General features: G+C 33.7%; 4 pseudogenes; 3 read left to right on the top strand and 1 right to left on the bottom strand.

Annotated features, from left to right (window-relative positions):
* The first annotated feature begins 39,134 nt into the window (after positions 1-39,134).
* Positions 39,135-41,104, top strand: LOC118884040 (annotated as a pseudogene).
* An 18,625-nt stretch (positions 41,105-59,729) lies between these two features.
* Positions 59,730-59,904, top strand: LOC118884459 (annotated as a pseudogene).
* A 256-nt stretch (positions 59,905-60,160) lies between these two features.
* LOC118884039 lies at positions 60,161-64,525 on the top strand (annotated as a pseudogene).
* A 6,083-nt stretch (positions 64,526-70,608) lies between these two features.
* LOC118884163 lies at positions 70,609-72,025 on the bottom strand (annotated as a pseudogene).
* Positions 72,026-72,089: the final 64 nt, after the last annotated feature.

Genomic DNA, 72,089 nt, shown 5'->3' with positions numbered 1-72,089 from the left:
TTTCTCCATTGTATATTCTTGCTTTCTTTGTCATAAATTAGGTGACCATAGGTGCATGAGTTTACTTCTGGGTTTTCTATTCTGTTCCATTGATCTATATTTCTTTTTTTGTGCCAGGACCATACTGTCTTGATTACTGTTGCTTTATAGTGTAATCTGAAGTCAAGGAGTCTGATTCCTCCAGATCCATTTTCCTTTCTTAGGATTGCTTTGGCTATATGGGGTCTTTTGTGTTTCCACATACATTTTAGAATTTTTTCTAGTTCTGTGAAAAATGTCATTGGTAATTTGATAAGGATTGCATTGAATCTGTAGATTGCCTTGGGTAATATAGTCATTTTGACAATATTGATTCTTCTAAGAATATAGTATATCCTTCCAACTCTTTGTGTTATCACTGATTTATTTCATCAGCATCACATAGTTTTCAGAGTAGAGGTCTTTTGTCTCCTCAGGTAGGTTTATTCCTAGGTATTTTATTCTTTCTTTTGCAATGGTAAATGGGATTGTTTCCTTGATTTTTCTTTCTGGTCTTTAATAATTAATGTATAGGAATGCAAGAGATTTCTGTGTATTAATTTTGTATCCTGTAAATTTACCAAATTCATTGATGTGCTCTAGTAGTTTTCTGGTAGCATCTTCAGGATTTTCTATATATAGTATCATGTCATCTGCAAACAGTGACAGTTTTACTTCTTCTTTTCCAATTTGGATTCCTTTGATTTCTTTTTCTTCTCTGATTGCCATGGCTAGAACTTCCAAAACTATGTTGAATAAATGTGGTGACAATGGACATACTTGTCTTGTTCCTGATCTCAGAAGGAATGCTTTCAGCTTTTCACCTTTGAGAATGACATTAACTGTGGCCTTGTCATATATGGCCTTTATTATTTTGAAGTAAATAACCCAATATTTAATTGAGTTACTTTTTATTTTTGCTGTTGTTATGCTATAAGAAAGAAGTTCTTTATAATATAAATGTTTTGCAAATATGTGTCCCATCTGTAGATTACCATTTCAGTTTCTTGATGGGGTTCTTTGAAACACAATTTTTTAAAAAATTATGAACATGTCAAATTTATTTATTTTCTTTTGTTTCTTGCACTTTTGCTGTGACCTAATCTAAAGTCATAAAGATTCATACCTACTTTTCTTCCATGAGTTTTATAGGTTTAACTTTTACATTTAGGTCTTTGATTCACTTTGAGTTAATTTTTGTATATGGGGGGAGGTAAAGATCCAATCTCATTATTTTGCTTGTGGAGAAAACCGTGGAACTCTGGCAAAAACCACTTGACTATAAACATATGAGTTTATTTCTGGACTCTCAATTCTACTTCACTGATTTATATATATATATATCTGTCATTGTGCCAGTACCACACTGTCTTTAGTACTATAATCCCATAGTAAGTCTTGAAATTGAGAACTGTGTCCTACAGCTTTGTTCTTCTTTTTCAAGATTGTATAGCTATTCCATGTAAACATTGTTGCAGGTGAATGCCATACATTTTGCCATGTTGTCTTTTCATTTTCATTCATCTCAAAGTATTTTCTAATTTCCTTTTAAATTTATTTTTTAACCCATTGATAATTTAGAAATGTGTTTAATGTTTATATATTTGTGAATTTCCCAAATGCCTTTTAAATTTATTAACTCTTATTTCATGGCCTAATATATGATTTAATCTCTCCTGGAGAATATTTCATTTACATTTGAGAAATATGTGCATTCTTGAGTTGTGGAGTAGAGTGTTGTATAGATGTCTGTTAGGTTTAGTTTGGCTTGTAGCTTGTTCAACTCTTCTATTTCTTTATGGTCTTGCATCCAATTGTTATATAAATTATTGTAACTGAGATATTGATGTCTCTGAGTCATGGAATCTAGACATCAATATTTCTTTCTAGTTCCTATGCATTACAATTAACATCCACATTTGAGAAAAAAAAGTGTTTTCTGAACAGTGCTATTATAGAGAAATGGTTTGTGAACTCATGCTATTAGTTAAAGACATAAGTACTGAAATTGAGAGTAGAATTTTTATGCTTTGATAGCAATTTAAGATGATAATTTTATATCTGTTGACAATAATATAACAAGAGTTTTTATTCTTTCATTTTGTTTTTATTTTTCTATTTTTTTAATTATATTTTACAAAAGTAATGGTTTGTGATAAATTGAAAAAAATCCTTTCTTGTCCATAAACAATTTGAAAAGGATTGAGTATTAGTATTTTCACCAACAGTAGTATATCTTAGGCCTTTATTTAATTTTTTAGAAAAGGTAACTTTCGCTTTCCACTACCCATTCCAGTCCAGGAAAAAGCTCAAATCTCTGTCACTATAAGTATGTGGACAGGTAGTTGGATGGATTCCTAGGTAGGATAGATTTACCTAAGAAAATTTCAGTTGTGTGTTCAGTCCTACATCTCAGTTCTAACCTTCACAAGCAATGACAATGACTACATAAAAAGAATGTGTTCCTAGATTCAGATGGGCCCAAGAGATGAAGAAATAGAGAAAATGTCTCTAAATCTTAGAGGGAGATAAAGTGGCAAAAGTTGCTTGTTTGTGTTTGTATGTATCTCATTAGGTCATGAGTTTTATAAAGTTTTTGAACATGTTATAAGGCTTAGGGAAGAAGTTAATGAAGATGGAATAAATGAATATTATAGCTGGGACATAGTGGAAGTTAGAATTGGGGTAGATGGCTCAATCTTGAGCATCAAAAAGAAAAAAAAAAAAAACCCACTGTGAATACTGTGATGGTGCTAAGCATAGTTATGTGTATGTGTTTGCATGTGTATGTGTGCATACTTTCTCATATTGTTCGCTCATGTAGTATATGAGACTTATTGCTCTTGAATACATTATTCTAATGATGATATTGGAGAAATATAGTTTGTTCAAAGGCATTATCTTTTAAACCCCATAAGCAAAATACTAATAGCATAAAAAACTACACACCAGGTGGGTAAAATCTTCATTCACATGAAACCCATCAATTACTTCAGGACATTTGTACTTGACATAAGTTGTCATTCATGAAATGCTACTTTTGTTTACTGAAATAATTTGTTGTGTGCAGGAATGAACATTTTAATTCAATAATTGTTCAATGTCTCATAAGATTTATTCCTAAAACATCATCTGAAATTTTAAACATTTTGACATATAAGGAGAAAAAAGGCAACAAATATCCCATTTCTACTTAAAAGTGTAGATATACTTTGTATTTTTATATTTCCTCCTTTTATTAGACAATTTATAATCTGCATTTCAATGTTTATTACCATTCCCTAAGTAATGTATAAATAAAATATATTATTAAAATAATTCTCAAAAAATATTTAAGGAGCAAATTATATATAATTTTCCAAATTCTCTCATTAGTAAAAAACATATTTTCTTACTTCCAAAAGTACACCATGTATAGATTTATACAACATCAAAAATCTCCTCTGAAATTATTTTATTTAGTGCATCTACATTATTATAATTTGTCACTTTATACATTCCCCAGAAGAAAAGAAAAGAAAACAAAACAAAAATATATGTGTTTCTATGGTAATTAACTGGGATGCTAATCACAAATGTGGCATCTTAAATATAGTATAGAGATGGCAAGGACCAATTTGTTATCTACCACCATCCCAGAAGCAATTTATATCTCTTATAAAATCTAAGTATGAGGAGGACACTTTTACAATCTTAGTGTCATTAAAACTGTATCATTTAAGTGTCTTCCCATTTTCTTTCAAATTTACTATCATCTATCAATATAACAACATAATATAACACAGAAAAATAATCATTAGGAAAAACAGTAAAACAAATGAAACAAATAGGAAAGGTAGAGGGATGCTCATCTATTGGTGACTGTCCTTATGGAATAAAACTTGAATAGATTTTTTGCCAGAATTTTTCAGCATCTCATCAGTTTTTACTAATTTGGATATAAACATTGTTTCCTCTAGTAAATCCCTAAATCTGTGCAATTAATATGATATATTAAGACCCAAAATTTCCAGTTCAATGCATTTGGTATCTGGTTACCAAAGACATAAAATTGTGTAATTCAAATATATCATCCCAGAGGAAATGTGACCTTTCTCTTGTATGTCAACAAAAATAATAGATGATAAATAGAGCAGAAGAATAAATATATATATGATGTAAGCGAATGAGTACTCTAAAGGACTCTTACCCAGAAAATTCATTTATGAAAATGAAAAGATCAAATAAATGTTGTCAGGAAACATGCATGATAAGAGTACTAATGAAGAGGAGCTGTATCAGAAGTCTCCAACATTTTGAGTCATCTATACTATATTTGTAAGTTTGGTTAATATTACACTTCTGCAATACTTACGAACTTTACCAATTTCAGGATGTAGATAAACAAAAAATGTAAATTTTCATCTCATCCTTTTTTATTGAAACATAGTTGATTTACAATGTTGTGTTAGTTTCAGGTGTATAGAAAAGTGAATCTGTTATACATATATATTCTTTCTCAGATTCTTTTCCATTATAGGTTATTACAAGATATTGAAATATTTCTTTAGGATGTACAGTAGTTCTTTGTTGTTTATCTATTTTATATATAACAGTGTGTATTTGTTAATTCCAAACTCCTAATTTATCCCTCCCTCTCCCCCCGTTCCCTTTGTATAAGTTTGTTTTCCATGTTGGTCAATCTATTTCTGTTCTGTAAATAAGTTAATTTGAAATATTTTTTTTAGATTCCTCATAAAAGTGATATCATATGATATTTGTTTTTATCTCTTTTTTTAAAAATTGATAACACATAACATAAAAGTGACAATTTCAGAGTGAACATTCAGTATCATTTTACACATTCACTATGTTGTGTAACTTACAATTTACAGTGTTGTGGAGGGTTTCTCATAAATTCATTTAATCAGTCCTTCTTAGTTTTCTGGATGTTATTTGTCATGAAAACACATTAGATTGGGCCAAATGGCTTTTCTGCATTAACTGAGATGGTCATGGTTTTTTTCTTCCCCTTTGTACTTTCAGTGTTGATTTTTAAGAGTGTATTTCTTAATTTTCACATATTTATTAATTTTTCAAATTTCTGTCAGTTATTGATGTCTATCCTCTAGCTTTTAAAATCTATTGAGTATTATTTTGTGTCCAAACATATGGTCTGTCCTGAAGAATGTTTCCTGGGTACTTGAGAAGAATGTGTGTTCTGTTGTAATTGGGTGGTGTGTGTTATGCATATCTGTTACATCTAGTTGGTTTACAGTTGCATTAGTTTGCTGGGTGGTTTAACCAACTCAAATTTATTGATTCATAGCTTTGGAAGTTATAATTCCAAGATCAAGATGTCAGTGGGATTTTTCCCTTCTGCGGGCTGTGAGGAAGGATCAGTTCAATCAATGCCTCTCTCTTAGCTTCTGGTTGATTGCTAGAAATGTTTGGTGATTCTTGGCTTGGAGAAACATCACTCTAACCTTTGTCTTCGTGTTGGCATGGTGTTTCCCTGCATATTTGTTTGTATCCAAATTCCTTTTTATTTCAGCACCAGTCATATTGGAACAGGGGCTCACCCTACTCCAGTATAAACTCATCTTAGCCTAACTAGTTACATTTGCAATGACCGTTATTTCCAAGTAAATTCATATTCTGAGGTACTGGAAATTTGGACTTCTACATAGAATTTTGGAAGGGACACAATTCAACCTATAACAATAAGATTTTTCCAGCCTTCAGTTTTCTTATTACCAAGTGTTGGGGGAGCTCATCAGCTAGTTGGGTGCTTCTGCAGTTGAGGTATCCTTCAGGGTCCTGGGCAGGGTTCTCGGTGGAATCCCTGAACCATTAGTAAGATCTGTAGCTAATTATTGAGTTCCATGCTCCAGTTGTGGTGACCTCCATTTTCCCTAATCTTATCTCTCCCCAGACTATTCATTTGTGCTGATCCACTCAGTGTTCTGCTTGGGATGAGAAGTGGACCTCTTGGGCCATATCCCAAAAGGCTGGGGAAACTGAGATCTCACTTTTCTCTCACTTTATCCTATGGAGAGAACACAGACTGTGAGGTATCTCTTGGCAGTGAATTGTGCTGCTTTGGAGGAAGGGTGACCCATGTAAGGAAAAACTATTCTTACCTTCTTCAATGAATCTATTCTCATATTTTTCTCCACTGAGGAATTGGAACCTCTCAGCTAGACTCCCAGGCTCCTATAAAGGTATTCTCATCCATAAGTGTTTGTTATAATTGGTTTTCTAAGGAAGTTTGAGGGCTACAACCTCCTTTTTCACCATCTAACTGATGTAATTCTTAAAATTCTTTCAGCAATGTTTGTTAGTTTTCTTTACACAAGCCTTAATATCCTTCATTAAATTTAGTCTTCCTCTTGTTAATCTTTGGACGCTATTGTGAATGTAATTGTCTACTTATACCCTTTTCAATTTTATTTACTGTGGGTACATTCAAATTTGTATGTTGATCTTGTACTTTGCAACTTTAATTATTTTATTAGCTCTAGTATCTTTCTTGTGGATTCTTTAGGACATTCTGTATGTCGAATCATTTCATTTGTAAGTAGATATAGTTTTACTTATTTCTTTCCTGTTTAGATAAATTTTACTTTCTTTTCTTGCTGAATTGTTCTGGCTGAACTTTCAGTACAAGGTTGAACAGCAGAGGTGGAAGTGGGTAGTTTACTCTTGTTCCGGATTTAGGGAAAAAACTTTTATTCTTTCAAAATTGAGCATAATGTTACCAGTGTGTTTTTCATTCATGCCTTCTATCATGTTTAAGAAGTTCTCTTCTATTCCCAGTCTTCTGTGTTTTCGTCATGAAATGATGTTGGATTTTATCAAATGCTTTTTCTGCCTTAATTTAGATGATCATGTGTATTTTCCCTTCATTCTATCTATGTGGTGTATTATATGGATTATGTTCTTGTGTTGAATTACCCTTGCATTCCTGGGATAAATTGCACTTGGTTATGATGCATAACCCTTTTCATATGCTGTTTAATTTATTTTGACATATTTTGTTGAGGATATTTACATCTATATTCATAAAGGATTCTAGTCTGTAATTTTCTTTTCTTGTGATTTATGTGTCTTGATATTAGGGTAATGCTGATCTCAAAGAATGAGTTAGGAAGTGTTTCTTCCTTTTCATTTTTTAATGAGTCTGAGAAGGATTGCTGTTCCTTTATCTTTAAGTTTTTGGTAGCATTTTCCAGTGAAGACATCTGTTCCTGGACTTTCCTTTGATTTGAAGTATTTGATTATCTATTTAACTTGTTTAGTTGTTATCAGGTGCTGAGATTTTCTATTTCTTCTTGAACCTACTGTATTTCTAGAAATGTATTCAATTTATCTAAGTCATTTAATAATTGCATAATTTTCTTCTAATTCTCTTTATTTCTGTAAGTTTGATAGTAAAATCCCCACTTTCATTTGTTTTCAGTTATTTTCATCTTTCTTTTTTCTTTGTCAGATTAGCTAAAGGTTTGTCAATTCTGTTGATCTTTTTAAAGAACCCATTTTTGGAATAATTGATTCTCTCAACATTTTTCTTCTATTGTCTCTGTACTTTGTCTATAATCTTTATAATTTTTTTTCCTTCTCCTGGCTTTCAATTTAGTTGGCTTTTCTTTTTCTAGTTCCTCAAGATGTAAAATTAGATTATTGATTTGATGTTTTTCTTTTTTTAATGTAAGCATTGACAGCTCTAAATTTCCCATGGAATATTTCCTTCACTGTATCTCTTAAGTTTTGGTATGTTGTGTTTTCATTTGTCTCTACGTATTTTCTAATTTCCTGTGTCATTTCTTCTTTGACTCATTCATTGTTTAACAGTGTGCTGTATAATTTCCACATATTTGTTTATTTTCTAGGTTTTCTTCTGTTGATTACTAGATTCATTCCATTGTGATCTTAGAAAACACTTTGTACGGTTTTAATATTTTTAAATTTATTGAGACATATTGTGGCTTCATGTATGTTCTATCCTCGAGAATAGTCCATGTACATTTATAAAGAATGTGTATTCTGCTGTTGTTGGCCAGAGGAATTTATATATGTTTGTTAGGTATAGTTCATCTATAATATTGTTTAAATCCTTAATTTCTTTATAGATCTTCTGTCTAGATGTTCTATCCATTATTGAAAGTGATGTATTGATGTTTCCAACTATTGTTGTAGAACTGTCTATTTTTCCTTTCAATTCTTTCAATGGGTGGATTCCTGGTCCTAGGATACTTCTACATCAACTGGGAATAAGTCAGAAAACTTGACCCTATGAAGGCATTAGAAATCTGTACATTTAAATGTACATTGAAATGTACAGAAAGCTGTACATTTAGGTTTAAACTGGAACCCACTTGTTTGCTATGATTTTGGTGAATATACATCAGAAAAAACACCACCTCATATTTATGTTAATTCTCAACTTGCAAAGCATTTTGGCATGCATTAATTATTTTATCTTTTTTGGTATCCATGTGAACTAGTAGAGACAGTATAGTTATCATTTTATAAGCAGAGGACTAATCCTCTGAAGTAGTAAATATAATGCACATGATTACACTCATTCTATATGAAGAGTCAAATCTGAACTTGCTCTTCCAAATTCTGCTTCTTTTTATTTTTACATATTCTACTCTAGCAGGATATATCACAGTCTGTTAAAGTAAGCTTGTAACCAAAATTTTTCAGTATGTAATGTGAGACAAAGCAGGTTAAGTTATCGTATTGTTTGTCACATTGAATCTTTGTTCAATGTGTCAAATCATTTTATATTTAAAATATTTTTAAAGAAAACACTTTAATATATAATGCCATTTAAAGTTATCTACATATGTACATTAAAAGAAAGTTAGACATTTTATATAGTATTTCTTTCTTATGTAAGAATTCTTATATAGGAATTATTTCTGTCCTGCAGAAAGCAATTTTAAAGAAAGCATTTTAACAGAAATAATCTTTATTTATTTCTGAATAAGGAATATAAGAATTAGAACTTCTTGATATCAAACATCAGTCCATTTTAAGAAAGCTATCACAATCTGCATATTTCAAAGAGTTAAATGAAAATGATAAACTGAATAAGAAAACTTCCTTTCTATAATTTTCAAAAGTAAACTTACAATTAAATGTTAGAGAATTTGAGATGATTAATCCCTTTGGAGTAACTTTCCTGTGTATCTCAAAATGACTTTCTTTACGATATTTTTTATTACTTTATTTTTTTAATTTTTATTGAGGCATAATTGACATATAACATTATATTAGTTTCAGTTGTGCCATGTAATGAGTTGATATTTGTATACATTGCAAAATGATCACTTCAATAAGTCTAGTTAACAGCTATCACCATACATAGTTATGAAACTGTTTTATCTTATGATAAGAACCTTTAAGGTTTACTCTCCAGAATATTTTTTAAAAAGAAAGAGATTAGTTGAGACTACTAATCTGGACAGAAGAATTATGAGTGGAAATATAAACTGTCATTTTTACATATGAAAATTTGCTCTTGTATATTTTTCTTCTGCTTAAATTTGTATTTCTTGGCTAACACAGGAAATCTCAGCTACAAATGAAAGTAAAAGTGGTATGAAATGATACAATTTATATTTGGTTCTTTAATCAACTGAAGAAATGTACATTTTATATAAACACATCATATCGAAACAGTTTTCTGTACAAGTGAATCTGTGTAAAATGTTAGTTTCAAATCATTTCTATTATAATATCAAAAGTATTTTGATAAGCAGAGTTTAATGTAACTATAAATCAGAGGTAAATCTCAAGGAAACATTAAAAAAAAAAAAACTTGTGAAATAAATTACCACAGGTCTTGAAAATTATAATAATGCAGTATCTTGAGATCACTTGGTAATGTTTAATATTAGATATTCTGTTATTTTTGTCCATGAATTAAACTATTTTAGCTTCACTGTGCTATTTAAATGTAAATATTGATATTAGAGGTCATGACTTTATCTTATGGCCTTTTAATCTCATTTTCTGGTCAAAGAACTAAACTCATAAATATATAATAAAGGAATAGAATTCCAATATGCAAATGTTACATAAATGACTCTTATGTAGACTGCTTTTCCATACCTTATGATATGTATTATCTATGATGTATTTTTGTATTAATTTAATTTATGCTTAACTAAACACCATGATACAATATTGAAGAAAATTATTTTAGGTATATTCATAATATTCAAAATTTGTATGTTTAGAAAGATCCTTACACATTTGTAAAAAAATACTAAGGGTAAAGGAACTTATCATTTATTAATCTACCACTACTACCCAGGCACTTGCCTAAAACTGCATACTTTCTATTTGATTTTTTTGAACAATCACATGAAGTAAATATTGCAATTTCCATTTTATGTAATCAAAAGCACAGTCTCTGAGATAAGAAATAAATTCCTAAAGAAGTAAAAATACAAACACATATTTGACTCATTTCCCATTTTGTTCCTCCCAACTACTCAATAAAATATAAGCCTTTGTGTATATTTAAAACATATGTTTACTCAGGTTCTCTGAGAAGTTAAGCAATTAACCATTTGTTGATCATTTGTTGATTTGTTAAAAATATTTTAAAATAGTATTTTAAAATTTTATATAAATATCATGTCTTTGAGACTCAAATTACCCACTAATTTAAAATGAACCTTCTACAAATATGACCCAATTAGCAAATTATTACTTCAGTCTAATTTTATATTTCCTTAATTAAAATAGTAACTTCTAGAAAAGTTTTGTTTCTTTGAATTATTGGAAACTAAAATACTTTGGTTCAGCAAGGCAGTTTGCCTCAATTTTTATTACAATTTTATTTTTTAGATTGGGATCTTTTAAATTTGTGTCATGTCAAATATCATATGCCATCTATCAGCATGATATGTGAAATTACAGAGCTGGCATTAAAGTTATATGATGTTGACAGTTTTTTCTGTTTAAATGTGCAGCATTTTATTTTCAGAGAGAATTTATTTTTCAATTTCATTTAGTGTTCTCTTTTGGAAGGCAATTTATCATGTTTGATCTACATTGTTCATTATTTAGGATTTTTTCTGGTATCGTTTTGACACCTAATGCAAGAATCTTACAAAACTGAAAACATTTTTACTGTATCTCATATTTTAATTTAATTTCATGTTGTGATACTTCATTTTTCATGGAGGAAATTTCGCTAGTGGCTTTAAATATAGCAGAGTTGAAAATGAAAATATTTTAAAATTGGTTTATCTTTTATTATTATACGAGTATCATCTTTTTGAGTTTTGAAATCATATACATCAAGAGTCTAATTAAATGTGTTTTTAATATATCACAGCCAGGGCGTATGCATTTTAATTAAAAAAAAAAAAAGTTGTGTTGTTAATGTTGAGAGAAGTTTGGTTTGACAGAAAATGCATTCTCATCATTAGGGAACTAATTTTCTATTTACATATGAAGACAAAGGTACAGAATCAATACAGGTACATTGTTGCTAAACATAATCTTAGTTTTTGAAATCTGGTACAAAGTAGGAGAATTGGGAGTTACTCTGTACAAGAAATCTACTACTTCTGCCTTTGTACTTTAGATTTCTGGGACTTTTCATCACTGAATTTGAAGTACGCTCTTTTTAGTCTAGAAGTAGCAAATTCGTAACATATCCTCTGTATTATTTTTTTGCCTGTTAAAAATCAAGGCATAAATTGCATGCAGTGAACTGCACAGATCTTAAGTTTTATGTTTTATAGTTTTGGCAAACGTGTATACTCTTGTAATCCACAGCCCTATAAAAATACAGACTATTCATCACCCTATATTCAATTCTCTCTCAAACCCTAATTAACCATAACAACATAAACTCGATTAGATTTTTAAATAATAGAAATGCAATTAGAACTGTTAGAAGATATGATTAACAAAATTATATAACACTAACTCTGTACAATATTATTTTTCTTCTTTTATGCTTTGTCTGTGGCTTAAGGAATGATGTAACACCTGGAAATGCAAATAACACTCTGTAAATCTTGTTTTAGTTTTTTAATATGTCCTGATTAATGGGAGGTAGATATCCACAATTTTTTCTCCTTTGAATATATGTGTGTATATTTATGCAGATAAAATATACCATTCAAATTTTAGAATAACTTTCTATGATATAGTCTAAATTATTTTTAAAACTGGTGTTGAAAAATACTATTGATTTTTCATGTTGATTTTACAATTGACCATCTTTTGGAATATCCTTCTTAGATCTGATAAGTGGACTCTTTTGTTTTTTGTTTCTTTTGCTTTTCTTGCTAGATTATTCTCTTTTAAGCAAATGATATTTAAAACACTTGTAAAAGTATAAATTTTACATTTTAAAAATAGAACATTTGACCAAACAGGCTAAGTTAAAAAAATTAGTCTCAATTCCAATCATGGTTACTGAGTTATCTTCTTCCCTCTCTGAAAAACCATTTATTCTTCATGAATTTTAATGGGTTCTATGAGGTTTAAGATGATGATATTTTTAATTCAATTTTAGTACATCTGAGAAACAATATAGTGTATTACCATTTGGTCTTTAACATTCATCACATATTAATATGGTCGATTCCTGTATCGTCAAGATTCTCCCTAGATCTAACATTGTACCTTGCTTCAATAGGCAATACAAATAGTTATAAATAAAATATTTTAAACATAGCTATAGAACTAAAACCTTTTTCTGTGTTGGAAAACCGCCTTATCAAATAAAAGTACAATACTCAAGAGTAATTGTACACTCCCTTCATCTTTAGGAAACTTAGAGCTAGTGATCTTTAAATAGATACAAAATAATTATGAATAGACTTCCATCAGACATTCATTGTTTAAACAAGATTCAACTCTATATTTAACTAATGATCATTTATTTTATATCTTAATGGCAGTTAAGTTTACAATGAATTGCATCATTTTTTCTTTGGCAAAATAAATTAATATGTATTAAATTTTTCTTTTATTCCTTTCTAGAAAACTGCATTCCTTAGTTGGCAAGCAAAAACATAAGTTTCTTAATTTTCATGACTCCCTATGGTTGAAAACAAGATGATAGGTCCAAAATGGAGTTGCTTATGCTAAGCCCCACATCACCAAATTGAGACTTAACCTTACTGCAGTTTCAGGTCTCCCAGAAATTGCACCTTAAAACAATCAGTCACCAGATCAGCACAAGTTGTGTTATCTGCCTGATAGAATCCAGCCATCCCCTGAAGGAAACTACCCTTGCCTTAGTAAAACAATTGTTTTTTGCCTAGTGTAACTTCTTTGTTCCTTCCTTTTTCTATAAAAGTCTCTGATTTTGTACAGTTTCTAGGAGTGTCTTTCTATCTGCTAGATCGAATGCTGCCCAATTCATGAATCACTGAACAAAGCCAATAAGATATTTAAAATATACTCAGTTGAATTTTGGTTTTTTGACACTACTCTCCTTACTCTGTCTTACACTTTAAATACCAGTACTTGAGCAACAGAAACTAAAGACAAAACCACAAATCAAGCTAAGATGCAGTAAGGCAGTGTTTTTCTGAGAAGGTCAAAAACTCAGGTATGCTCTCACTCACAGAACAAAAGAGCTATTTGATGTGAGGAGTACAGGAGTACTCCTCTCTTTGGGGCATTGCCTGCTGATATTTTGATTTAGCATCAGTCAATATTTTTTATGATTTAAAGACTAAGAATGGAGTAATGCACTAGAATTATTCACTTTTCTTCATTCATTCATATCTCAAGCTTTCAATATCTGCTGTACACCTGTAATATTCTAATGTCTGAGCTTATCTCTGTTATCTGTCTTTGTTAAACCTTGCAATGTGGAAAGTGTAAGAATATTGTCAGCACAATGCAGTATGTGCTACATTACAGGTATACACAGGAATGCACAGTGGGGAAGCACATGGAAAACTCAGTCAGACTGTACCAGCCAATCCTTAGAAAGAGACATACTAGTTATATATTAAGAAATGACTAAGAGTTCATCAGAGGAAGAAAAGGGAAAGGGACGATATCTTTGTTTCTGTGTCTCTTAAAAATGTGAAGAAACTCCTATTTCTTATATTTCTGATAACAGAAAATTAATCTAATTAAATAAAAAGCATGCCAATAAAGGATAAATTATCTCTCTTAACCAAGTTTTTTCCTTAATATTCATGTCATATTCTTTTTGAAATAAAAGATATCACACACTCTCACTTCGTTGTTTATTTTTTGACAATGACCTAGATAATAAATTGCTTAACAATATATTGTACATTCTATAATACATGGTATTATATATAACATATGCTGTATCATACATAATATGATATAATATACATTATTATATATTTATTGATACAATTAAATGCAGGCTCTTTCCCAGGTGTAGTATTTGAGGCCAATATTTAAGGTTTGATCCAACCTCATCTTCTTGTAGTTTCTTTTCCTTGTTCTCTTTGTTAAATTTCTAGATGTTCTATGGTTTCAATTGTTGGTCTCATGGAGCTATCAGCCTCCTCTTAGTTGATTATCAAAAACAATTGTTTTCAACAATACTCATATTCTTGAATTTCACCAAACTCTGTTCTTAAAAAGTTTGTTACTGAGGAGAGAGCTCTAGAAGTATTTACTCTTATGGTTGGCTTCTCCCTATGGAAAAGATGTCTTTACTAGTCTCCAGACCTAGGGGCAGGGACTTCTTCTCTTGGAATAATACCCTTACTTTACAACTGGGTTCCTGGATAGGGTGATAGTATCTGGGCTTCTTGGCTTGCTCCATCCACCATGGAACCTCTATTCTATAAGCAAGCTGAAGCAAGGGTAATCAGGATCCAGTATTTTTGGTCTGCTGTCCTTGAGAAAGAGCTTCTGCCCTACAGATGCAGGCTGGTTGGAGGAATGGAGCCCCACATCTTTCTCTCTCTCTTCCTGGAACAGAGTTCAGTGCTGAATGAAGATGGAGCCCTGTGTTCTTGTGCTCTGTTTCTACAACAGAAATTCGGGGGTGGGGAATAAGTGGGTCTTGAATCAAATGGCATAGATTTACACTGTTTTAACCAAGACGTAGTAGATTTTCTGGAATAAATATTTCTCCATTTACTTATTCATTTACTTTATCCATTCCCTTATGCATATGACCCTTAAGATAATTTCCTGAGACTTTAAGTGTTGTCTTTTAAAATAATTTTTTTAAAAAAAAATAAATTCTGGTTGTCTTGCTGGGAACAGGATCTATGGAGCTGCCTATACTACCATTCTAGAAATATCATATAAATTTTATAAAGGTGATCATTGTGTGCTTCATGACACATGAGCAAAAAATTGAAGAACTTGAGAAAATTGACCCCCCAAAATATATTGAGAAGTAACAGTCCAAGTTAAGGGAATAGCAAGCACAAAATCCCTAAATTAGTACCATTTCTAATAAGTTTACAGAAAAGAAAGGACTCTTGCATAGATGAAGAGGAGTGACCAATACATAGATATTTAGTTTTCTTTGATGATGGTAAAGTGAATGCAATTATTTAAATATCTTCAACCACCAGCTCTGTACCAAGATTTTCCACATCTATTTCTGCTTAGATATACCTTACTAACATTACTTCCATTACTTCAAACTCAATACGTCTAAAAGTAATATCATCTTTTTAAAATTAACTACATGTTTTGAGGACAGAGTAAACACAAGTAAAAGTCAGTCTTCTTTCTGTCATATGTCCTATTATTTTGTAATTTGTCTAAATTCCTCAACTCACTGTACACTTTTAAGCTTTTATAATGATCATCATCTATTATTTCTCTTTCAGGTTAAATGACAAGGGACAAATTCATCAGATTAATTTAATTGCTCAGAAAGTCAATGTCAGTGTTTATATGTATAAGATGGTTAGAGAGTAAGGTTACTCTTATCAGAACTGGACTTTGGACTTTTGTAAAAAGTTTGGACTTTTTTTGTTAAAAAAAAAAATATTTTTATAAGTTATCTGGTATCAGCAGTCTCCATAGTGGCCCAAGGATGGGACTATTTAGTTTATGACAACTTTATTTTGTGATCTGTGGGCTTCTTTCCTCTTAAATCATATACAAGCTCTAAGAATATAGTAGACTGTGAAAAAGGTTTATTTTGGTGCTATAAATAGAGGCACTTCTTCATTCTTCAATGAGACATAACATAATTGCTTTAATGGAGCCAAAGAAATAAATTCTGAGATAATAATAGCATTTAATATAACCTTATTGTTTTACAAATGAGGTGAAACTAAATTGTAGCATTTGATATCATCAACAGTTTAAAACCCTTATTTCTCTACAGTCTCTGAAATGAAAGGTCATTGGGGCATAAAATCTGTACTACCATGATGTAGAAACCATAATTATATTAACATATATTTGAAATGTTTAAATTAAACCTATTAAAAGGACTAGCTTGGGAATTTTCCCATCTCTGTCTTATTGAATTTTAACTTTACAAATAACACTAATGGGTAGTTTTAACTTATTCACTTTCAAAACTACATAAATAAGATATCAAAATCTTTGTGTGCCTCCCTAGGTTGTGTTCAGATCAATATACACTTTTGGCCCAGGGCACATCATTTTCCCCATACTATCATAGTGCTATTACTTCTTTTTAAATGAATCTCTTTCCCTCTGTAGTCTCTTCTTTCTTTGCTGCTTAGTTAGTTCACTGCCTCTGATCAATTTTCCCTGAGCCTCATTCCAAAGTGCCCTTTCCCACTCCCAGCAATCGGACTTGCTAATGCTGCTCATCACTGTTTTATAACGCTTAACAGTCACCACTAACTCCTTCAAGACAATTAGGCTTCCCATGTGGCCTCATGACCAAAATTCTCATCGATGGAACATTTACATAAGTATATCAACACATTTTAAATAGAAATTTACCATTGACAGTAGACTCCCAATGGAATGAGCCTAACAACACACAGTGTTGGCCCAGAATAAAGTGACTCATATGCTATCACATCAAATAAGATACAGATGTGTAAATGTATTACCCTTTTATTTAATTTTGTTTTATTTTATTTTCTCTCCTAATATTCGAAGGTCAACTATAATAACACGTTTCATACAGTGACTTTAAGTAGTATTTCAAAAACATTTGACTTTAGGCAGTTTAATAAGAAAATATTATATTCAAACATATTTTAACTAATTTTATTTTATTTTATTTATTTATTTATTTTTTGGTATATATATTTTTTGGCCGCACAGTGCGGCATGTGGGATCTTAGTTCCCTGACCAGGGATCGAATGCCCCCTGTATTGGAAGCATGGAGTCTTAACCACTGGACCACCAGAGAAGTCCCTAATTAATTTTAAAAAGTCATAATTTTGAACATTGATAGCACAATTTTCTTCTAATATTAAATTTATTTTAATTTTATAATATCACAAGAAAATTGCTCCTATTCTGCTATATGTTTAAGTGAGCCCCATGTAGTTAACATGTGATAGGGCATAAAAACCTATCTAAATATTTTGCCTGATCAGCTTGAAATAAATAGTTACACACAATATTTTTCAAGAATAAAGACAATATTATATGAAAACAATGTAAATTAATTGAAATTGGTCTACTATTTATGCAAAATTGAATAAAATGTAAGAGTCAATTAAAGGTACATTTCTTTCTTTCTGTACATCAATATCTACCTATCTATTCTATTTTCTCATATTCCTGACTTGAAGATTAAAATTATACTTATAGTGTTAGTGACTATTACTGACTTACTCTATACTTAGGTTTGCCTTTATGCTATGAGACTCTGAAATCCTATTATCTTAATAGATACTAAATGCGTTCTTTGAGTAAAATGATTTACTAAAAGAAATGCAGATCTGAATCTAAGAATGAATATATTACTGCTGCTGATTTTTTGCACCATTAACCATATCTTCTTTATACTTAACTGCTATCATCTTTTTAATAATGGATATATTCAGTAGAAAAACTACTGCTCAACATGAGTTAGTGCAAAGTTTCTGCTAGTCACAGGTCTTGAATATAGATTCAAAGAGAGTTAATCTGATTAAGTTAAAATTGTCTTAGATATAACTTATTTTCTATACCAATAATTCATGTTTAATTTTTAAATTTTCTCAACCATTTCATTTTAATGAACTTAAAATAACAATTGACTTACTAGATATTCAAATTTTATTTTCTTATAAAATGTTGCACGTCTAATTTTTCTTTATGACAGAGTACACAGTAAAATGTATACTCTGAGACTGGTATCTTACAGTGAGAGAATAAAATAGAAAAAGCAATATAGACTCTTTTTATCTTTTCTACCTAGTATTTCTATTATTATATATTTTTCTATTATCATGTATAACATCTAAGCATTTCCTCTGTCATTTTCTAAAAACAGTGCAAGACCCCCAAAGGTTATGCAGCTAACAAGAGAGATTCAGGATACATAAAACAACTAGAGCAGATAGAATAGAAAGGACAAATTCACACTTATAACTGGATACATCCAAATTTTGTCTTTATGGGTAATAGAACAAGATGAGAGAAAATCAAAATGATACAGATGATCTGAACAACACTATCAACTGACTTGAACTTCATCCAACAGTGGCACCGGCAGAATATGGATTATTCTCATGGGCATGTATGACATTGACAAAGATAAACCATAAAAAAATACTTCATCACATATAAAATAATATAATCGTATAAAAATCTACTCTGACAAGACATCAATAATCAAAGATATCTTTAAGTCTCCCCAAAATTCCTAAATTCACCATGAATCAAAGACATAATAAGCAAAGTATAAAATATTTGAAATGAATAAAAAATAAAACAAAACTCTTTGTTAATTGCAGTTACATTTGTTCTTAAATGGAAATTCATAGAAGGAAATGCTTGTGTGAGACAAGAAAAAAGTTGTTAAGTCAATGATCTAAGCTTAAACTTTAGAAAATAGAAAACAATTTAAGCATATAGAAAGGAATAGTAAATATAAATGCAAAAATCCATGAAATTGAAATAATAAAAATATTAGATAAAGCCATAAAGTGAAATATATTTTCCTTGAGATTAATAAAATTGATAGCCAGACTGGTAATAAACAAGAGGAAAACCACAAATTATTAATATCAAGGATCAAAAGGTGACATTTATAAAAATATTATAGATATTAATATAATTTTAAGGGACTGTTATTAGAATAATAAGGGAATATTATGAACAACTTTCTGATAATCAATTTGATAAAATAAATGGATTAATTTCTTGAGGGATTCAAATTAAAATGCTCACTCAAAAATAAATATATATTCTTCAAGCTCTATATCCATTAAAATATTGAATACACAATCAAATACATTCCTACAATTTAAACTCTAGCCCCAGGTAATATTACTGTTGAATTCTGCAAAATATTGAAAGAAGAAATAAATATATTCTATACAATCTCTCCCAATAGAAGGGGAGACAACCCTACCAATTCATTTTCTGAGGCCAGAATTATCTTGCAGGCAAAGGTGTACCAGAAGAGAAAACTATAGAATAGTATTCGTGAACATAGATTCAAAAGTCCTTAAAATAGCAGCAAATTTTATTCAATAATTAACAAAGGATAATTCATCATGACCAATCATGGTATATTTCTTTTTAATTTTTTTTGTATTTTTTAATACAGCAGGTTCATATTAGTTATCTACTTTATACACATGAGTGTATATATGTCAATCCCAATCTCCCAATTCATCCCACCACCACCCCCCCACCTGCTTTCCCCCCATCGTGTCCATATGTTTGTTCTCTACATCTGTGTCACTATTTCTGCCTTGCAAACCGGTTCATCTGTACTATTTAATAATGACTTATTTCAATAAATAAAGTTAATACAACATTTGAACACCAAACCATATAATTCATTTTATCAGTAGTCCAAAAATAGAGAATTTGTACAATCTTTTAATAGATAAAGAAAAATAATTTGTCAAAATATTGAGTGTATTCATGAAAAAGCTCTCAACATAGGATAAGTAAGAAACTTCTTAACTCCAGTAAAGAACATCTAAAGAAAGTCTATGGCTAACATAATATTTAATAGGAAAAAAAAAAAATAGACAGCTTCTCACCTAAAACCAGGAAGATGTGTATGCTCTCACCACTTACATTCAACATTATAATGGAAGCCATAGGTAATATAGTAACACAAGAAAATGTAATAAAAGTCAAACAGATTATAAAGGAAGAAGTAAAACTCTTTTTATTTTCAGACAACATGATAATCTGATGATCTATGTTAAAAAAATACCTAAGGTTTTATATTTTAGGTATAAAATATCTTATACCTAATAAGTGAATATAGTAAGATGTCAGGATAAAGGTCAATATACAAAATCAATTGCATTTCTACACAATGAAAATAAACATTGGACATTAGTTTTATAAATCCATTTACAATAACATCAAATAAAATTTAATTTTAGGGATATATTTAACATAGAAAATTAATAAATTTAGTATAAAACTATAAAACATTTATGAGTGTAATTAAATCAGAACAAAATAAATGAAGAGCTAAAACAGGCACAGGGATTTGAACTAATATTGGAAAATTACAATTTTTCTCAAATCAATTTAAACTCTATTAATACTCCTAATTTTCTTTTAGAATTGGCAAGCTAATACTAAAAATTTACATGGAAAAACCAAAGACTTGGAATAATAAAAAAGAGGAAAAGAATTAAAAGTTGGAGAACTCATCTAAATTTAAGACATGCTATAAGGTCACCATAATTAAGTCAGTGTAGAATTGAATTATGGAGAGATATACAGATCAACCCAATAGCATAAAGGGAATGAGAAAAAAAGCCCAATATAATCATACATTGTCAACTGATTTTTGACAAATTTACCAAGCTAATACAATAGAGAAAGAGTGGTCTTATCAGCAAATACTGCAGGAAAAATTGGACATCCATATGAAAATAACTGATCCTTCACCTTTACTGCACACCATTTAAAAAACTTACTCAAAGTGGATCATGGTCCAAAACTGAGGGCAAAAACCACAGCTTTCTATAAGAAACATAGAATATCTCTGTGATCCTGGTTTAGACAAATATTTCTTTGGCACAAACACCATAAACCATAAAAATGGTGTATAGTACTTCATCATGATTAAAGTCTCTTGCTCATTGAAAGATTCTACGAAAATTGGAAAGACATCTTACAGATTGTTTTTTGTTTTCTGTTTTCCTGTAATTGATTTCTAATCTCATAGCATTGTGGTCAGAAAAGATGCTTGATATGATTTCAATTTTCTTAAATTTACTGAGGCTTGATTTGTGACCCAAAATGTGATTTATCCTGGATCTATTTTGTCTGATATGAGTATTGCTACTCCAGCTTTCTTTTGATTTCCAATTGCATGGAATATCTTTTTCCATCACCTCACTTTCAGTCTGTATGTGTCCCTAGGTCTGAAGTGGGTCTCTTGTACACAGTATTTACGTGGGTCTTGTTTTTGTATCCATTCATCCAGTCTACGTCTTTTGGTTGGAACATTTAACCCATTTACGTTTAAGGTAATTATCAATATGTATGTTCCTATTACCATTTTCTTAATTGTTTTGGGCTTGTTTTTTTAGGTCTTTTCCTTCTCTCGTGTTTCCTGCCTAGAGAAGTTCCTTTAGCATTTATTGTAGAGCTCTTTTGGTGGTACTGAATTCTCTTAGCTTTTCCTTTTCTGTAAATCTGTTGATTCCTCCATCAAATCTGAATGAGAGCCTTGCTGGGCAGACTATTCTTGATTGTAGGTTTTTCCCTTTCATCACTTTAAATATATCCTGCTACTCACTTTCGGCTTGCAGATGTTCTGCTGAAAAACCAGATGATAACCTTATGGGGATTCCCTTGTATGTTATTTGTTGCTTTTCCCTTGTTGCTTTTAATATTTTTTCTTTGTATTTAATTTTTGTTAGTTTGATTAATATGTGTCTCAGCATGTCTCTCCTTGGGTTTATCCTGTATGGGATTCTCTGCACTTCTTGGACTTGGGTGATTATTTCCTTTCTCATATTAGGGAAGTTTGCAACTCTAATATCTTCAAATATTTTCTCAGACCCTTTCTCTTTTTCTTCCAGGATGCTTACAATTTGACTCTTGGTCATTTAATGTTGTCCCAGAGGTCTTCAAGACTGTCTTTTTTTTTTTTTTTATTCTGTTCCATGGCAGAGATTTCCACCGTTCTGTCTTCCAGGTCACTTATCCCTTCTCCTACCTCAGTTATTATGCTATTGATTCCTTCTAGTATATTTTTCATTTCAGTTATTGTCTTGTTCATCTCTGTTTGTTTGTTCTTTAGTTCTTTTAGGTCTTTGTTAAATTTTTCTTGTATCTTCTTGATCTGTGCCTCCATTCTTTTTCTGAGATCTTGGATCATCTTTACTATCCTTATTCTGAATTCTTTTTCAGATAGATTGCTTATCTCCAAGATATCTTACAGAATGAGTGAAAGCATTTGCAGAGCACATATCTGTTAAAGGATTCTTACAACTCAGTAGTAAGAAGATAAACAACTCATGTAAAGATAAGGATTATAAATAAGCACATGAAAGTATCTCAATGTCTTCAGCTTTTAGAGAAAGGCAAATTTAAATTATGAAATATCACTACAAACATTCCAGTATGGAAATATGAAGATGATAAATGAAAGATGATAGGTAGATACATAGATAGATGATAGATATTTAGATAGATATGGATTGATGGATGGATGGAATAATAACAACCCTGACAGTACCAATAGCTGATAAGGTGCAAAGCAATTGGATTGTTCATATATTGCCAATGGAAATTCAAATTAGCACAGCCTCTTTGCCTAATGGTTTGACAGTTGCTTCTAAAATTAAGCAACTTTTGATGTGACCCACTTATCCCACTCCACAACAGAAATGTATATGTATATATATATATATATATATATATATATATATATATAAAATATACAAGCATTATATATATAGATATAGATATAGATATAGATATAGATATATATATATATATATATATATATATATATATATATATATAAAATGCTTGTATATAATCACTAATACCCAAAAACTGGGATATTGAACATATGGTTCAACATATGGTTGAACATCTATAAAAAGAAATATTATTTAGCATGAACTTCTGGTACAACACCCTACCCTGCCCCTCCTTCCCAAAAAAGAAAATAGATGGATCTCAGAAATTTGAGGATCGAAGAATGGGAAATGAGAATGCCATGCTATCTGATTCTATTTATATGAAAGTCTTGAAAAAGCAAAACAATAAGGATGGAAGTCAAGTTACTGGGTGCCAGGGTTTGCATATATTTTCCAAAAGTCACCAAATCATATACCTAAAAAGAGTGACTATTTTAATATGTAAATCATATATCAATAAATTTGGAATAAACTTAAAAGTTACAGAAAATAAAGATTAAAAAACAGTTATGGAGGTTACAAGGACATATAGTTTGTTTCCATTTTCAGAATGGTACCTCTATTAATCTCTATTAATCTCTTCTATAGAACCCAATCTTTTCTGGGAGACATTACTCAGGCCTAATTGGGCTGCACTTCCAGAAAGTTCAGTCACTGGGGAAGAAATAAACCCATTTCATAATAACTTCTTATGGTACCTAGAATCCTCACAAGATCAGAGGCTGCTGAAACTTAGTAAGCTAGTTTCCTTTGATGGCATTTAAGTCAGTGAGAAGACAGAGGGAATTAGAAGGATATATTGGAAATACATTACTAACCTCTCCATCCCTGAACACAAAGAAAAAATATCAGGTGGTTTATGCTTTCGGTTTGTCATGTGTGCTGTTCCATGGAATCTGACAGTTATGATTATGTGACTCAAATAGTAAATTCACCCTTGGTCTGTTATGTATATAACTCCCCAAAACGATTTTGGTGAAAGCATTTCTTTATATTTTAAGGATTTTCTTCCATACACTCTTCAGCATAAGGCAGATTATAAAACTCTAAAATTCATTTTGCACGGGATTTATTTGTTCTACTGTGAAATATGGATGAAAATCAAACTTTACCTTTGAGTAAAGAGAGACCCTATTGCTAAAATATTTTGCATTTTTCTGAATATGAATATATAATTACTTATTCCCTTAGATTTAGCTATTCATATCAGTATTGATTCTTATTCTCTTTTTCCTCCTTTTCCCCTTTCCCACTATAAATTTTATTGATTCCTTTGAAATAATGAAGCCTCAAATAAGTACAACATTACTCCTAAACAATGTACCTCCATGTTGCATCTCTATGAAAATGAAAAAAAGATGCATAATAAATAAATGATATTAAGAGATAAAAACAGATCATCAAAGTAATAAATGCACATTTTAAGTAAGTTTTTTTTTCTTAGAAATTTTAATGCTAGGATTAAGCTATAGCACTTTCTTCAAGTTTCAGGTAGATCTACCCTTTAAAGGTAGGCCATAATTTTCAGCATAGTTGTGTTCCAAGACTTGTTTATCACTACTTATGAGAAATCTGAAACATACTTTCCCTCTAAGGGTCTGTACAAAGGAAAGCTTTAAAGCACAAGGAGACAAACATAAGGACATTAAAGAAATATGATATCGTTTGTACTTATGCCTACAGTGTACACTAACATAGCTCTACTCTTAGCCAGATTAACATAAATCCTCATGTTGAAGGTCTATGTATTTAAATCCCTATTACTTTACATAATGTCAGCTTCAATGGAAAAAAAAAAAAAAAATACAAGGCATGCTAAAATGAAAGAAAAAACCTTCTGAAAAAGTAAAGCAACTACCAGAATCAGACTCAGATATGACACATGTGGGAATTATCAGATGAGAGAATTAAAATTATTAAAGTTAGAATGCAAAAGGAAAAAGTAAACAACATGATAGATTATGTCAATAATGTAACAGATGAAAACGCTAAGAAAGTATCAATGGGAACTTTATAAATTAGAAATACAGTAACAGAACTGAAAAATGCTTTGGATAGGTTCATTAATAGACTCTACATAGGTGAGGAAAGAATCAGTGAACTTGAAGATAGGTTAATAGAAATTTTCCAAACTGAAATACAAAGAGAAATATGAATTAAAAATTAAAATAAAATAAAAATAAGGAAAGAAAATGAACAGAACATCCAAGAAGTGTAGGATAATTATAATAATTAAAGAGTAAAACACACAATTGGAATATCAGAAGAGAAGAAAGAGAAAATGTAGAAGAAACATTTTAAGTAATATGACCAGTTTAGTAAATTAATAAATAAGTAATTACTAAATTAATGACAGGCACTAAGCCATAAATTCAAGAATCTGAGAGTACACCAAGAAAGATTTAATAAAAAGTAAAAAGCAAAAAAACCCACAACTAGGCATACCATATTCAAACTGCAGGGGAAAAAAAGAGGAGATGATATTGAAGGAGGATAAAGAAAAAAAGGACACTCATTTAGACAGAAATAAGAGTAAGAATTTCAGCAGGCTTCTCATCAAAAACCATGCAAAAAAAGGAGTGTGGGTTGAAACATTTGAAGCGTTAAAAGGAAAAAATAACCCTACACCTAGAAATCTATATCCAATCTATATCCTGTGAAATTATCCTTCAAAGGTGAAGAAGAAATAAAGACTCAGAAAAAAAATGAAAGAAGTCATTTCTAGAAGCCTTGCTCTGCAAGAAACATTAAAAGAAGTTCTTCAGGCAGGAAAAAAATAAAAAGAAGATATAGGTCAGAAACTTGGAACTACATAAAGAAGAGGGTTGCCAAAGGTATAAACGAAAACAAAATAAAGTACTTGTTTCTTGTTCTTTGTTGATATGAAAGACAACTGCTTATTTAAAGCAATTTTGTTAACTATGTATCAGGAATATATAACCTATGGATAACTGATATACATGACAGCAATGTCACAAGGTATGGGAAGGAGGAATTGAGGATAAATTCTTAAAGGTAATTGAAGAGGTTGGCTCCTGGTTAAAAACCAATGTGAGTTTTTTCAGCCCTGACTGTAGGCAATTATAAAGGCTTTACCTGTCATGTCTTACAGGCCAAAGCTGCATTGCAGTCTCTGAAGAGAGTTGTGTCAAGGTCTGAGGCCCCTGGACAGTAAGCTCTTCACACATATGCAGCCACAGCCCCTGTGCCTTCGTTCTGAGGTCTCTTCATCTGAGGCCTTGGGCGGAAGTCCTCTTCAGCCTCCTCTGATGATGCCTCCTTAAGGGGGATAAAAGGGGATAAAACGGGGCAGGAAACCATGAAGACACTTTTCCCCATTCTGCCTCAGTACCCAGTACTTTTCCACTCCTGTCCACTATCTTCAGCCCTCTCTGAACTTAGGATCCTTAAAAGTGCCAGACCCTTCTCTTCAGGCTGTCAGCAGCCAGCCAACCCGCACACCTGCGCTGTTCCATCTGTCCCTTGACTGGTGCGCTGTTCCACGGGGGAAAATGAAACGCGAGAGTTGGGTTACTTCGTTCTAGCCTCTTGCTTATTGCCCACCGGGGTAAATGATTAAAAACTAAACTCTTTCATTTGTTGGCTTGTTGCTTGAATTGGCTCCTCTGACATCCGGCAGCTCAGTTCTCTCTAGCCCAACTCAGCCGAGCTTCTGACAGTAACCGCACCACACAGAAAGTTATAGTGAAATTTGATGGTGCACATACATTATGTAAACACACATATTGTAAATTCTAGGACAACCATTAAAATAGTTTTAAGAAAAACAGAAGGATAAATAACACACAAAAAGAAAATATAAAAATAGAATCAAATAAAAAGTTGGAGAATTTGAAACTTCTCTGTTATAAATTGATAGATTAAGAAGGTAGAAAATCAGGAAGGACAGAGTTATCTGGACAGATCTATCAGTGAACTTGATCAGATTGACTTTACAGAATTCTCCATTCAACAACAACAGAAAACACATCTTCTCAAGCATACATGAAAGATTTTACAAAATTAGACCACGTTCAGGCCATAAAACAGAACTGATCTGGGCAGGCTTGTAAGAAAGGTGGAGTGCTACCTCCGTTAGCCCTCACGGGAAGTTCAAACCACAGAAACCCAGTGGTCACATAGGAAACCTTCCCCACAATACCAGACCCATGCTGCAGAAACCCAAGCCAGTCTTCCTTTCCTGCTTTTTCAAACCATTTTTGGACCTGCTTGGGAGTCAACCCTGCTCTCCCTAGAAAGTCTTAGTATGTGATTAATAAACATTTCTATACCTTCTTGGTGCATATGTGTTTTCATCTATATTCAAACCCTATGTATGTTTGTGTGTGTTTGTATGATTTACACACATTTAGGGTAAGTGTAGAACAATGGCCTGTAATAGGTAATCAAAAATACAATTATAAGGAATTTAATGTTCAGTTTGGTTTAAAGTAAAATACAATTAAATATTTTTGATTTTATTAAACATAAAAAAATTATTTCCAAAATAGAAAGAACTGTGATTTCCCTTTAGATACACTTAATTTAGCCAAGCTTGTAGATTGTTTAAGAATACACAATTCTTTCCAATTCATTGAATCTTTTCAGATACTATTGACTTGCTCATTCTACCTTGAGGCCATGTTTTTTTCTATCCCCCACTGTTTCCAACATATATAAGAAAATCTGTCTGTGGATCTGAAAATCAAAATCTTTCTCACCCAACACAGATTCCTTTGAAAACCGAATAGGAAAGCAATTGGAAAAAGAGACAGGGTTTCTTCTTTACTTTTCTCTCATCCTTCCTGTTTGATATCTTTCCCTCATGACTTAGATTTATTTTGGTCTTGGTTTGTGATCACACACTAATTTGCACAGCTCAATTCACCCAGATGGAAAATATAGCTACCTATGGGGGTAACAGGACATTTTAGACATCACTTTTTTCAAGGTCTAATGGTTTATATATCCCCAGGACTAACTTTGTTAAACAGCAGGCACTCAGTATCTTCCCTGATTGACAAGTAGTAAAAGTGTTTTCTAAACTCTTTGTCTTAACATCTTGTACCCCTTATTGTATGCCCTAATAATTTCTAGTAATATCATTAGAGAACAAAAACTCACAAAAATCACTTTTTAGAGGAGAATATATTTGTGCAGAAATTTGTAGAATGTATGGCACTTATGTATTCTGCACATCTCAGGTTCTGTGTGTAGTCTAATATTTATCTATCTTGTTGACAAAAGGTTAGCTACTTTGGGAACTAGTTTTTGATTAATAACTTCTGGAAAGATAAAAATTTCCTTTTACATGAACTGAATGTGTTTATGAGTGTATCTAACACTGCATTCATTCCCTCTCCCCCATGTTTGCAAGTAAATGCAAAAGAAAAATAAGTTTGCAACAAAAATCATTTAAACTTTAATTTAGGAGGAAGGGATATTCATTTAGGGAAAATATATTTTAATTTATTATTAGAGATAAATTTTGCAAGAATATACTGAATAGTTCTGTCAGCATAAGCAGGTCTATATCCTTTCAATGAACGAGAATTCATTTATGGTGGGGAAAGCTTTACAGTTTCACTCTGCAATCTCACTTACTTCAGTGGAAGTACTTTAGCACCTTTACTCTCATCAGCCCGCACCCCATGTTATAACATACTCACCTAGATCAAAAGCAGAAATAGAAACATCAAAGTTACCCAGGGTCACCTGATTTAGTATTGGGAAATCACACTTTGAAATGTCTTTTGTATTTTATCTTTATTGTTAGTTGCTACCTTAACAGAAACTAGTATAAATGCAATTAAAAAAATAGAAAATGATATCTTCCTCATGTAGGTAGCTGAATTCATGTGCTGTCTTTTCCATTTTTCCATCATGTTTCAGACAATTACACATTTTTTCCTCTGGGATCTTAGAAAATAGTGATTTGCGTGATTTGTTGCCAAATGCATTAACTAGCAGGGGGTAGAACACAATGATATGATTCTTTGATGTTAGGCTCTCTTTATGTACTACCTCTAAGGCTTCATTTCTTACTCAGTGAGATCTTCGTATTCATAGGAACATCTGGAGTAGGTTTTTATATAAAGTGAAGCTTCACAAGAAATATTAGCTGTTTTAAGTAATGGTCAATCATTTAATGATTAAAGAAACTTGATCACCTGTGAAACTATTTTCTCAAGATTTCACATTAAGAAAGTGAAAAAACCTGGACTAGATAATAGTTTTGCTGATACGCACTATTGATGTTTTTTTTCCTATACATGCTACTTTGATCACTTTATCTGCCACTGAAAATCTACATTCATATGATATAGTATTTTACACACTGCAATTAAATGATAATTTTATTCTAATGTCTTCGCCTATAGGTTGTACTAGTACTAAAAAAAAAAAAGAGATAACATGTCATTCATTTTACAATCTTTAGTGCTTATCACATGATCACAGTTCTCAAATGTCACTCAGTAAATATTTGGTGATCTGAATGAAAGTGCTATATTAATGCTATTTATAGAATGCAGGTATTGAAATGAAATAAATGAAATAATTTAATTAAATTCCACATGTAATCAGAGTATATTAATCTGGAGTCTCACAAAAAATATTGTAATTTAAATCATGCCAATCCTGTTCCTCCCACTACTTAACATTTGTTATTTTTATAACAGTAATGCTACTCTAAAAAACAATAACACATTCTCAAAGCCTCCATTCTAAAGGCCATCTTACAGGCAAAATCTCACCATAATTATTTTTTTATTCTTGTATTAGAAGCCAAAAAACACTCATTCTTTATTAAATTCTGTTCTGTGGAGATCTATGGTGTATTAACTTAGAGGTTATCGTGTTTACAGTTCAGACATATAGGGAACAACCAGTGAATGATACTTCAGGTAAAACACTGTTCATAAATAAAATGCTTAGGTAAAAGTTTTCCCATAACTCAATTCCCAGCATCATATCCAGTAAAAATTTAAACTTAGGGATATAGAAGTTTACTTCAGTAGAGAGAGCATTGTTTATCTTTGAGCTGGGAGCTGCTGAGAAAGCTGGTTATATTTTGGGCTAAACATTTGAGTTCAAGCAACTTTACTGGATGTGGTGCAATATGGTGGGCAGGAGACAGTTTCCTGTGGACAGTAGGAAGTAGGATTTTGGACATACAGTCACAGCGTAAGAATTACCTCTAAAACTTTCTGTTTTTAACATCAATATATGTCAATCTCTTCAGATGTTTTAAAATGGAGATAAGTATAAATTTATAAAACTAACTATAATTTTGGAAAATTGTATTTAAATCCATATCTACATATTTTACTAAAGTGAATTTATTTACAATTGATTTTCAATTGCTTTAATATGAAAGCATAATAAATTTACTTTTATTTTTTTAACTTTTACAGCATTATATTCATTTTTAAATTTATGAGCATATTATTACCTATTTTGTGTTGGCTATAGGATACAGAAAGAAATTCATATGCTTCAGAATTATTATTATTATTTTAAAGGACTTTTAAAAATCAATTTTAGATTCACAGCAAAATTGAGAGGAAAATGCAGAGATTTCCCACATATCCCCTGTCTCCACACATGTATAGTCCCCTCCATCACCAACTTCCCCCACCAGAGTGGTACATTTATTACAATTTATATACTTACCTTGACACACCATAATTACCCAAAGTCCATAGTTTACATTAGGGTTCACTCTTGATGTACATTCTATGGGTTTGGACCAACGTATACTGACATGTATTCATCATTCTAACATCATACAGTGTATTTTCACTGCCCTAAATATGATCTGTGCTCAGCCCATTCATCCCTTATCACTCCCTGCCCCCCACTCTTGACAAGCACTGATCTTTTTCTGGCTTCATAATTTTGCTTTTACAGAATGTCATATAGTATGTAGTTTTTTTAGATTTGCTTCTTTAGATCAGTAATACGCATTTAAGGTTCCTCCTTGACTTTTCATGGTTTGAAAGCTCATTCCTTTTTAGCACTGAATAATATTCCTTTGTCTATATGTACCAAAATTTATTTTTACATTCACCACTGAAGGACCTCTTGGTTGCTTCTAAATTTTGGCAATTGTGAATAAAGCTGTTGTAAACATCCATATACAGGTTTTATGTGGACATAAGTTTTCACATCCTTTGGGTAAATACCAAAGAGCACAGTTGCTGAATCATATGATAAGAGTGTGTTTACTTTTGTAAGAAACTGTCAAACTCTCTTCCAAAGTGGCTGTACCATTTTGCATTCCCATGAGCAATGAGTTCCTGTTTCTTCACATCCTCCCCAGCATTTGCTGTTGTCAGTGTTCCAGATTTTAGCCATTTTAATAAATGTTGTTTAATTTACATTTCCCTGATGATATATGATGTGGAGCATCTTTTCATATGCTTATTTGACATCTCTATATCATCTTAGGTGAGATGTCTGTTAAGGTCTTTGGGTCATTATCTTTGATTGTTTATGATTTGAAAATTGCATGCCTACATGTAGATTTTTTTGGCATTTATCATACTTGATGTTCTCAGAGCTTTCTGAATCTATGGTTTAGTATTTGACATTATATTACAGAAATTATTGGTCATTATTCTTTTAAATATCTATTATTTCTCTCTTTTTCTGTCCTGACATTTCCATCATGCATATGTTATATGTTTTATTATTGGCCCACTGTACTTGAATATTCTGTTCTATTTTTTTAAGTCTTTATTCTCTTTGCTTTCCAGTTTGGGAGGTTTATATTGAGATACCCTGAGCTCAGAGATTCTTTCCTCAACCATGACCAGTCTACTAGTAAGCTCATCAAAGGCCTTTCTCATTTCTATTATACTGAGTTTTATTTCTAACATTTCTTTTTGGTTCATTCTTAGGATTTCCATCTCTCTGTTTACCTTGCCCATCTATTCTTGTATGATGTCTATTTTATCCATGAGAGCCCTTAGCATATTAATCATAGTTGTCTTAAATTCTCCTTCTCATAATTCCAACATCCTTGCCATGTCTGGTTCTGACTTGCTCTGTCCCTTCAAGTTGTGTTTTTCACCTTTTGATATACCATATAATTTTTCTTGATAGCCAGACAGGATGGACTGGATAAAGGAACTGCTGTAAATTGTCCTTCACTAATGTGGTGTTGAGGGCTCAGGGGAAACATTTTTATTCCTGTGATTAGGGCTCAGTATTTCAGTGAGCCTATGCCTGCCTCTGGACTGTGATATTCACAAGTGTTTAAATTTTTTTCTACTCCCCTTAGGTGGGAGAGGTTGGCTACAGTGGTCTTGGGTGTTTCTTTGTTTTTTGGAGTTTTTTTCCCCTTCTCCCAGTCAGTTAGGATTTGATAACATGCCAGCAGGTTAGGTTCCACTGAACTAGTTTCTGCTGAGGGCAGGCTTTGCTAAAACAGAATGCTCTGGTGTATTTCCAAATGATTTGTTTTCCCCAGCCTCTGCCTGTTGTAGGAGGGGATTTTCCTCTGATATTTAGGGTGGGGACCTGGTTGAACTCCTGGAGGTAAATATCACGTTGTGCTCCCCAAGCCAGGACTCATTCCCTATGGAGTTTTAACTCTCAGAATTGTCCACACTGAACCTCCAGCAATTTGACAATTGCAGTTCTGGTTTTCCTACTTGGGCACTGGCTCACATGGCAGTTTCTGCTCATGTCTCTGCTTTGGTTAAGTTGTTATTCTCTGTATTTTTTTGTCCATCTGATCTCTTTTGGGAGCAGTGATTTGCCTTCTGTCCTCACCTCTATTGGGGATTCTAGAAGAATTGAAGAAGATTTTTCAGTCTTTCAGCTTTTACTTGTGTTGGGACAAAGTGGTGGCTTCTATACTTCTTACATGCAGAACTGGAAACCTCACAATTATTATTTATTTAGTAAATGTTCATTGAAATTTTACTGTGTGCCAGAAATCTACTAGAAAGGGATTCAACACAAGTAAGACAGACAAAATTTATTTATTTTCTAGGTGTTTATGATTTACTAATGGACAATTAAAAAGACTTTTAATATTAACTGATTCAATTTTAGAGCTAAAAAAGGAAGCACACATTGTTAAAGAGAGACAAAACCTGATCTTGCTGTAGAAGAATACATTCTTTCTATATGGCTGAAATTCTGGTACTTATATAATCTAACTGATCTCATAACAACCTTGCCATAAAAAATTTATTGTAGTATACTAGATTAAGATACTGAAAAGAAAATCAAAGAAGTAGAACGACTTTCCTAAGGCAACCAAGTATAAGACAAATGAGAATTCAAATCACCAAACTTCTAGCTGTTTTAAGTATAAATAGATGCTATGGTCTGAATGTTTATGTGCCACAAAAATTCATCTGTTGAAGTCTTAACCCCTGAAGGTGATGGTATTAGGCCCTCTAGGAGGTGCTTAAGTCATTACTGTGGAACTCTGGTGAATGGAATTAGAGCCTTATAAAAGAGGTTGTGAAGAGATCCTGGGACATTTCTGCCATGTGAGGACACAAGAAAAGTTTCACTTGACATGCTGTCCCCCTGATCTCAGACTTCCAGCCTCCATAACTGTGAGAAATAAATATTTATTTTGTATAAGCTACCTAGTCTGTGGTATTTTGTTATAGCACCGAATGGACTTAGACAGTATATAACCTACATAAACTTCAGTAAATTGTCTTAATAATATGTTTTTTTTCAGGCTGGCATATAATTCATGAATACTGAGAATCTAAAACAATTGTTTATCAATATTAAAGGAAAGTGAGTGCTTAACAGAAAGGTTAGAAAATAAATATAATTCTTAATACATTTGCAACTGGCATTCAGACTTTCTGGCTGACATCAGACAAGTTATTAGCATGTTAGACTTGTGAGTTCACTAACTGTATAATAAATTGGATATTAATACTGACTCCACTGTGTAGACAGTTTATGTGATTCAGCCAATACATTTCTGTTAACTGCTCATAAGACAGAAAAATCACATAAAGGTAGTAGAAATAATACTTAAACTTTATTTTCTCACCAAGAATAGGGATTTTGTGGTGTATATGCTATAAGAATCTATTATAAAGACACTAAATGGTCATCAGAGCTCAAATGTCAAAGATTTTTATTTTGAAGACAAACTTATTATCATATCACTACTGGCAAAAAGAAGAAAGAGGAAGAAAGGAAGGAGAGAGGGAAGGAGGGAAGGAAGGAAGGAAAGAAGGAAGGAATTAAAGACCAAACAATGTGACAGCAGATTACCTCACTTTATAGAAATATAGAAATAAATGAAAAGATTAACAGGGCAGCCAAGTTAAGGGAGGTGTCTATGATGTAACAGACTTATAGTCAGAAAGTCTGGAGCTAAACCCTCATCTAGGATTTATTGTGTTTTACTTTGGCCACCACTCTTTATTTCTCTAAATTTCAAATTCTTCATTTTAAATGTTGGATGATTACACAGTCCATGGAACTGATGTTTGGAAAAGCCATTGACATATTGTGTAGCACACAGTTGAGACTCTATAAATGCTTGATCATTTCTTAATCAATCAAACAGTTAGTGACAGTCAAAGGAGCTAGAACTTGAAAAAAATGAAAAGGATGACAAGAACAAGGAGATATAGAAATGAAGAGAAAACTTAAAACCCTACATCACTTTATTGTTTTTGACAACTAAACTCAATGAAACTAACTGAATATTATAGCTCAGAGTGGGAGTCAACTGATGGATGTGACTGTGCCCTGGGTAAGATACTTGCTGGAATCACTTATGTTGAGGAGTTCTTCAGAATAGATGAATCTGTTATATCTTAATAATGTTAATATAATAATCATCATCTTCATAATAATAATAATAATCATCTAAGTAACTCTGTAAAGTCATTATCTAGGAAATCAGATAGTTTCCTTTTATTTATCTGTGGGAGGGACAAATTAAAGTGATTGAAAAATTATTATTAAAAAATATGGATCTAGTGGCATAGCTTTCAATCCTGGGGCTGTGAAGAAAATATTTTTAACAGTTTGTCAATATGCAGATTTTTACAAGACTTCCTCACTGATCCACCTCCACCTCAGTGATAATATGGGGTCGAGTTACCTAATTATCCATTAGATTAGAAACACAAGTATTTGTAGACATATATTGTCTCTGCTAATTTTTTTTACAGCTAGTATGGGGAATAGCTTAGCTTGTTTGGGGAATATTTATAATTTAAATAATAAAAGTTTGAGGACCTATAAATAAATTTAATCTTTCTCAGTTTAGGAGAACGAACTAGTCAATTCAAGAGACCAAGGGAACACTAATCTCTTCCAAATAAACCCCACACTATACAGCTTTGAGAATGTTTGCTATCAATTTAAATAACCATAAAGATGAATGTTTTGATATTTCACTTGGGGGTTTAGGGTTCAGAATGTAAACTTAAGCTAAAGTATATATTGAAGGTTATCTCATTTGAGCTTCTCTCCTAAAATTATATAAATATAGTTTGTTAATCTACCAATTTCTGTAGTTACCAATTAGGGTACATTTTTCTTTTCTTCTTTTTTAATTTGACCTAGTGGTCATCATGGATTCCCGATAATCTCTTTGGCATTCTTTTTTTTTTTAAATTATTTAATTAATTAATTTATTTATGGCTGTGTTGAGTCTTCGTTTCTGCACGAGGGCTTTCTCTAGTTGTGGCAAGCGGAGGCCACTCTTCATTGCGGTGCGTGGGTTTCTCACTATCGCGGCCTCTCTTGTTGCGGTACACAGGCTCCAGACGCGCAGGCTCAGCAATTGTGGCTCACGGGCCCAGCCGCTCCACGGCATGTGGGATCTTCCCAGACCAGGGCTCGAACCCATGTCCCCTGCATTGGCAGGCAGATTCTCAACCACTGCGCCACCAGGGAAGCCCGGGTACATTTTTCTTATTCAAATATTTTGATTATTTATTTTTAATCATGTTGTATTGAAGCATATATAAAATCAGAAAAAAATAGTCTCTCTAGCATGTACCACCATATTTACTTCACTTTATTTTTTTAATTAATTTTTATTGAAGTATAGTTGGTTTACAATGTTGTGTTAATTTCTGCTGTACAGCAAAGTGAATCCGTTATACATATACATATATCCACTCTTTTTTTAGATTCTATTCCCATGTGGGTCATTACAGAGTTTTGAATAGAGTTCCCTGTACTATACAGTAGGTTCTTATTAGTTATCTGTTTTATATATAGTAGTCTGGATACGTCAATCCCAATCTCCCAATTTATCTCTCCCCCTACTTTTCCCCTTGGTAACCATAAGTTTGGTTACCAAGGGGAAACCAAACTGTATCCTACATCTGTGACTCTATTTCTGTCTTGTAAATAGGTTCATTTGTACCATTTTTTAAGATTCCACATATAAGCAATATCATATGATATTCGTCTTTGTCTGTCTGACTTACTTCACTCAGCATGACAATCTCTAGGTCCATCCATGAATGCTGCAAATGGCATTATTTCATTCTTTTTTATGGCTGAGTAATATTCCATCGTATATATGTACCATATCTTCTTTATCTATTCTTCCATCGATGGACATTTAAGTTGTTCGATGTCCTGGCTATTGTAAATAATGCTGCAATGAATATCCGGGTGCATGTATCCTTTCAAATTATGGTTTTCTCCAGATATATGCCCAGGAGTGTGATTGCTGGATTATATGGTAGCTCTACTTTCAGTTTTTTGAGGAACCTCCATACTGTTCTCCATAGTGGCTGTAACAATTTACATTCCCACAAAAAGTGTAGGAGGGTTGCCTTTTCTCCACACCTTGTCCAACATTTATTGCTTGTAGATTTTTTGATGATGGTCATTCTGAACAGTGTGAGGTGATACCACATTGTAGTTTTGATTTGCATTTCTCTAATAATTAGTGATATTGAGCATCTTTTCATATGCCTCTTGGACATCTGTATGTCTTCCTTGGAGAAATGATTTTTTAGATCTTCCACCCATTTTTTGATTGGGTTGTTTGTTTATTTGATATTGAGCTGCATGAGCTATTTGCATATTTTAGAGATTAATCCCTTGTTGGTCACTTCATTCGCAAATATTTTGTCCCATTTTGTGAGTTTTCTTTTCATGGTTTCTGTTGCTATTGAAAAGCTTTTAAGTTCAATTAGGTCCCATTTGTTTATTTATTTTTTTTAATTTTCATTACTCTCGGAGGTGAATCAAAACAGATTTTGCTGTGATTTATGTCAGAGAGTGTTCTGCCTATGTTTTCCTCTAAGAGTTTTATAGTATCTGGTCTTACATTTAGGTCTTTAATCCATTTTGAGTTTATTTTTGTGTCCACATGAAATTAGGACATTCTCTAACACCATACGGATTATAATTTTAAAACTAGGGAAAAAGAAAAGGAGGAAGAGAAAGAAAGCAGGAGGGTTTGGGAGAGGGAGAAAAAGAAGGAAGGACAGAAAGAGCTTCATGTATAGAACTAAAACTTGATCTTCCTTGTCCCCTCCAGTTCTACTTCCTCAGAGGAAATCTGTATGTTGAAATAGTGTATATCATTCCCATACTTAAACATTCTTTACCAAGAATGCTTAAATTCCTGTCAAACACAAAATTTCTCAGCATATGGCTTATATTCTCCTGGAGATTTTTGTTGTAATTATTTCTGGGAAATTTCTGAATACCTGGGAAACAGAAGAAATTCATGTTTTTATTCATTGGGTTTTGGTAGAGGTAGAAAATTTCACATAAGGTGGAGTTTGGGAAAACTTTGTACTCAGAATAAAAAGAAGAAATCTGATAGTTATTTTTCCAGTTAATCCAGAAGGCATGATCACTGTAAAGCAGAGAAGGTTGCATTAAAGGAATAATAGTATCTATGTAAAACATCCATTTATTATGCATTAGTGTTAATTTAAAAGGAAGGGTGGCATCTCGTACAGAATATTTCATTGACAAAGTAATCAAGTATCTTGACTTATTCTCTCAAATCTGTCACTAGATAGCAAGCTTGACATCAACAAGTCAGTTAACTTCTTCATCCCCATTTCTTTATCTATAAGGTAATGAAAGGCTGGATATGTATTTTTATAAGTATTTTACAGCTTGAAAATCATATTATTCTAAAAATTAGATGGTATTATACTTTATCAATTTCAAAGGAACAAAAATCACAAAGAAGTATTGATTATACTTCATCTGTGCATAATCCAGGAAAGATCAATAATAAAATAATTTATTTTGTATTGGACATTGGATTATCTGCATTGCATCTTGAGACCTGAAAAATTCTATTTATAGAATTAGGATTATGGAAATCTATTAACCTGTTGCATTTACACATGTTGTATTTTACTTGCAGTATTTAAAATGGGAGGGTGAAGAGTTTGCATTGCACTTGTCAACATTTAACCTTGAATATGTCAAGAAGTATTAGCCATGAATTTGTTTGTTTGTAAAATATACTCCCAAATCCACAGAGTTATAGTGATTCTAACTGCACATAATATTTGATATAAACTCATTTGTGGTCAAAAATGAAATTCAAAGCAACCTCTAAAATGATAGTTTTCACTTGCACTATTACATTGTGGCATTGTGATACTTGCAAACCATTAAGTGAATTCACAGTTCTTTGCTTAGTACCCAAAAACTTAACTCCTTTTCACAGAGAAAAGTATAGACCATTAAGTTACACTGTAACTCAGAATAGAATAAACAAGGAAAAAACAAATTATAAAATCTCAATCAGTCTTTCTGGCTGAAATATATACAATAACGTTTAACCTGGTATGATAGTCTGATTAGGGAAGTTTTAATTAAACACATCTGAAGAGGTGGTTTTTAAATAATTAAATAATTTAAAATTTATTTAGAAAACATTTAAACCATTAAAATACACATTTATCAAATATTTCTTAGCCATACTTATAATCATTGGGTGATAATGTCGTAAAGCTTTTTTTTTTGAATTGTAAATTGTTCAAAGACATTTCTTTCAAACATGGTTATATATCTGGAGACCTCAGTTTTTGGAACAAAATTCTATATGTGTTAGAGAGCCACAGTTCTCCAGTGAGAGGCATTTACTGTTCGTCCAACATACTCAGCAGCAGAGGGAAATTCCAAGTTCTCTGTGTTCTTCACGGATGGCTCCTGTGTCAGTAGAAAATGCCCTTGGTCTGGACCAGCAACATGAATTCTCCAGATAATCAGAGTCAAGGAAGGACAGCCGGCAAAGGGTGCTATATTCCTTTTCATTCAAGGAACAAAGAAATTACTAAACAAATCTACGATAAAGACAGTTCAGGGTGGAGTTCTAGTAAAGATAAGGATACATGTAGCATTTTGAGTCTCATAATGATTCAAGAGGAAAGTCTAGTTTCTTCAGTGATGGTGGAAGTGACTAAAGGGAAGGTTTGATGATACTGAGGAGAGTGACTATAACAACACTGGCTGCCATGGTGACAGATGTGGCTTTGGAAAATTTGAACGTGGTAGAAACTGTCATTGGTGTGACAAATAGATAAAGATGTTTGGTCAAAACCATTTCCAAGTGACTGCTTGGAACAGGAACATTTTTCTGAAGATAACACTGGGATTAACTTTGAGAAATATGACATTTCAATTGAGGCAAAAGGCAATAGCTATCTCCCACACATTGAAAGTTTTATTGATGTTAAGATGGGAGAAACTATTATGGGAAACATCACGCTTACTTGTTATACTCACTTGGCTCCACTGCAAACTTGTGCTATTCTTTTTATGAAAGAGAAAAGACACTTGATGTCTTGTACCCAAACAGCATCTGTAAAAATTGCAGCATTTCTCTTGTCGATCTTGAGTCAGATTTATTCAGATGGTCAAGGAGAGACTTTGAGGGCCATGAAGGAAAACAGAAGGTAAGGGCAGTATCCAATATCCAGTCTCTTTGGTATTAGCACCAACAAGAGAGATTTGGCAGTACCAATCTATAAGGAAGCCAGAAAAATTTCATACTGGCCTGGAGATAGTCCTTACATCATTTATGGTGATGCTGATATTGGTTAGCAGATTCGATACTTAGAATGTGGATGGCACATGTTAGTTGCTACTCCTGGAGCCCTGGTAGACATGACGGAAGGAGAAAATATTAGAGTTCCACAAATACTTGTGTTGGATAAAGTGGATCTGATATTGATATTGGATTTGAACCTCAGACATATGGAATACTTGAACAAGATAGTATGCCACCAAAGGGAGTTTACCATAACATGTTTAGTGCTCCTTTCCCTAAGGAAATACAGATACTTGCTCATGATTTCTTGGCTGAATACGTCTTTTTGTCTGCAAGAATATTGACTCTACTTCTGAGAACCTCACATGAAAAGAGTAAGACAAACAGTTATTTCTGCTTAACCTTTTAAATGCAACAGGAAAGAATTCATTGACCTTAGTGTTTGTGGAGTCCAAAAGGGTGCGGATAGTCTGGAGGACTTTTTACACCATGAAGGATATGCTTGTACCAGTATCCATGGAGAATGATCTTGGAGAGATGATGAAGAAGTCTTCACCAGTTCCTCTCAGGAAAAAGCCCAATTCTAGTGGCTAGAGCAGGAACAGCAAGAGGACTGCACATTTCAAATGGGAAACAAGTTGTCAATTTTGACTTGCCAAACGGTATTGAAGAAAATGTACATTGCATTGACTGCACAGGATGTGCAGGAAACCTTGGCCTTGCCACCTTGTTCTTTAACAAGAGGAACATAAATATGACCAAGGGTTTGTTGGATCTTCTTGTGTAAGCTAAATGATATGTGCCATCTTAGTTTGAAAATAAGGCATATCAACACCAGTACAAGGGTAGCTGTCATGGACATTCTAAGAGTAATAGATTCTGTGGAGGATTTGTGCCAGACGTTATCCACATAGTAGTGTTTTTAGCAATTCCAGCTTCAGTAGCAGCTGTACTGGCAACAGCAGAGGTGATGGAAGCAGCTGCAGAGAGTTTGGTGGATGTGGCTATGGAAGCTTTTATAACAGTGATGGATATAGAGGAAATTTTAACTACTAGGGGATTGACTAGTGGGGCAACCAGCCTACTTTGTAGTAGATCATCCTGCCAAACAAGCTAATATGGAAACCACATGTAATTTAGCCAGATTATACCTTGTATAGTCTCAAGAATTTGTAGCAAATTACCAACTGTGATATTCCATTGATTCTTTTTTTCTTAAAGGGAACTCAATGTCGCAAAAAGAGATGAAAGGAAAAATCAGTGGTCTTGTTCAGAAGATAGTTTGAAGACTTCCATTGCTGTAGTTTGGATTAACTCACCTCCACCTACGCCCAACCCAAACTGCATTTATAATTTTGTGACTGCAAATCATTTGTTTGTTAATGTAATATGCTTTTAACTTTAGAAAATTTTTATTTTGATGTCCTATTGGCTCAGTAATGCTCAAGATATCAATTGTTTTGACAAAATAAATTTACTGAACTTCGGCATTTTTTTTTTTTTTTGTAAATCTATACATTTTAAACTTAAGCACACATTTACACACAAAACTCTACTCATTACTTAAGTTTTTAAAGAGTAGACTGACTTTATTATAGTAAATGTCCTTTTAAGGATATTTGACTTCCCAAATATGTCATTATAGAGAATAGCAGATATATGTTTTCCAGATTAAAATATTGAGATAGTAACGCCATCCTTTCTCCCTAATATAAAAATGTGCTTTGCCTTATGATTGTAAGGAGATCTGATTCTAATGAAGAAAATGTCAGACATATGGGGCATACGGAAAATTACCAGAGAGACTCAGTGGGTCCTGATGAATCTATCTAGTACAGGAAAATTAAACAGTACCTGATTACAGTTTGCTAATACTAGGCTCATCTGTGTACACATTTAATTTATGGTTTTAATTTACCTTTAATGTAAAATATAACTTCCAAGCATTTAATATATCACTTGTCCTTAATAAATCTGTCATGAATGTGAGTTAGTCTTATATGATTTTTAGAAGCAGTCTTGGAGTCTAAGAAAAATTCAACTAAATCACAGTTTTTAATGTTTACTATATGAATAAAATATGCCTGCAATAATACTTTAGTAGTTGGTGGTGACATTTGCCTTGAATGGAAAGAGCAAATGATTTGAAAAAAAAAAAAAAAAGAACAAAAAAAGGGACATCCCTTAGAATTTTCTATATTAGCCTAGTTTAGTAAGGCAGGACATATGACTTGAAAGGGCTGATCTTCTGGATATTCAGTTTCAAGTGATTGGTGTTTACAGAAAAAAGTTCAAGGAATAAAATCTAGAAGAATGAAAAGAAATGAGATTTATTGTGAGACTTAAAGGCAGAAGTTAAAAACTCTTAATCATGAACTAAAAGTTCACCAATGTCTTTATTCTGATCACATATATCCTGTTAACCACATTTACATCTGTTGCTTTAATTTAAAAAAATTCTCTCCTAAACAGCACTTCAAAAATATATCAGCTTTAATTTTTCATTTTAAGTATTTAAGAAAATATTCTACAAAGCAGAAGTTAAAAGAAAGAAAGATGAGAAAAATAATAAGAAAGCCTCACGCAATGTGATTAATATGCTTCACTGGTTTATCTTGCTTCCGTATCATGATTCAGGTTAAAAATGTGATTTTTTACTCAGCTTTTATTTTTATTTATTGGTCTAACACGTCTGGAATATACACCACATCACTATTCTATTGAAATTTGTCCTTTTCTATGTTCATATTAGAAAACAAAACATAATTTCCATTATAATTAAAGCTGGGGACTGAGAAATCTAAAATTGAAAACTCTTTTTATACTCATTTCCTTTTTAGTTAGAATATAAAATGTGTCTAAAGAACCTTAACTTAATTTGAGTCCTGGAAGAAAAAGGGATATTTCTGAAGGGCTCAGGAGGTTGTAAATCAATTCCACTGCCTGACTGAGAGCAGAGGGCCATCCAGAACCAGCATTTGTCACAGGTTCAAGCTAAAATGGCCCAGTGCATTACAAGTTACAAACACTTTAGTAAGTTCAGCATTCTTTTTCCAAGAGACTAAATAAACAAACAAGTAAACAAATAAAGGCTATAAACTATATTTGTCTAGATTTCATTGTCATTTGATCCTCTAATCTCACTATAGTGAAAAACAAACTTTTTACTAAAATAAAATAATAATAAAAAGATATAGTTTTGCAATGAGCTCCCAAAGATATAGTTTTGCAATGAGCTCCCTCCTGCAATTCCTACAGCAGGAATTACAAACCTGCTGTATAGCAAAAAAAAAAAAAAAAAAAAAAATGGAATTACAAAAAGTTAAATAATTGACTAGTATTTAGCATCAGTTTGGTAAGCTTTGTTACATTAAATTGAGACATAACTATTTCCCTAACAATTATAGTGAAATGTTAGGTAAACCCAACAAAGTAGTAGTAGACAGGAAAATAATTTTTCCCAATTGCATGTGTTTATATTAATAGATATTCTGCCAATGTCATGAGCTTCTTCTATGCATCTGAAAGATCAATAGACTTGACTTGTTGAATTGTGGCTGAACTAATTACATAACTTCAAGCTTGAGAACATATTTTTCACTTACCAAGAAAAAATTTAAAAAGGAATAGGTACACATAAAGAATAAAATGTACTTGGTCACCTCATGAAAGAACAGTATAGAGAAATGGTTCAGGATACAGAACAACTGGGTGTGAAACTCAGCTCTTTTTTCCTTATATGCAAACTTGGACAAGTTACATATTATTTTGTATTTGTTTCCTCATTTATAAAAGGAAAATGGTAATATCTACTTCACTAGATTTTTGTAAAAATTAAATGAATTGATGCATATGAAGAGCTGAAAATAGAGCCAGCTATATTACAAATGCTTGGAATTGAGATATGACAGACTTCTCTTATGGTAGCAAATATAAATATAATATTTCCCTAAGTATTGGTCACTAACTGGTTGATTATATTCTTTGTTTATAAGTTATTAATTTAGTTTTTATCTTATTTATCATAATTTTAGTTTGTTTCCCTTTCTATGGTGAGAAATTATTTTTTAACTATAGACTTAGTATTACTTGTGCATCATATATAGAAAATGCTACAATTCAATGTGATGATTAAGATATTCTTTTCAAAGAGTATTCAAATAAAAGTAAATGATGTCCTCAAGTAAAGGTGACTATTCTACAATGTAAAATAACTGAATGGATAAAGTGTATTGAAGATTGTTAGGCCAAAAGGAAAAAAAAAAGGAAATATATGGTCTTATATCTCTAACCTGTGTCTATAAGTTTTAAATATAATGATAGGGAGCAGAGTTAAGATGGAAGAATAGGAGGATGCAGAATTTGTCTCTCCTACAAGTACATCAAGAATACATCTACAAATGGAACAATTCTGAGAGAGTACTTGCTGAACATCAGTGGAAGATTTCAGACACCTACAAGGACAAGAAAAATCTCCTCACAGCTGGGTAGGATGAAAGAAAGAAAAAAAGAAAAGAGCAATCAAAAAAAAAGGACCAGCAATCCTGGTGGGAAGCTGAAGGTGAGGACAGGTTTCCACAATCAGAAAAACCTCCTCATGGTGGGAAAATTGGCTGGGACAGAAAGGGACTTTCAGGGAATCAAAGGAGAATGCAGCAGACAGTGTGTGGAAGGCAAGACAAAGTAAGAACTGTGCACTTGGTCTATACTGCCACCCTGCACACTCCAGCCTGAGTTGTGTGTCTCCTATTGTGGAAGTGGGCTTGATGCTGGAAAGTGAGGTTTGGAACGTGGACCCGGGGAGGGGACAGCTGTTGTCTGTGAAAAGACAGCCTGAAGGGACAGGAGTAAGGAGCTCCCCAACCAGGAAAGTTTGTGGAAAAATCCCGGGACACCATAGAAGCAGGGCATCATTGTTGAGTAACGTGCAAGGGACGGGGCTGTCAATGTAACCTCCTTCCCCACCTGCTGGCTTCAGCATCCATGGGCACTGGGAAGGGCACTCATCTGAGCAGGCTCACCCTTCCCTCAAGCCAAGGTCTCTTCCACCCTCATAGGCTCTGGGGTCCTGAGCACCACCAATCACAAAGCTTCCTCAGGAATCAGCCCTGGGCACCCCTGCCTGAGATGGGAATCCACCACTGCTGGCAGGGGCTGAGTGCTAAAGTGTGGGGTTAAGAGAGTGGATTGGGGAGAGGAGCACTGTTGGCGGTGCAGATATAACAGAAGGGATGGGAGTGAAGGGCTCTGTGGCTGGGAGTACCCATAGAAGAAGCATGGTCTGCCTAGGAAATTAGGTGCCATTGCTGAGTTGTTTGCAAGGGGAGGGGCTGTCACCACCCCCACATTCCAGACCTTGCCCCCATGGGCACTGGGAGGGATTCCCACCAGAGAAAGTGTGCCACTGTCTGGTGCAGCTGCCTGCCAGTTTCTGCTGCAGGCACTTCATGCACACCCCAGTTGTGGCTGCCATACCCCTCCATGGCCTGAATTAGTAAGTGTGCCCCAATCAGTCACTACTTTCACTCCTCTTGCCTGTGTGGGGAACAGAAGCCTGAGGGTGGCACACATGCAGAGGTGGGGTCATAAACAAAGCTGAGCACCAGGGGTGGTGCAACTAAGGAAGAGGATCGGAAAGCTCTCCATGCAGCTTCACAAGCCTACAATTTGAATGTTAGTGCATTTAATGTTGTCCCAGAAGTCTCTGAGACTGTACTCATTTCATTCTTTTTTTCTTTATTCTGCACTGCAGAATTGTTTTCGACCATTCTGTCTTCCAGCTCACTTATTTGTTATTCTACCTCAGTTATTCTGCTATTGAGTCCTTCTAGTATATTTTTCATTTTAGTTATTGTGTTGTTCATCACTGGTTGTTTGTTCTTTAGTTCTTCTAGGTACTTGTTAAATATTTCTTGTATCTTCTTGATCTGTGCCTCCATTCTATTTACAAGATCTTGGATGATCTTTACTATAATTACTCTGAATTCTTTTTCAGGTAGATTGCCTATTTCCTCTTCATTTATTTGGTGTTATTTGTTTTTACCTTGCTCTTTTGTCTGTAACATATTTCTCTGTCATCTCATTTTGTCTAACTTACTCTGTTTATATTCTCCTTCTGGCAGGCTGCAGGGTCATAGTTCCTCTTGCTTCTTTTATCTGCTCACTGGTGTGTGAGGTCAGTCCAGGGGTTTGTGTGGGCTTCTTAGTGAGAGAGACTGGTGTCTGTGCACTGGTGGGAGGAACTGAATCTTCTCCCTTTGATGGGCAAGGCCACATCATGTGGTTTGTTTTGGGGTGTCTGTGAGCTTCGTACCACTTTAGGCAGCCTGTTTGCATATGGGTGGGGCTGTGTTCCTGTCTTGCTGGTTGTTTGGTGTGTGGTGTCCAGCTCTGGATCCAGCAGCCAGTTGGATGGAGCTGGGTCTTGGTGTCAAGATGGATACTTCTGGGAGAGTGCACGCTGATTAATATTCCCTTGTCTTGGGAATTCTCTGGCAGTCCAGCATCCTGGACTCGACACTCCCACCCTGGAGGCCCAGGTGTGACCCCTGGCTGGGGACCCAAGAGACCACAAGCTTCACAGCAGTGCCAGAGTAAAAAGAAAGAAAAAAAAAAAAAGGAAAAGAAAACAAAGAGACAAATGAAACTCAAGACAAACAGTAAAAACAAAAACAAAGAGGAACAATACACACACACACACACACACACACATAAAAAAGAAGAAAGAAAACAAACAGACAAACCATACCCAAGACAAATGATAAAAACAAAACCAAACAAAAACAAAGAAGCAGACAGAAAAGAAAAAAAAAAAAAAAGAATAAGAAATCAAATAACAACAGAACAAAAAAAAAAACTCAAAAATGAAAGCTATCCATAAGGTCTAAACTAACAAAAACAAAAAATGAAAAAAAAAAAAAAAAACCAAAAATACAAAGTACAAACTAAAAAATAAAAAGAAAAAAGAAAGCAAAGAAAACATTAAACACATAAAAACGACCAAGAAAAAGAAAAACAAGAAAAACAAACCCCACAAAAGAACAAAAAAGTAAAGTAAAAATACAAAAATTAAAAAAATATATTAAAAAGTAAAAAAATAAAAATAATAAATAAAAAAAACACCACCACCAACAATGGAACAATACAAAACACACAAAAAAAGAATACTAGTACTAAGCATATTTTCCCGGACCTCCTCTGTTTGTGTCCTTGCTCCCACAGTGAGCCATAGCCAACATCTGCCTCCCAAGGAGGCCGTCAAATACCTCTAGGTAGGCCTCTGGACCTCCTGTGGGCCCTGTGGGGCCAGCTCAGTCTCTGACCTGGCCCAATTCCTGCGTGTACTTGCTCCCAAAGTCCATTGTTGCTATAGCTAAACTGGTCTCAGTTGTGGGAACACTCGTTTTCTATTCAGATATTCCAGGGTTTACCAAGGCAATTGTAGGGATTTAATTCATGGTTTGTGCAGCTTCATGGAGAGCTTTCTGATCCTCTTCCTTAGTTGCACCACCCCTGGTGCTCAGCTTTGTTTCTGGCCCCACCTTTGTATGTGTGTCACCCTCAGGCTTCTGTTCCCCACACAGGCAAGAGGAGTGAAAGCAGTGACTGATTGGGGCACACTTATTCATTCAGGCCATGGAGGGGTATGGCAGCCACAACTGGGGTGTGCATGAAGTGCCTGCAGCAGAAACTGGCAGGCAGCTGCACCAGACAGTGGCACACTTTCTCTGGTGGGAATCCCTCCCAGTGCCTATGGAGGTAAGGGCTGGCATGTGGGGGCAGTGGCAACACCACCCCTTGCAAACAACTCAGCAATGACACCTCATTTCCTAGGTAGACCATGCTTCTTTTAGAAGAAGAGAAAGAGAAATGATCTGAGAAAATGTGTGAAGAGATTATAGTTGAAAACTTCACTAACTTGGGAAAGGAAATTGGCCTCCAAGTCCAGAAAGTGCAGAGTCCCATACAGGATAAACCCAAAGAGAAACATGCTGAGACATATTAATCAAACTAACAAAAATTAAATACAAAGAAAAAATATTAAAAGCAACAAATAACATACAAGGGAATCCCCATAAGGTTATCAGCTGATTTTTCAGCAGAAACTCTGCAGGACAGAAGGGAGTGGCAGGATAGATTTAAAGTGATGAAAGGGAAAAACCTACAAACAACATTATTCTACCCAGCAAGAATCTCATTCAGATTCAATGGAGAAATCAAATACTTTACAGACAAGCAAAAGGTAAGCAAATTCAGCACCACCAAACCAGCTCTACAACAAATGCTAAAGGAACTTCTCTAGGCAAGAAACACAAGAGAAGAAAAACACAAAGGCAAACCCAAAACAATTAAGAAAATGGTAATAAGAACATACATATAGATAATTACATTAAATGTAAATGGATTAAATACTCCAACCAAAACACACAGACTGGTTGAATGGGTACAAAACCAAGACCCATATATATGCTGTCTACAAGGGACCCACGTCAGACCTAGGGACACCTACAGACTGAAAGTGAGAGGATGAAAAAGATATTCCATGCAAATGGAAATCAAAAGAAAGCTGGAGTAGCAATACTCACATCAGACAAAATAGACTTTAAAATAAAGACTATTACAAGAGACAAGGAAGGACACACATAATGATCATGAAATCAACCCAAGAAGAAAATATAACAATTGTAAATATGTATGTAACCAACATAGGAGCACTGCAATACAGAATGCAAGTGCTAACAGCCATAACAGGGTAAATCGACAGTAACACAATAATAGAGGGGAACTTTAACACTCTACTTACATGAATGGATAGATCATGGGGACAGAAAATTAAAAAGGAAATACAAAACTTAAATGACAAACTTAATTGATGTTTATCGGACATTCCATAGGAAAGCAGAATAATACACTTTCTTCTCAAGTACACATGGAACATTCTTCAGGATAGATCACACCTTGGATCACAAATCAAGCCTCAGTAAATTTAAGAAAATTTAAGTCATATCAAGTATCTTTTCTGACCACAACATTGAGATAAGAATCAATTACAGGAAAAAAAACTGTAAAAAAAAAAAAAAACACACAAACAAAAGGAAGCTAAATAATGTGCTACTAAAAATCCAAGGGATCACTGAAGAAATTAAAGAGAAAATCAAAAATTATCTAGAAACAAATGACAACAAAATCATTACAACCCAAAACCTATGGGATGCAGCAAAAGCAGTACTAAGAGGAAGATTATAACAGTACAATCCTACCTCAAGAAGCAAGAAAAATTTCAAATAAACAACCTAACCTTACACCTAAAACAGCGAGAGAAATAACAACAACAACAAAAACACACCTCAAAGTTAATAGAAGGAAATAAATCATAAAGATTAGGGCAGAAATAAATGAAATATAAACAAAGAAAACAGTAGTAAAGATCAATGAAACTAAACGCTGGTTCTTTGAGAAGATAAATAAAATTGGTAAAACTTTAGCCAGACACATCAAGAAAAAATGGGAGAGAACTCAAATCAATAAAGTTAGAAATGAAAAAGTAGAAGTTACAACTGACACTGTGAAAATACAAAGGATCAGAAGCAACTACTACAAGCAACTGATATGCCAATAAAATGGACAACCATGAAGAAATGGACAAATTCTTAGAAAAGCACAACCTTCCAAGACTGAACCGGGAAGAAAGAGAAAATATGAACAGACCAATCACAAGTAATGAAATTGAAACTGTGATTAAAAATCTTCCAGCAAACAAAAGTCCAGTGCCAGATGGCTTAACAGGTGAATTCCACCAAACATTTAGAGAAGTGGTAATACCTAAACTTCTCAGATGCTTCCAAAAATTGCAGATGGAGGAACACTCCCAAACTCATTCTATGAGGCCACCATCACCCTGATACCAAAACCAGACAAAGATACTACAAAGAAAGAAAATTACAGACCAATACCACTGATGAATACAGATGGAAAAATCCTCAACAAAATACTAGCAAACAGAATCTAACAACACTTTAAAAGGATCATACACCATGATCAAGTCGGATTTATCCCAGGGATGCAAGGATTCTTCAATATATGCAAATCAATCAATGTGATACACCATATTAAAAAATTGAAGAATACAACTATATGATCATCTCAATAGATTTAGAAAAAGTTTTTGACAAAATTCAGCACCCATTTATGATATAAACTCTGCACTAGTGGCCATAGAGGGAACCTACCTCAAAATAATAAAAGCCATATACAACAAACAACAAACCCACAGCAAACATCATTCTCAATGGTGAAAAATATAACACATTTCCTCTAATATCAGGAAAAAGACAAGGATATCCATTCTCACTACTATTACTTAACATAGTTATGGAAGTTTTAGCCACAGCAATCAGAGAAGAAAAAGAAATAAAAGGAAACCAAATCAGAAAAAAAGTAGTAAAGCTGTCACTGTTTGCAGATGACATGATGCTATATATAGATAGAAAAATCTGAAGATGCCACCAGAAAACTACTAGAGCTAATCAATGAATTTGTTAAAGTAGAAGCATACAAAATTAATGCACAGAAATCCCTTGCACTCCTATACACTAACAACGAAAGATCAGAAAGAGAAATTAAGGAAACAATCCCATTTATCATCACAACAAAAGGAATGAAATACCTAGGAATAAACCTACCTAAGGAGGTAAAAGAACTATATGCAGAAAACTATAAGATACTGATGAAAGAAATCAAAGACAAATGGAGTGATATACCATGTTCTTGGATTGGAATAATCAATATTGTGAAAATGACTATACTACCCAAGCAATTTACAGATTCAATGCAACACCTATCAAATTTCCAATGGTATTTTTCACAGAAATAGATCAAAAAATTTTACAATTTATTTGGAAACACAAAAGACCCCAAATAGCCAAAGCAGACTTGAGAAAGAAAAACGAAGCTGAAGGAATCAGACTCCCTGACTTCAGACTGTACTACAAAGCTTCAGGAATCAAGACAGCATGGTACTGGTACAATAACAGCAATATAGATCAATGGAACAGGATAGAAAGCCCAGAGATAAACCTACCCACTTATGCTCACCTAAGCTATGACAAAGGAGACAAGGATATACAATGGAGAAAAGACACTCATTTCAATAAGTGTTGCTGGGAAAATTGGACAGCTATATGTAAAAGAATGAAATTAAAACACTCCTTAACACCATACACAATAAACTCAAAATGGATTAAAGACCTAAATTTAAGCCCAGACACTATAAGACTCTTAGAAGAAAATATAGGCAGAACACTCTTTGACATAAATCACAGCAAGATCTTTTTGACCCACCTCCTGAGTAATGGAAATAAAAACAAAAATAAACAAATGGGAACTAACAAAACTTAAAAACTTTTGCACAGCAAGTGAAACCATAAACAAGATGAAAAGACAACCCTCAGATGGGAGAAAATATTTATAAAAATTCAATGGACCAAGGATTATCCTACCTAATATACCAAAAGCCCATGGAGCTCAATATCAAAAAAAAAAACAAACAGCACAATCCAAAAATGGGTGGAAGACCTAAATAGACTTTTCTCCAAAGAAGACATACAGATGGCTAAGAGACACATGAAAGTTGCGGAACATCACTAATTATTAGAGAAATGCAAATCAAAACTACAATGAGGTATCACGTTACACAGGTTAGAATGGGCATCAACAGAAGCCGACAAACAATAAATACTGGAGAGGGTGTGGAGAAATGGGAACCCTCTTGTGCTGTTGGTGGGAATGTTAATTGATACAGCCACTATGGAGAGCAGCATGGAGGTTCCTTAAAAAACTAAAAATAGAATTACCATATGACCCAGCAATCCCACTACTGGGCATATACCCAGAGAAATCCATAATTCAAAAAGATACATGCACCACAATGTTAATTGCTGCACTATTTACAATAGCCAGGTCATGGAAGCAACCTAAATATCCATCCACAGATGAATGGATACAGAAGATGTGGTACACATATACAATGGAATATTAGCCATAAAAAGGAACAAAATTGGGTCATTTGTGGAGACATGGGTGGGCCTAGAGACTGTCATACTGAGTGAAGTAGGTCAGAAAGATAAAAACAGATATCATATATTAACGTATATATTTGGAATCTAGAAAAATGGTACAGATGAACTGGTTTGCAAGGTAGAAATAGAGACACAGATATAGAGAACAAACCTATGGACACCAAGGGGGGAAAGTGGGGAGTGGGGGATGGGATGAACTGGGAGATTGGAATTGATATATATACCCTAATATGTATAAAGTAGATAACTAATGAGAACCTGCTGTATAGCACAAGGAACTCCATTCTCTGTACAGTAAAAACTAGCACAATATTGTAAAACAATTATACCCCAATAAAAAAAAATTAATACACAGAAATCTCTTGCATTCTCATACGATCAGAAAGAGAAATTAAGGAAACGCTCCCATTTATCATCACAACAAAAAGAATAAAATACCTAGAAATAAACCTACCTAAGGAGGCAAAAGAACTGTATGCAGAAAACTATAAGATACTGATGAAAGAAATCAAAGACAACACAAACAGCTGGAGTGATATACCATGTTCTTGGATTGGAAGAATCAATATTGTGAAAATGACTATACTACCCAAGCAATTTACAGATTCAATGCAACACCTATCAAATTTCCAATGGTATTTTTCACAGAAATAGATCAAAAAATTTTACAATTTATTTGGAAACACAAAAAACCCCGAATAGCCAAAGCAGACTTGAGAAAGAAAAACGAAGCTGAAGGAATCAGACTCCCTGACTTCAGACTGTACTACAAAGCCACAGTAATCAAGACAGTATGGTACTGGCACAAAAACAGAAATAGAGAACATAATAGAAAGCCCAGAGATAAATCCACACACCTATGATCACCTAATCCATGACAAAGAAAGCAAGATATACAATGGAGAAAAGACAGTCTCTATAATATTTGATGCTGTGAAAACTGGACAGCTATATGTAAAAGAATGAAATTAGGACACTCCCTAACACCATACACAAAAATAAACTCAAAACGGATTAAAGACCTACCAGACACTATAAAACTCTTAGAGGAAAACATAAGCAGAATACTCTTTGACATAAATTGCACCAAGATCTTTTCTGACCTACCTCCTAGATTAATGAAAATAAAAACAGGGACTTCCCTGGCAGTCCAGGGGTTAAGGCATTGCCTTCCAATGCAGGGTGTGCGGGTTTGATCCCTGGTTGGGGACCTATGATCCCACATGCATCGCAGCCAAAAAACCGAAATATAAAACAGCAGCAATATTGTAACAAATTCAATAAAAACTTTAAAAAATGGTCTACATCAAAAAAAAAGAGAGAGAGAAAAGAAAAATAAACAAATGGGACCTAATTAAAAGTTTTGCACATCAAAGGAAACCATAAACAAGACGAAAAGACAACCCTCACAATGGGAGAAAATATTTGCAAATGAAGCAACTTACAAAGGATTAATCTCCAAAATAGACAAACAGCTCATGCAGCTCAATGTCAAATAAACAAACAACTCAATCAAAAAATGGTGGAATACCTAAACAGACATTTCTCCAAAGAAGACATACAGATGGGCAACAAACACATGAAAAGCTGGTGAACATCACAAATTATTAGAGAAATGCAAATCAAAACTACAATGAAGTGGGCTTCCCTGGTGGCACAGTGGTTGAAAATCTGCCTGCCAATGCAGGGGACATGGGTTTGAGCCCTGGTCTGGGATGATCCCACATGCCGTGGAGCAACTAGGCCCGTGAGCCACAATTACTGAGCCTGCGCTTCTGGAGCCTGTGCTCTGCAACAAGAGAGACCACGATAGTGAGAGACCTGTGCACCATGATGAAGAGTGGCCCCGGCTTGCCACAACTAGAGAAAGCCCTCGCACAGAAACGAAGACTCAACACAGCCAAAAATAAATTAAAAATAAATAAATAAATTTAAAAAAAAACTACAATGAAGTGTCACCTCACCACAGTCAGAATGACCATCATCAAAAAATCTACAAACAATAAGTGCTGGAGAGGGTGTGGAGGAAAGGAAACCCCCTTATGCTGCTAGTGGGAATGTAAATTGATCCAGCCACTATGGAGAACATTATGGTAGTTCCTTAAAAAACTAAAATAGAACTATCATATGACCCAGAAATCCCACTACTGGGCATATACCCAGAAAACCATAATTCAAAAAGATACATGCACCCCAATGTTCATTGCAACACTATTTACAATAGCCAGGACATAGAAGCAACCAGAATGTCCATCAACCGAGGAATGGATAAAGATGTGTTACATATATACAAAGGAATATTACTCAGACATAAAAAGGAACAAAATTTTGTCATTTGCAGAGAAATGGATGACCTAGAGACTATCATACAGAGTGGAGTAAGTCAGAAAAAGAAAAACAAACATCATATATTAAAACATTTATGTGGAGTCTAGAAAAATGGCATAGATGATCTTATTTGCAAAGCAGAAATAGAGACTCAGACGTAGACAAGAAACTTATGGATACCAAGGGGGAAAGGGGGTTGGTGGGATGAATTGGGAGATCGGGATTGACATATATACACTGCTATGCACAAAATAGATAACTAATGAGAACCTATTGTGTGGCTCAGAGAACTCTATTCAGTGCTCTGTGGTGACCTAAATGGGAAGGAAATCCTAAAAAGAGGTGATATATGTATATATATAGCTGATTCACTTTGTTGTGCAGCAGAAACTGACACAGCAGCATAAAGCAACTATTCTCCAATAAAAAGTTTTTTTTTAATTAAAAAAAAAAGAATAACATTTGGGAGACAATACAGGTAGACATGAATTAAGGCAGTGGGAATGGAGAGGAGGGGACTTATTTGGGTAACATTAAGGTATGGAATTTTAGAATGACAGGGGATAAGGGAGTGGGAAAGTAAAGGAAAACTGACAGATGTGTGGAAAACTGATGGGATGGTGATAACATTAGTTGAAAAAATAAATCCAGTTTTGAGTGAGTATAAATTTGAAGATACAGAGTTTGAGATTTTTATGGGATATTCAGGTGGGAATCTCTGCTTGTCAATTAGAAGTATATTTCTGGGACTGAAATGAGATGTCCATGCCAGAGATAGAGATTTGGGGGTTAATCAGCTTATAGACAGCAGCTAAAGCCATGGGAATAAATGCAATCCACTGATGGTTTATAGAAAAGCGAAGGAGGGCACTTCTGGTTCTGAAATATGGCAGACCAGGAACTTGAGAACCTATCTAATGTAAACACACAAACATGTAAGATACAATGCAGTAAAACTTATTAGAGCAGAGCTGCACTCAGAAAGTAGTGGATGGACTGGGAGTTTGGGGTTAGTAGATGCAAACTATTACATTTATAATGGATAAACAACAAGGTCCTACTGTATATCACAGGGAACTATATCCTGTCTCCTAGGATAAACCGTAATGAAAAAGAATATAAAAAAGAATGTATATATGTATATAACTGAGTTACTTCTCTTTATAGAAGAAATTAATACAACATTGTAAGTCAACAATATTTCAATAAAAATTAAAAAAATAAATATAATGATAAAGTTGATATAGTTATATTTACAAGATTAAGAAAGTAGAAATACTAAAAATGTTACTCAGAATTTTACTACACTATAAAAGTGTTACTTCTGATTACAAAGGAAGGTATCTTATAGACAGGTAAATAAATGATTGATTTTGAAAATATTTCAAATATCAGAATATGAACAGAATAAAATTTAGGAACTACATCCTAAAAACAAAAAATAAAAAACAGTATGACATACGAACATGCCATCTCTCTATAGGAGTAGATAATATAGTCAGATATTTAAGTCTACTGTTGCACTGGAAATAATTAGCTGAAATACATGTGTGGCCTATACCAGTTTCTTATACTGAGAAAATATAAAACCCCATCACGAGTAATACAAAATCATTTGTTAATCAAATTTCATTGAAATATTCTATTTTATGGTAAAATTTTAATTTTGTGAGGAAAATAGTTTAGAAGAAATTTTTAAACATTGTCAGTTTTAGCATCTCCACTCATAGAAATAATCATCATTTCATTCCTGCAAGGATACTGGTATTCTGAAGGGATGCAGAATATTGCAGAATATAGTTAAATTGCTAAATTCACAAGATTCACTGGATTTTTGGCTCAAGTATCACTGAGTGATGGTTCCATTTCATATCTATAGTTAAGAAAGCTTAAGCTTTATTACCTTAAAGTAATATTTGATCTGGGCATTATTAAATTGAGGTTATAAGCTGATATACAGGTATACTTTTTTTTACTGTGCTTCACTTCATTGAGCATCTCAGATATTGCATTTTATACAAATTGAAGTTTTGTGGCAACCCTGCATAAAGCAAGCCTGTAGGCACCATTTTTCTAACAGCATTTGCTCCTATGTGTTTCTTGGTTACAGTTTGGTGATTCTCACACTATTTCAAACTTTCATTATTATTATATTTGTTATGGTGGTCTGTCGTCAGTGATTTTTGATGCTACTCTTCTAATTGTTTTGGCATGCCACAAACCATACCATAAAAGACAGCAAACTTAGTCAATAAATGTTGTGTGTGACAATCTGCTCCACTGACCAGCCATTCCCCCATCTTTCTCCCTATCTTGGGACCTCCCTCTTCCTGAGATACAACAATATGGAAATTAAACCAATTAATAACCCTCCAGTGACTTCTAAGAGAAAGAAAGAGTCACACATCTCTCACTTTAAATCAAAAGCTAGAAATGATTTAGCTTAATGAGGAAGGCATGTAGAAAGCTGAGATAGGCCAAAAGCTAGGCCTCTTGCACCCAACAGTTAGCCAAGTTGTGAATGCAAAGGAAAAGTTCTTGAAGGAAATTAAAAGTGCTATTCCACTGAACACATGAATGATAAGAAAGAAAAACAGCCTTCTTGGTGACATGAAGAAAGTTTTAGTGGTCTGGATAGAGGATCAAACCAAATGCAACATTCCCTTAAACCAAAGCCAATCCAGAGGAAGGTCCTAACTCTCTTCAATTCTGGCAAAGCTGAGAGAGATGAGGAATATGCAGAAGAAAAGTCTGAAGTTAGCAGAGGCTGGTTCATGAGGTTGAAGGAAAGAAGCCATCTCCATAACAGAGAAGTACAAGGTGAAGAAATAAGTGCTGATGTAGAAGCTTCAGCAAGTTATTCAGACACTCTAGTCAAGATAATGAAGGTGGATACACTAAACAACATATTTTCAATGTAGACAAAATTACTTTATATTAGAAAAAGATGTTATCTAGGACTTTCGTAGCTAGAGAGGATAAGGCAAAGCCTAGCTTCAATTCTTCAAAGGACAGCCTGACTCTCTTTTTAGGGGTTAATATAGTTGGTGACTTTAAGTTAAAGACAACACTCATTTATTACCATTCCAAAAATGGTACGGCTCTTAAAAATTATACTAAATCTAGTTTTCCTGTGCTCTATAAATTGAATAACAAAGTCTGGATGATAGTACATCTGTTGACAACATGGTTTATTGAATGTTTTAAGCCCAAAGTTGAAACCTACTGCTCAGAAAAAAAAAAAAAATATATTCTTTAAAATATTCCTGTTCATTGACAAGGTACCTGGTCATCCAAGAGCTCTAATAGAGATGTACAAGGAAATTAATGTTATTTTCACACTTGCTAATACAACATCTATTCTGCAGCCCATGAATTAAGGAGTAATTAGACTTTCAAGTCTTATGATGTAAGAAATGAATTTCATAAGCCTATAGCTGTCATAGATAGTGATTCCTCAGATGGATCTGGGCAAAGTAAATTGAAAACCTTCTGGAAAGGATTCTCCCTTCTAGGTGACATTAAGAACATTTATAATTCATGAGAAGAGGTTACAGTATCAACATTAATAGGAATTAAGAAGAAATCGATCCCAACTCTCATGGATGACCTTGAAGAATTCAAGACTTCAGTGGAGGAAGTAACTGCAGATGTGGTGGAAGAAGCAAAAGAACTAGAATTAGAAGTGGAGACTGAAGAAGTGACTGAATTACTGCAATCTCATGATAAAACTTTAATGTATGACGAGTCGCCTTTTATGGATGAATGAGGAAAGTGGTTTCTTGAGGTGGAATATACTCCTAGTGAAGATGCTGTGAAGATTGTTGAAATCACAACAAAGGATTTAGAATATTACATGAACTTAGCTGATAAAGCAGCAGCAGGTTTTGATAAGCAGCAGGTTTTGTAATTTTGAAAGAAGTTCTACTGTGGGTTAAACGCTATCAAACAACACTGCATGCTACAGAGAAATCATTCACGAAAGGAAGAGTCAATTGATGAGGAAAACTTCATTGTTGTCTTATTTTAAGAAATTGCCACGGCCACCCCAACCTTCAGCAACCACCACCCTGATCAATCAGCAGCCATCAACATTGAGGCAAGACCCTCCACCAGCAAAAAAATTACGACTTTCTGAAGGCTCAGATGAAGGTTAGCATGTTAGACCAATAAAGGTTTTTAAATTAAGGTATGTATATGTTTTTTAGACAAAATGCTATTGTATACTTAATAAACTATGGTATAGTGTAAACATAAATTTTATATACACTGGGAAACCAAAAATTTGTGTGACTCTATTGTGATATTCACTTTATTGTGGTATTTGGAATTGAACTTACAATATCTCTGAGGTATGCCTGTAGTTATAATTCTAAAATATCAGCTAATTGGAAATATGTATGACTAGGATATTTTGATAGTCTATCAACTTTCTGTCCTTTTCATATAAACATTAAGGCCATAAATTTGATTATTATTTATCAGAAATAAATCAATTTTTTCAAATTAAAATACATGTTATCTCTTCCACATTATCAAATGCAATTAAGTTATTCTCAAAAACAAAATTTTCAAGGGGAGGGGGTTGATAATAACAACAACAAAGTGAAAATACAATTCTCTATGTTGTTACCTAAAAGGTAAACTAAAAGTTAAAATTATTTATAATAAGAGAAAATTAACTATATCTATGTATATATGTATATGCTTTCTATGTAGGGATAATTTGTATCTTATATAAATGTATATATTATATATACTAATATATATATTATATATATATATATATATAATTTCTGGGAACTAAATATATAATGTTTACTTATCAAAATAACAGATAACTCCTTACATGATAGAGAGAAATTATAACAAAGTTTCTTAAAAGATCTATGTTTGTGTCAAGTACAGTTTAAGAGAAGGGAAGACTAAACAGTTTATGTGCTATAATAATTCTAGTAACAAGGAGGAAGAAAAAATACCAGCATATTAAATTATGTATTATAAATTCAACCTGATAATGTAGAATCCAGTGATAATTACAATAATACATTCATAAATTATACTTAGCATTCATGGTTACATGAAACACAAACTTTCAAGAGAAAACAAATACTCAATATATTATAATTAATTGGGATACAAGAAACTTAGAAATTTAGAATATAAATTCAAATTAGAATAGTCCAGAGTAAAAGACAGAATACCTATTGATCATTATAAGAAAACAGGATATTTATTAGTGCTTTTCACGTTGAATCAGAATTGGAGCCAAAGAACTGTCCAAACTAACCCACATTTATAATGAGAGAGTCAGCTTTGCACAGTGTCAGTGTCGTAGCCAATGAGGTTTACCAGATGCGCGATTATTGTTAATTGAAAAATTTTCCCAATAATGAGAGAGTCAGTCAGAGTCAGAAGATTTCATTAAGACTAAGAGGTGATCATGACATATTCCTTAAATTTTCAGGCTCCATAAAAAATACCGGGCAGGAAAAAAGTCAGAGTGAGTGTGGAAGAGAGGGAAACACAACTGCACTGTCAGTGTAGTCAAACAGTGTCCAAGCTTTGGAGAAGAGTGTGGTTTACTCTCCCATTAGCCAAGTGTATGTATGTGTGTGGATATGTGTGTTTTCTAAAAGGAGAGATTGAAAGTTTGTCACCTGGATTTTAGGCAAAAGGAAAGAAACCTTTCTAAAAGGTTTAAAGAAAACCTTTGCTTGAAGACTTGACTCTATAAAATATATGGAATTTGTGTGATGTTGTCTTGAAAAATGACAAAGAAAAAGTTGATGAAATGGTGACTTCTTTAGGATTAAAAATTGGAGCTCAGGTGGCATGACATTCAGATCCTTAAGTTCAAATTAATGCCATCTGTAGTCAGTGACTACCCATATCCCATGCTGTTCTTGCTACAGTGTGTGAGAAACTTCCTAATCCCCTGGATATTATAGCTGAGAGAGAAAAGAAACAAGATGATGTGCACAGCTTAACTCTCTTTCACCAAAACCCAGGCACTAAAACAGCTTTTATGAAATATGGAAATGAATATACTGCTCTAGTTATTATCTTTGTTTCCAAAATGTTTGCAATTGATGCTAAGGCTTTGCCTTAGACTAAGCCAAGATTGTCCGTTCAAAAAGAAATCGCTCAGAGTCGTGAGCATGCAAGGCTAAGGCACATGAAGAAGTTGTAGCAGCACAGGGGCAGGCACCCTTGGAGCCCATCCAGTATGGGCATGCTCTTGAAACAAGTCCAAAGGTAGAAGAGCCAAAAGGTGATGAGCAGCAGGTGGAGAGTATGACCTCTAAAACCTGTGCTCCAGGAAAGAAACAACTAAGGGTCTTTTATTGCATTTGCTCGAGTATTCAGTGGCATGGCTCAAAGGTGAAAGAAAATTTTGTCTTGAGGCCCAAATACAGTTCTGTTGAGTTTTTGTAGTGTATAGCTTTAGGCTTCTCAACTCCAGTAGATGACCTTCCCCAAGTTCCCCACATGGCATGCTGTAATCTGGAGAACCTGCTAGGAAGGGAGATGGGAGACCTAGAGGAGGTACTTCTAGGAAATGTGCTAATAAGATGCCAACAAGAATTTGTGCTGAAATCTGCAACACTGTGCAACTTGTCATCCTGCCCGCCATTTATATCACTCAACTTTGAAGCACCCCTATTGTGAAGGTTGCTGTTGGACCAAAATACCCAAGTGAAATGACTCAGTCTGTCAAAGAAATTAAGCTGTTGAACCAAGCTGATCCCTGTGTCCAGATCTTAATTCAGGAAATGGAAGAGCACATCTTTATATGGAAGAAAAGATTGTGGAGCAGGCAGAAAAGCAGAGAACCCTCAACAAAAATAAATAACTACTACTATAAACAGATTATTTTCTTCATAATAAATTAAAAAGAATTGCCTAGCATTTGATATTGGGAAGATATTGCATGCTGCAATATCTCTGTGCATTCACTTTCAATAAAGTTGATCCATATAAGTATCTCCTAAAAATGCCAAAATTCTCCTGTCCATCTCTGAGCAATGGAGAATAGAATTGAAGAGATATAGAGCAAGGATAAAAACGATAGGAAAGACAACATTCCACACTGTGCTTCCAGGACAGAAGGAGTGAGTTTTTTCATAGGTCAAGTGGACACCCCAGAAATGAATAGAGCTTGAACTGCTGTTATTTCTCCCAAGAGGATTGTCTGCAGATAATGAATACAAAGAGCATGAACTGTGGATCCATGGGTGGCAGGAGGTAAGGGGATTCCTATAAAAGGACTAGGTCAAACTAAGTCTACATAGGTAGAATCTTTCCCGGGTCCTTCAAAGAACTCACACATAAATCCTTTGAAAGAACAAGTCCTTGGAATATGCCACATAGAGGACATGAATGACCAATCAGGGCCAACCAGAGTGTCAAAAACAGCAAAGTAGAATAAAGCAAGTGTCAGTTAGGTAAAAAATGCTTCCTTTCCCACCTTTCTTCAATCTCCTCATGAATTTGGAAAAATCTAGCCTCGAAAAGGAAATTTGAAAAAGTGAATTAAAGCTAACCATAAACTTCCTTTTTTATTCCCACCATTTACAGTCCCAGAAAAAAACATGAAATGGGCTCTGTACTTGAAGGAGGAGAAAAATTAAAATCAATTCATCCTTAACTTGATTGATCTTTAAAACTTCTAAGTCACCAGAGAATTTTGGTATCTGCTCAAGATATAACAGAGATAAACATGGAGATTTGATAGAGCCTGATTAAATTCAGTGAATTTACAAAAATGTCATTTATACCCCTCTGTTTTGAGACTCCTCGATATACTAGTTGCTACATTTATAACATTCTTCAATAGCTATGTTCCTTTTAATAGAGCTGTATTACTTTCAGTGCACTGCAAAGACTCTTTAAATATGTACGTGACTTAAAATTGTTTATACACTAAAAGAAAGGCTCTATTAATTTAAAGGAAGTAGTACAATAGAAGCATATATGGAAAGAGACTCAATTAATACTTATGCTTCCTCCTGGTGCCCTAGATATTTCAGAGGTGGCAATGTCATAACTGATATCATTTCCCTATATTATTTTAGAAATGGATAGGAGGAGACTAAATAAGATTTAACTCTGTCTTTATATTGAACAGAAAACATGGTAATGGAAGCAACAAGAGTCTCCAAAAATTTTTCTTCCTCCTTCTCTATTCAAGAAATATTTATTGGCAAAGGAAAATGTTTCACATTTTTTAGAAGTGACTCTTAAGCAATATTTATCTTATCAATAAATGTTTTTTCTCTTCAAACAAGCACCCTCAATGCAAATACAAAAAATATATCTCTAATCCACATAGCTTGCTTTCTTACATTAGTCACCTAGAGGATAAGTAATAGTCCTGTACTTGAATACATCATTTACTCTGGTAACCTATTTTTTTTCAGAAAATTCATTGAATTCAAAGCTAATTACTCAAAGGTAAGATTTTGTTCTCTGATTTATATGAAGTGTACTATTCAGCAAAAGCCGTGGTTAAGCTTGACACGTGATAGATACATAGATACATAGTTTTTAGTGACATATATCGAATTTGAAATCAAGACTATTTTATTCAGTTAAACTTTAAGCATCAAAGTTTCTGAATACCAGTCCTAAACTAATTTCATTCTAATGTAATGTTTTATGAATAATGTCTAATTTTGTGCAGTGATTTTTAAAAAAAACTATTTATTAGAAATAATACCTGAGAAGTTATAAAAGGGGAAAGCTAGCTGCATGTGATAAAAATATTGATCAAGTTTCGAGTGGGACAGAATATTTGAAAATCATTTTTTGAAAATCTACCAATACTTTGTTTTGTGTCATCAGTTCAAGCAATTTGTTAGCCTAGTGTTATTTCTCTGAGGGAAGATATATAAGAGGTGGTCTGCCTTTTGTTTATAAAAGCCTACTCCCTGTGAATAGTCTACAAAGGTGGATTTCTAAAGCTATTACAAAGAGTTGAGAGACATGTTGGTGCAGGGAAATAAAGGAAAATTCTAGAGAGAGAAAGAAACTATTTGAAGCTTAATTCTATGAAAGAGTCTAAGGGTGATGGAGAAACCTCAAGTATTTTTTGGGACATGATAATAGAATGCGTATCCGTGTATGAATACACATGGCTCTTATTCATTATTCAGTTTGACAAGATATTCATTGGGCTCTTTCCATATGAAGAGATGCATACCAATTTTATTGATCTTAATCAATGCAGTATTAAGTAAATCATTTAATTTTAGGAAGGTCAACAGTCCAATTAAATGTAAATATTAAGTATAAATTTTAACTGATGGGAAATAGTATTTGCTTAGGTCAACACCAGATATTAGTGTATTTTGACAAGTAGCATTCAATTATTGCAGTCCATACCTCTGTCTCAGTATTGAAAAATGGTACCATCTAACCAACATTTTAAACTATATCATACCACCCTACTCTACACATAGTCCCATAATTGGTAATTTCAGCTATCAGGAGATTACCAATAACTAGAAAGGAACATCAGTGATCATAACAGTCCTTGAATAAAGCCTTTATTTATAGATTATTTACTCATAGCCCATTTTCACACAATTTTCATTTGCTTGGTTAGCTTGTTTCCAGTATTATAAAAATTAAAACTCACAAGTGAGTAGGCTGATAAATACAGGCACAGTAAGAACTTTTTAATTATGAAAGACTGACCATAACAGCAAGATACCCAAATGTGTAAATACACATGATATTATTAAGTTTATAAAATAAGCACGAGTATAAAAATCTACATAAATGAAACAAAACAAATCAATTAAATCCTAATGAAAATTTTATTTTAGTTATTTTATATGCTGGTCTTTTTACTGTAAAAAGACAATTCCCACCTCTCCATCACCTTACACACACACACTCCTAACAGCACATCCTAATGATACGATTCCTGCCACATTTATGCATCAGAATTCCTCTTGTGTATGTTCGTTAAAGAAAAAAAAAACCTTGGAGACAAGTTCTGGAAAAAGAAGAAGTATATAGTCGTGAAAATCTCTTATTCCTATTGGATATCACCCCTGTTACTATGATAGAAGGAAATGAAAATAAGAAGATATTCTGATAGTCTGAATAGAGGTAGAACTGCTTCCAGCCCAAAAAGAGGAGGGCATTTTGTACACTTTAGGCAGCACATGTTTGGATTCTCTGGGAACATCAAGACACAGCAATCATAACCAAATATACTTGGCAAGCCTGTGTAAGAGAGTGGAAAAATGGAGGCTACTCTAAGTAGCTTGCTAAAGTAAGAGAAAAAGAAGGATGGAAATTCTGAAGGATAACTGCAGACTTACTGTGCAACAAATATACTACATGGATGATCCTCAGGAATGACTAATAGACCCTTCGGGTAGTTCTGAGATTCTGTTTTAACTTATTTAATAATTAGCACTGCAGTAGATATTTAAGATATGAACATTTTGGTTCCTGGTAATGAAATAAGTTCTTCAGAAGTTTCATTTATGTACAATTATTCATGCCCAGGTAAAGTTGGTATTTCCCTACTGTCTTGCACTCTGATTGCTATTCTCAGGAGTTTTACAAATTTCAACTGAAGGTGGTGAGGCAAAGATCCATATCTTACACTTTTAAGAGAACTTTACTCTGAAATCCTGACTCAATGCCTACTTGGTGATTCCAACTGGACCACTTTTCACTTGACATCTAGCCTTGAGCTCTAAGCAGTTTGCTCCTTGATGATTCTCCTGCGTCCTCTGGCTGCCCCTTTAGTCTTCTTGAATCAACAGTTCTTCTTAAGTAGAGAAAATAAAGCTCCAGGCCAAAATAAGACAGAAAGAGCAAAGAAAAAAAAAAAAAAAAAAATGGCAGTCTTTCTCTCTTGTGATTCCTTTACTTCATTCACTAAGGCTACATACTCAGTTTTTATAAAGTGAGAGAATCATGATGGAAAGGAGAAAAAAAAAAAACGATATAATTCCCTTTTCATTGAAGGTTAGGTAGTATTCAGCATTCTTCCAATGATTGCTGGTCTATTTCATTAATACATATTTGTGGTGGTTTTACTATGCTGTAATCTTTCTCAGTACTCTTTTTGTATGTCCATCATACTAAGTGGTCTCCCCTACCACCTTAAAGGGACAGGGATGCTTTCAGTAAATTTGGGGCCAATTTGTATTTTGCCTTCTCTCTTTTTATTTCATTTCCATGATAATTTTTATATTTTAGTAATATCTAATGGATTATTTGCTATAAATAAGTAAAATATCTGTCCTAAGTACATCATATGGTAGACAATATACTTCACTTAAAATGTGATATATCTTAGAATTATTATGTATTTGTTAATGTACAATTATGATATGATAGACTATTGAAAGACAGTCATGGTGGTGTCTTGGTTTAACATAATGGCAATAGAGTTTGAAGAAAGAAAATGGCTTTACATCACTAGTAGAATGAATACCTTTTGGCAATAGATTAAGTATGAGTTCTGAACATAAGTAAAAATTTAATTCTATCTTAAGTAATTAGTTTCTTAAGGATGAAGAAATCAAGTTGTTTGTGCTAGTATTGAATTAGATACTCAAGTACCTGGGAAAAAAAGACAATCAGTACATACACATTTAAAGCTTGCAAAAATCTTAAGTGAGAAACACGTTTGCCAAATTTTGGTATAGAGGTGACATTTAAAATCACAGAGCTAGATGAGCTTGCCTAAGAAGAGAGAAGGGGCAGATATTAGCAGATGCTCAGAACTTGGGTTCAGCAACTGAACAATTAGTGATCTGGGGGATGCTGCCTCCTAATATATAGTCTTTTTAATATGATTCTAGTCTGGAGGGTTTTCAGGTCATATCATCTTAAAGAATTAGAACTCTGAGTTTTTCCTATTTTAGGGAGTGTATTTATTTTTGAATATTGTTATTTTTCAAAAGAATGGTCAGGTTTATTTTACATTATAACAATTAACATTTATTTCATCTTTGCTTAATTTTCAGTTTATCAGCTACCATGAAACAATTTGCACTATTTGATGCTTTTTATACTTTTACAGCATGCAATTATGAAGAAAAGATACTATTTTGTTTGTATTTATGAAATGTTAGATTTTTAGATATTTAAACTGTACTTAATTTAATATAAAATAGTGATTTAATATAAATAGATTTAATGATAAAAATCATTTAAACTTTAAAAAAAATTATTGCAGTATAGTTGATTTACAATGTTGTGTTAGTTTCAGATGTACAGCAAAGAGAATCAGTTATACATATACATATATCCATTCTTTTTTTTTTTTTTTTTAGATTCTTTTCCCATATAGGTCATTACATAGTATTGAGTAGAGTTCCCTGTGCTATACAGCAGGTTCTTATTAGTTATCTATTTTATATATAGTAGTGTGTATATGTTAGTCTCAATCTCCCAATTTATCCCTCCCCCCCATCCCCTGGTAACCACAAGTTTGTTTTCTACATCCATGACTCTACTTCTGTTTTGTAAATAAGTTCATGTGTACCCTTTTTTTTCAGATTCCACATATAAGCAATATCATATATTTGTTTTTCCTGTGTCTGACTTATTTCACTCAGTATGACAATCTCAAGGTCCATTCATGTTGCTGCAGATGGCATTATTTTATTCTTTTTTACGGCTGAGTAATATTCCATTGCATATATGTACCACAACTTCTTTATGAATTCCTCTGTTGATGGATATTTAGGTTGCTTCCATGTCCTGGCTATTGTAAATAGTGCTACAATGAACATTGGCGTGCATGTATCTTTTTGAATTAAGCTTTTCTCTGGGTATGTGTCCAGGAGTGGGATTGCTCGATCATCATCAAAAAATCTATAAACAATAAATGCTGGAGAGGGTGTGGAGAAAAGGGAACCCTCATACACTGTTTGTGGGGTTGAAAATTGGTACAGCCACTATAAAGAACAGTATGGAGTTTCCTTAAAAAGATAAAAATAGAACTATCAAAGCATTTAAACTTAAATATCAGCAGCAATTAGGTAACTTAATACAGTTTTATCTGGATGTTGAAGATATTTATTTAAAAAATCTACATGATATGTTTGGAAAGAAATTTCCAGGAAAATTCTATATTCTCCTTACAATTGTGCTGAGAGATACTGGGAGATTATGAATAGTAAGTAAGAAGGAAAATATATCCTTAACAATTGAGGGGATGGTAACAACAGAAGGCAGACCTGAAATAAAGAATATATTTATGTTATGGGGTAGGTTATTAAACAGTCTCCTTTGGAATGCCATGAATAATTATTCCAGAAATTCCCTAGCCAGGTCCATTTCACTCTTGGAAACTTGAAGCCCTCAGTTCTTACTAGGAGTTCTGGTTAACTTGCAAAGAATCATCCAAAATAAATATTCATTACAGCCAGGGTTAAAAAAAGAAGATAAGATATTTCCAAGGTAATAATACTGCAGGGACAGGAATGGGAATTGGGTTTCAATTCTTTGTGTGTCCTCCATTTCCTGTCATGGGAAAGGAGACTTTTTATAAATGGGGCTTCTCTATGTAGCAAAAGTAGGGGGTCACATAATTCAGCACTTCTTGTACAAATCTTTTATATTTAGCTTGTTATAGTGTCTCTACAGTTAATTTCAGAAAGGCCAAAATATAGATGAGTCAAATCTAAATTTAAATTCTAAAATTAAAAAAAATATATTTTATTCCTCTTGTCTTACCTGCTTGATTTATCCCATTGGATTTCCCATTGGCCTTTATGCTTTGATTCTTGCTATTAGATAGGGGAACTAATTCATAAGTTTTTTTATCCAGAAGACAAACTCTCCCAGATAGGACAAATCATATGTTTGCTGATATTTACCCTTTAGACCATTTTTGACATTTAATATTTAAGGATTTCTCTATTTCATACACATCTGAGTGACAACTCCTAACCTTTTTTTTTATTTGGAAATCTATAATTATTGTACATACTGCCCCCATTCAGGACATTCTGGAATACGATAAAATGAGAGTTGGTTACTCGGTTAATGTTTTATCAATATGTCCCATTTTATTTTTATAGCAAATAACTCTTTACGATTTTAGTTGGGAAAAAAGCAACAATACACAAAATACTGAAAATCAGTACTGAGTTGTAAAATAGATGAATATTTTACTCACCTTTCATCCTGTGAAAATGCATAAGATCGCATGATTAATAGAAGACTTCAGCAAAATTTCTCAAAACATTTCAGTCAAGGGTATCAATTCACAAAAGATAGCCACACTAACTAAAAATATGAGCTTAGCTATTTTGAATGTGGGTGCATATGTCTTTGTGTATGTGTTTTTTAAATTTTGGTAGGCAATTCAATTGTAACAAATGTACTACTAAAGAAATAAAACACGTGCTCAGCAAAAATTGGAACTGAGTGCTGTGCTTAATAACTAAATCATAAATTTTATTTCTGTGAAATGTATTGACACATGCGACACAAATTTAACTCTTAAGTAACCATGCTATTTAAAGATATACAAGTCATGTTATTTTTATGTTGATACAAAGTTTTAAGAAAATATGCTGTTGGTTAATGAAATTATGAAGGAATAAATCAAAGAGCAATAATCTTGTGATAAAGTCATTTTAACTTCATTTTTCTCACAATAATATAGTATAGTCTCCTAAAAATTTCACACAAGATAGGAACATAATGAATGTGAAATTTGGTCATACTCTAAAGTTAATCCCCAAGAAAATTCAATTTATTAAAATCTTGTTACATGTGTTTACTGCTATATATGTTTACATATATTTGTCTGTTTAGCTCTACACTAATTGGGTAACTATACCACATTATTTTGTACACTTCCTTTTTCACTAAACAGTTTGTGGTTATTATGGTCAACACAAATAGAGTTAGGTAGCTATATAGTGATTACAAAATATACTAGAGCAATTTCTTTGGGGAAAAATATCTATCACTGCAAAAATGTCTGTTATTTAATTTGTAAAATAGGTTTTATTCTATTATGGATCATATCAGAGTGTTTAATAAAATAAGTCATAGTGTGAACTTAAGAGAGGAACCTATGTTTGCCAAATTTATTTTTGGCTTGAGATTCTTCTTTCTTTCTTTCTTTCTTTCTTTCTTTTTTCTTTCTATTCCCACTTATTTTTGGCTCTTGGGGCAATGTCATCTTTTCAATATGAAAAAAAAAAAGCAACAAGTTCAGCACAAAACAGAAATCTGAAGTGTAGAATAGGACAAAACCAGGGTAGGGGGGAAAAGGCAATAGTAAAAGCAAGAGATGAGATGTTGCCAAAAGATTAAGCGTGTCCTGTCACCTATCTGGGGAATGATATTTAGATGGCAGCACATACCTTTCCATATATGTACAGAAGGACTGATTTTTTTTTTTTTTTTTTTTAAGAAAAGATAGTGTTGTGGAGGGGCTTTCTTGAGGTTTAGGGACCAAGGCTAGTCTCTCTCTTGCTCCTCTTGACCCCTTTTTCCCGCCAGGGTAAAGGAAGGAATCCAACATTATGAAGAAGGTAATGTGGAAGAGGGAAGGATCCCCCTTGACAAGGTGGGGGTCAGACCCCTGCAAAGGAAACCACCCAGGACAGAGTTTGGAGGAGACTGAAAATGGAGATAATACTGTTAACACCTCTCCAGAAGCTGAGAGAGGAGTGGAGAGATATCTGGAAACTAGGACTTCAATAGCCTGGATGCCCCTCTTCAAAACCCCACCCCTTCCTTGTAGGGACTTCTACCTGCTGCTTGGTTTCCTTTCCCATGGGCTACCACACAGGCCTAGGGTGGTGGTCATCTGTCTGGGTTGTCAGGCCACGTTTCTAAATGAGATTTGATGAGACCTAGGTTCTTGATGAGTTATCTTGAAAACGAAGTGGGAAATGTTAACTGGACAGATGGGAGGAATGGGCACCAGAAGGAAATACAAGGTTACCCAGAATGGCAGAAATGGTTCTGCCAGAAGTGGAAAGAGAGAGGAGACATTCAACAAACAACAAATATTTATTGAGTACCTATTATGTGCCAGGCACTGTTTTAGAACCCCTACCCACCTCCCAAAAAAAGAAAAAAAAAAATATTGAGTCAGAAAATGCAAATTCTGAGGGAGAGGAAAGGGATGATTGAGGAAGAAGGCTGAGGGGACTGAGAAGCCTTAGGTGATGGGGTTCGGCCTTAGGCCTCCTCTTCAGCCTCCTCACCGAAAATCTCTTCTTCTGCAGTGGCATCTTGCTACTGGTGGTATTCAGAGATGAGGTCATTCATGTTGCTCTCAGCCTCTGTGAACTCCATCTCGTCCCTGCACTTGCCTGTGTACAGTGGAAGAAGGCGTTCCAGCAGAATATGGCAGAGAACTGCATTCAGGTGAGCTTGAACAACTCCTGTATGCCGTGCTCTTGCTGATGAAGGTGACCACAATCTTGAGGCCACAGAGTGGGATGTTGCAGACAGCCATCTTGAAGTTGCTGGGGATCGATTCCAGGAAGTAGCTACTGCTCTTGTTCTACACATTGAGCTTCTGCTCATCCACCTCCTTCATGGACATTCACCCATGGAAGACAGGAGCCAAGGTGAAGTGCCAACCATGGTGGGAGTCACAGGCAGCCATTGTGTTCTTGGCATAGAAGATCTGCTGGGTGAGCTTGGGCACAGTGAGTGTCCGATACTGCTGGTTTCCACCTCTGGTGAGAGGGGAAAATTCAGGCATGAAGAAGTGAAGACATGGGAAGGACACCATGTTGACCACCAGCTTGCAGAGGTCAGCATTGAGCTGGCCAAGGAAGTGGAGGCAGGTGGTGACACCACTCTTTGTGGCCAGGATGAGGTGTTTCAGGTCCCCTTAGGTTGGCATGGCCAGCTTGAGGTTGCGGAAGCAGATGTTGTAAACGGCCTGGTTGTGGATGCAGTAGGTCTCATCAGTGTTCTCCACCAGCTGATGGACAGTGAGGGTGGCATTATAGGGCTCAACTACAGTGTCAGACACTTTGAGTGAGGGCACCACACTGAACACTTCATGATGCTATTGGGATACTCTTCACGGATCTTGCTGATGATCAAGGTTCCCATTCCAGAATCCATGCCCCTACCCAGCGAGTGGGTCAGCTGGAAGCCCTACAGGCAGTCACAGCTCTCGGCCTCCTTCAGAACCACATCCATGACTGAGTTAACCAGCTCGACCTCCTCTGTGTAGTGGTCCTTGGCCGAATTGTTGCCTGCCCCAGACTGACCAAAAACAAAGTTGTCTGGTCTGAAGGTCTGATCAAAAGGACCTAAGCGAACAGAGTCCATTGTCCCGGGTTCTAGATCCACCAAGATGGCATGAGGAACATATTTGCCACCTGTGGCTTCATTGTAGTTCATGGAGATGTGGTCTAACTGCAGGTCTCTATCCCCACGATAGGTGTCGGTGGGGTCTATGCCATGTTCATCACTTATCACCTCCCAGAACTTGGCACCAATTAGGTTGCCACACTGACGGGCCAGGATGTGCACAATTTCCCTCATTGTTAAAATTTATTCTAATTTTTTGCTTGCCTCAAGGTGTGTATGGGGCAAGAAAATGATATGTAATTAGTTTTTCTCTGCTGTTGGTCACAGGCTGGAAGGATGGAACGGGTCCGGGAGGCTGGAGAAGCAAGATACGAAAGCGGCATCAG

Source organism: Balaenoptera musculus, chromosome 18 (assembly GCF_009873245.2).
Source record: "Balaenoptera musculus isolate JJ_BM4_2016_0621 chromosome 18, mBalMus1.pri.v3, whole genome shotgun sequence".
Taxonomy (NCBI): Eukaryota; Metazoa; Chordata; class Mammalia; order Artiodactyla; family Balaenopteridae; genus Balaenoptera; species Balaenoptera musculus.
Note: the sequence above shows the minus strand (reverse complement) of the source record. Positions and strands in the feature narration are given on the sequence as shown.